Here is a 72089-nt window from a genome sequence, read left to right on the forward strand (position 1 = left end):
TGCCACGTCATCATAGCGTTTCTCTCTTCCTGATTTCCTAATATTATTTAATTTGTTAGCAAATGTTCTTGTATGCTTAATTTCAATTTCAATTTTAAATTTTAAATTTTAAATTTTGATCATATCATATTTCTAAATTCATATTCCTGTAAGATTCATTTTACTATCATATCATATTAATTTTAATGGGAAACTGGCTTGTAGGTGGAGAGGAAGTAGAAGATGTCTGATTCCTGCTCATATAAACTAATTTGAATTATGATTAAAAAAAAACTTTGGATTTATTTTGATTTTGATCTTGTTTGTTTTTAGCTGACTCGGCATCTGGATCTGAGTCAACACCTGACTTGGGCCGTGTCAGCAGTCAGATCGGTTGTTTTGCATTTTGAGTCAGATCTAACTCGACCTTCTGACTCGGACCCTTTTGAGTCAGGTAATAAAATATCCCTGACTCACGGGACCAAACCACTGTGACTCATGTTTTTTGAGTCAGATGAGTTAGATCTGACTCAAAACAAACACATCGAGTTATATCCAGATGAGTCAGGTGATTTCACTCATTTCCATATGACTCAGATCCAGACGACTAAGAGGAGTCAGATCCAGACGACTAAGAGGAGTCAGGAGTAAACAAACATGGTGTTTGAGTAAGAAAAAAAAATGAAGTTTAATTACTAGTAAAAATTTAAGATTTATTTAATTTTTCATTTTAACTTAAATTTTTTAGATTATCGTTAGTAAATGTGTGGACCACATTTAAGAAAAAAGTCAATTAAAATTAGGGCTGCACAAGACCCGCCCATGATACCCAAACCCACCCGTACCCGCTAAATCCGTGGGTTTTTAATCCATACCTGCCTGTTGTGGGTGCGGGGTTGGTTATGAAAAAAAAAACCCGCTGTCTGTGGGTGCGAGGTTGGTTTAAGCTAATACCCGCCCATACCCGCCCAAAAAACCCGCAGATTATATATCATTAGATAAAACTAATCCTAGTTGTCCATTATGAAACCCTAATACTAGTAGATAGGATAACTGATAACCCTCATTCACTTTCTACACTCTTCTCTTTGTTCGGCCTCTCCTCTTCTTCCTCCTCAGTTCTTCTTCTTCACCTATGAACGACAATTACCAGAAATCTTCACCAGAAATCGACAACAACAACTTCGAATCTTCACCAGAAATCGACAACAATCGAAAAATCAACAGATTCAACACTTAATCTTCATCTGTGAACTTCCTAGATATGAATATTTGGGGGGTTTTGTTTTTTTTTTCTCACTTAATCAAGGAGAATAGAAGTTACTCTAAATACTTGAATATAAAGCGGGTTTAAACCCGTTTAAACCCATACCCGCCCAACCCGTAGCGGACGGGTAACAAAACCCGTCCGCTGTTTGTGGGTGCGGGGTTGGTTATGAAAAAAGAAACCCGCAGTCTGTGGGTGCGAGGTTGGTTTTAGCTTATACCCGCCCATACCCGCACATGTGCAGCCCTAATTAAAATCCAATATAATTGTAGTTGCCGGGAAAGCATATTCACTCTTCCCTTGAGTAAAAATGACTCTTTCCCCAATAGTTTACAATATTAGGGCATTTATTGAACAGTGCCGAAAGAAGGAATAAGTAAAACAAAAAAAAATCAACTTCCATGACTTGATCAGATCCATTCCTTCCATCTCTGGAGAATACTATTTCTACTTGAGCTGTTCATAATGTCAGTCCACTAAATTCATAAGAAAGATCACCTGGTTGTGTTGATAATCAAACATAAATTACTTGTAAACTATAACAAGACTACGACAACTCCCGCGTTGGGCAGTCTGAAACATTCCAAAATTTAGAAGTATATAGTATATAACAGAAACGAAAACCACAAAAGTAAGAAATAAATCAACTCAAGAGAAGAATTAAAACTAGATAAAGAAGGGATAAAATGGATAAAGCGCTTATCGTTTTTCTAGCTTTATTTGGTGTAATTGTGATAGGAGCAGTTGTAGCTATTGTATGTTGTTGTCGTTGCGCGAAGGAAAAACCCACTACTACTCCTACTACTAATACAGATGGAGGGATGATTGTGATGGTGGGTGCAGGTGCCACAGTTGTAGCTGCTTCTGGTTGTGGTGGGGGTTGCGGTGGGTGTGGCGGTTGCGGTGGGTGAGCTTGAAGGATTCTGATGGTGTGGTTATAAATAGAAGATTAAATGAATGAAAAATATTAATTAAGATTTGTAAATTATCCGTACATACTTTGCTTAAAGTTTTGTTCAAAAATTAGCTGTAATTTAAGATACTCCATCACATCTGTCTGTTTGTAATGGATGAAATTTGTGATTTTACGTTCAAAGAAAGATAAAGGAAGTACATTATGTTTGTTATGTATTTTTCTAGTAGTTGCACCAATTTGCTTATGTTTATGGATTGAATTAGTAACACCATCGGTTGTTTTTTTTTTCTTTTTTCTTTTCAAGGACGGCTTGATATAATTGGCGCTCGTCCTTCACTAAGTCCTACCGGCAGTGGAGCTAAGTTGGCTGATAGGGAGAATACACATGTACAGAGATATATGATTACAAGTAATCAGAAGAGGGATCGAACACGATATATATAGATAGTAACTGCTTGATGCTAAGTGTCATACATCAGTTTTACTACTTTTGAATTTCCTCCCCCCTTCATTTAATTTAGTTTGTTTTCAGTTTAGGTTCAACTCATGACTTGTAGTATATATATAAGATGCATGATATATGAAGCTAATCATTCATCATAGTGGTCTAACTGAGATATATACAAGCGTCGCTGATTCACCAATGGCGGGAACTGGATGTTCAGGTAATGAATAATCTTCTCTAATCCGATTTGTTCGTCTAATGTTTAGTTAAAGGACCATTTGTTGTCTGACATGATAATACACACAGGAAAACAAGAATGGCCAGAGCTACTAGGAGCAAAACCAGACATTGCCAAGGAGACAATAGAGAGGGAAAACTCTTTGGTTAGAGCAAGGCTTATCGAGCAGGGAACATATAGAATTCTTGATTTTAATTGCAATCGAGTTTGGGTATGGACGTCACCAAAGGATCAGTCCGGACCAGATGGTGTTGTCGTCGTTGAAATCCCAAAAGTTGGCTAGCTAAGAAGCCATGTACATTTACGATCGATTGGTGTAATTAAGAACTAGCTAGTATAATAAAATCAATCGAAAAATAAATGAGCTGGTATCAAATCGGGAATTTGTGTCCAGAATCTTAGTTAGATACTCGTCCTTGAAGTCTTGAACGATTCGTTTTTTTCTTCTATAGTATGCGACAGGGGACCACGCTTGCAGTGCCATGGCCTCCCTAAAATTTCCAAAACCTACTGCGCGGTATCATTTTCTTTTATGGCATGTTTTGTTGGCCGGGACGGAATCAACTTTCCGGGCCTGGAACACCGATTCAATTTCCATGTTTTGAAATATTGGAACTTTTTTCGTTTATACTCTCCTTAATTGTTAATCTTTTAGTTACTCTAAATAACTATGTATCTCTGACTAATGCATATTTTCATTTTGGTAAGTATAGTATACATGGAGATTCAATATTCGAACCCTAATGTATGTACACCTTTCATCATCCACCACGTGTACAGAAAGAGACACGTGGAAGGCATGCAAAACGAAATATCAAAACATGATAGCAAACATCTCATCAGAAGATGCCACCGGTCAGCAGATCTGACGGTCAGGGACAGAGGATCACAGAGGTATGATGGTTCAGAGGAGCACCAGATAATACCCCTTGGGTGTTATCACACCCAATCCCGAGGAAGATCCCAGATCAACGACCGAGAGGAAGTTTGGCTGACACAGATGTGACCAGACAAAGAGACACTTGTCTGACACGAGCAGACATCCATCTACCCGCATTAAGTACCAAAGAGATATACACGTGTCAATCAGCGTGTGGAAGAGGCGAGGTTAATCCTTCGTATTCAAGCTCAGACCGCGGCATATGCCGAAGACCTCTGCGTAATAGGCACGTTCCAACCCTTCGTATTACAACGGCGCCTCATAAATGGGACCCACGTTCCAACCCTATAAATACCCCTCTCCACTAAGAGAAAAGGGGTCGACCAATTGAGAGAAATTATAGGAGAATATAGGAGAGAGAAATAGGAAGAGTAAGTAATTCCCCTACTTCCGCAGACCTATGTATACTCTAAAGTCATTCGACTATCTTTGTAACCATTCAACACATAGTGAAACACCAACCACGTGGATGTAGGCCTTAGTGCCGAACCACGTAAATCTGTCTTATTTACATTTCAGCACCTTACATTCAGCGTTAAAATTCATATGCTTTACATTTATACTTGCTTCTTGGTTTATTCCTTTATACGAACATTATTTATGATAATATTCGACTAGACAATGACAAGCCCGAAGGCTTCGAGTCGATGAATCGATATAATCATCCCCGTTACGCATACGACGTACAATTCTAGAATTAGGATGTGTGCGAATATTGTTTGTGAACACGTGGATGGCTTCGTGATTTATGTCTTCACAATCTGGCGCTAGAAACAGGGACTTTGTCCCGGTAAAAGATTTATCTTATCCTGTGATTTCACCTTAAACGCGCATTATGGTTATGCCCTTTTATGGGTTCAGCGTGCTTTCAAAACCTTTTTTATTCTGGGTTCATGGTTTTCATTTTCACAAACACCATTTCAAAGCAGACAAACCCACGGCTATCTATCACAGATTTGCGCGTAAGGCATTTTCCTTTTAAAACTAAGACTTAATAATCCATATTCATGAGTTCACACGACGGATCTGCCTTTTCAAGAGTTTTCTTTTTCAAAAGTAGTCTGAAAACAAGATCCATGATTGTTTATTAGAGGATTTGTATTGCAAAAACTAGACCGATGAAGTCTTTCCATTTCTCTTTTATTAAGGCCCTTGGGCAGCTCATTTCCTTCTATTCCAATAATCTTGCGGATACAAATGGCACTAACCCGATCCTCGTGGATATCTTTGGTTCTCTTTATTTATTCCCCTATGCAGAAAAAGATTAAAAATGGAAAAGATACTAGAGGCAGGAAAAACCAAAGCCTCATCAAAGGAGACACCGAGGATTACCCCGGTCATGACCCGAAGCAAGCATAAAGGAGACAAAGCTAAAACAGTTACTCAGAGGCAGGATGTCGCGGAAATCACCTCACCTATGAACACTAATCAATTGCAGTCGCGGCTCTCAAAGCAGCAGCCACGAAGACTGTTGCGGCCCTCCAGGCTATAGAAGTTAACAAGACTTTGGTTTCAAACCAAATCCATCAACAAAAAGAAGGGGTGGCAGAATCTATGACACATCAGCCCGCACATCCACCAATCTTCGGAATGCCGTCAACCAACGGTCAGAATCAAACCATACCAGTGGTTTTAGTACCGCGGTTGGAAGCTCAACCGAGGGGACCAAAATTGGAGATACCAACAATTGAAGCTGATCCTCGGCCACCCTTAATACACACAGTAGACGAAGGGGGAACTATGGACGTAGGGGTACAAGCCGGAACTCCCAATCAGGGATCAAACCAGTCCCACCGACTGATGGTAGAGCTCGAAGAATTGAAAAAGAGCCAACAGGTCTACGCAGACGTCGTAGCTCTTCTGGCCAGGGAGAACCAAGACTTGAAAGATAGGATTGCCCAAAGCACGAACACTAGCCAAAAACTGGACGAAGCAAATTCTAAAGCACCAGAGCCTAATCGAGACCGAAGAATCATCTTAGCAAACGCTGCCAGGGGAAGCAGTGCATCCGATCCGGAATATGCTTCCGAAGACTTAGACTATTATGACAGCGAAGTTCGAAGAAAGAAACGCTCAACTGAGCATGAGAACGTGGGATATTACCGCGCAATGGAGGGTCTGCGTGATGAGATGATGGCTGAGATCAGGCAGTTAAAATCCAGACAAGGCGGAGGAAGGCTTGAAGAGGTGATGAAAGAAGATAACTCCACGCCCCTAACTCATCGCCTGGCAAATACCCCCATTCCGTTAAAGTGCCCTGTCCCAACTTTTGAATGCTTTGACGGATCCAGTGATCCCGCGGCACATATCCGGTATTATAATCGTATCCTAGCCCGATGGAGTCAAAACGACGCCGTCCTATGTAGATATTTCCCATCAAGTCTGAAGGGATCGGCTTTGTCTTGGTTTGACAACCTGCCACCTGATTCCATCAACTCCTACGATCAACTCTCAGAGAAGTTCTTGAGGACCTACATGTACAACAAAGCTGTCAACACCGGAATGAATAAACTTTTTTCTCTGGCAATTGGTTACAAGGAGAACACGAGGGAATACACCAACAGATGGCACAAGATCTGCCAAGCCATAGGGAGTGTGGATCCCGTAGTAAGTATCAACTGCTACAAGTGTGGATTAGACCGAATGAGTCCACTATTTGTTGAGATCCACGGAAGCGTACCTAAGACAGAAGGATATCTTCGAATAATTATTGAGAAGTACGCTCGTCTTGAAGAAATCCAGCGTGAGAACCCGAGGGCACAAACGCAGAGGTCTCACCGTACCAATTCCGCAGAACAAACCAGCGGGGCCAAAAGAAATAGCTCAGTGGAACGGCCTCACGAAGATAGGAAGGAACGAAGAGATGAACGACGAAAAGACGATCGAAAATTCGAAGATCAGGTTTACACGAAGCTCAATGCTAGCTACGCTCGGATCTTGCGAGAGATCAAAGGAAGGGAAAATTTGGAGTGGCCGTGGTCTAAGGGAAAACCCCCAAGAACCGAGAAGTCTAAAGATTACTGTGAGTATCATTGCTTCAATGGACACCAGACCGAGAAATGCAAAAACCTCAAATAATGATCCAAAAATTGATTGATGCTGGCGAACTCAAGCAATACATACGAAAGGAGGTCACCGAGGACAGATCCAAACCAAGCAAGTCCAACTTCCAGAGGGAAACCGCACAATCAACACCATCTCGTGTTCCGAAGCCGCAGGGCCCTCACTTACAGCGCAGATAGGAAAGAGGCTACGGAAGCAATTCGAAGACCACTGCGAATTATATAAGATTGATGGCGTAGAGGTGGACGAGCACGAAGAGTGGATGGACGCACCTATCATCTTCGATACTGAAGATATCGAAGAAGATATGGAAGACCATAACGATCCCTTGGTCCTCACACTACCAGTGGCCGGATGTAACCTCAAAAAGATCCTCATCGACGGGGGAAGCTCAGTGAACGTTCTATTCTACGACGCCTTCAAACGGATGAAGCTCCATGATGAACAGCTAATGACCTCTTATTACACCATCTACGGGTTCAATGGAGCGCCCACAAAGCCATTGGGAGACATCGTGTTGCAGGTGAACGCCGGGCCCATGAAAGTAGAAACACGATTCAGCGTGGTTGACGCCCCATCCCCCTATAACGCCATTATTGGACGAAAGTGGGTACATAAACTCAAGGGAGTGGCAAACTTACTACCAATATCTCAGGTTCCCTACACCCGAGGGAGTGATGGAAATCAAGGGAGATCGGGTCTCTGCAAAAGAGTGCCAGACCACTCAGGATCGTATCAACAACGAACAGGAAGAGCAGCGAAAAACCCAAGGATCAAAAATAAAGAAGCTGCGAAAGAAAAGGCCATAGACCTGTTCCTCAAGGAAACCACAGGAAGGGCTTGACAAAGATGATAATGTCCTTAACACAGAGGCAAGTACTTCAGCAGCCAACGAAGGACAGAAACATACCAAATAGCAATTAAAGAACGTCCCAGTCCTCGGGGACCCGAAGCCGGTGTTCACACCAGTGGAGCCCGTAAAAGAAATCAACATAGGAACGGAAGAAAACCCGAAGATGATCAAAGTAGGGACCATAATGGACGAAAAAAGAAGATTCCTTAACCAAATTACTTAAAGAATACGCGGATGTATTCGCCTGGAAGTTAGGAGACATGCCGGGGATTGATCCGAAAATAATCCAACACGAGCTGCGCATCAAACCAGGCACGCCACCTTTCAGGCAGAAAATAAAAAAGTTGCACCAGAGTATCATAAGGCAGTAGAAAAAGAACTTCGGAAACTACTAGAAGCAGGCTTCATCAAGGAAGTCAAATACCCTACATGGATCTCCAACATGGTCGTCGTTCCTAAGAAAAATGGAGGGGTTAGGATATGCATCGACTTTACTAACCTCAACAAGGCATGTCCAAAGGACAGCTATCCCCTGCCAAGCATAGATCACTGGTTGAAGCAGTGGAAGGATACGAAGAGCTGTCATTCATGGATGGATATTCTGGTTACAACCAAGTAGCCCTGGCAGAAGAAGATCAACTACACACAACATTCTACACCCCGCATGGCCTTTATTGCTACACTAGAATGCCCTTTGGACTTCGAAACGCAGGGGCAACGTACCAAAGAATGGTCGATGCTATCTTCAGGCCATGGATTGGTAGTACCCTAGAAGTCTACGTTGATGACATGCTCGTCAAAAGTAGCTGCGCAAAGATCACCACCGGACCTGAGAGATATTTTCGAAGCAATGAGGAAACATCACATGAAAGTAAATCCAGAAAAATGCACTTTCGGTGTCACCTCAGGGAAATTCCTCGGATATCTGGTAACAAAAAGGGGCATTGAGGTAGACCCCGCGAAGATTCAGGCCATAGTGGAAATGCCATCTCCGAAGAATTTAAAAGAAGTGCAAAGCTCAATGGGTCCTTAGCAGCCTTGGGCAGATTTATTGCCCGATCCTCGGACAAATGCAAACATTTTTTCAATATTCTCAAAAAAGGGAGTAAGTTTGAATGGACCGCAGAATGCGAAGAAGCCTTCCAAAGAATCAAGGAACACCTGGCTTCAATTCCAATCCTGCAGAAGCCTGATCCTGATGAGGTTTTGGCATTGTACATAGCAGCGACAGAAGACGCAGTTAGCGCAGTGTTGGTCAAAACCAATACGAAGATAGAACAACCTATCTATTATGTCAGTAAGACCCTCAATTCTGCGGAAAGGAATTACACGAAGATCGAACAACTCATCCTGGCATTGGTATGGGCTACTCAAAAGCTGAGAACCTATTTCCTAACTCACTTCATCCGCGTCCCATGCAAAGCACCACTGGAAGCAGTCCTCAAAAGCGCGGGAAAAGTAGGTAGAATAGCCAAGTGGAACACCCACCTGGACCAATTCAACATCATTCATGAAATTCAACATTCCCAAAAATCCCAAGTTTTGGCGGATTTCTTAGCAGACCTCCCCCTGGACAACGATGAAGAGATTAGGGGAATACCAGAAGCCGACGAGGAAAGCAAGGATCCAGTTGATGTCCTCGAACCCGCGAGTCAAAGACAATGGGAAGTCTTCGTTGATGGTTCCAAAAATAAGGAAGGGGCAGGAATAGGCATTGTCATCACCACCCCAACTGGAGAAAGGATCGTACAGGCACTCAGGTTAGAATTCAAAGAGCATACTAATAACATCGTCGAATACGAGGCAGTCGTACATGCCCTCCGCTTAATAATAGAGATGGGGGTAACTGATGTAAGACTGACAAGTGATTCGCAGCTTGTCATACGGCAAATAGGGCTCGAATACAATGTGTACGACGACACCCTCTCAGCTTACATGGCCTTGGTCCAAACATTGGCATCACAAATTCCGAACATCAAGTTCCGGCACTTATGCAGAAGGGATCTCAGGCACGCGGATGCCCTAGCATATATATCATCCATGCTGAAGGACAAGAGTATCGAAGCTATCAAAATAACAAGGGTATACGAGCCTTCGATTGCAACACAATTTTCCTTTGCTACAAATCAAGATACAGTGGAAGAAAATATCGAAGATCAGGTGGGAGAAGACATCCGTGACGATTTTGACGAAGAAGATATCCTGTCAAGAGCAAATCAAGACGAAGATTTCAACAACGAAGATGATTGGAGAATGATGATCCATGCGTTTCTCAAGGATGGAACCTTACCCGCGGATCACAAACAAACCAGGAAAATACTCTCCAAAGTAGGAAGATATGATCTTCGGGATGGGATCCTGTACAAGAAATCTTTCCTCGGACCGTTACTACGTTGCTTATCCAGGAAAGAGGGGCATCGAATTCTAAACGACATCCATTATGGTGACGCAGGAATCATAGCGGCATGAGATCACTAGCCGACAAAGCAAAAACAAGGATATTACTGGCCCACAATGATACAAGATGCTGCAAGAATGTCCCGACGATGTGAAGAATGTCAGCGTTTCGCCAAAAAGATACACGCACCAGCAACAACGTTGAATTCTGTGGATAGTCCGTGGCCATTTGCAAAATGGGGCATAGATATCGTTGGGCCTTTCATCGAAGGATCAGGGAAAAGACGATTTTTGATAGTAGCCACGGACTACTTCAGTAAATGGGTGGAAGCCAAAGCCTTAGCCAGGATCAGAGACGTGGACGTGTTTACTTTCATATTCCAAAACATTATTTGCAGGTTCGGCATACCAGCGGAAATCGTGTCCGATAATGGTAAACAATTACAGGGGAAAAACATAGACATGCTCTTCGACACTTTCAAAATAAGGAAAAACAAGTCCACCCCCATATACCCTCAAAGCAACGGACAAGCGGAAGCTACTAACAAGACCCTCGCCCTTATCCTCAAAAAGCAATTAGACGAACACAAGGGGCGATGGTGTGAACAGCTACACAATGTATTATGGGCATACAGGACAACACGAAGATCTGCCACTGGGGAGTCCCCATTTCTCCTCACTTATGGAGCTGAAGCAGTCATCCCAACAGAGATCCTCATGCCAACCACAAAGACCGAAGCATGGGAGAAAAATCTCACAACAGACATGATGTTAGAGAGACTGGACGACCTGGAAGGAAGGAGGGAAGCAGCATTGCAAAAGATGGAAAATTATCAACGGAGACTAGCGAGAGTACAACAAAAAGGTTAAGCTTCGAAATTTTGTAGAAGGGCAGTATGTGCTAAGAACAATCCCGCAGTATCAACGAGAGAAGAAATGGGGAAAGTTAGCACCTACATGGGGAGGACCTTTTATAATACACGACATTGCGGGAAACGGTTCCTACTATCTTCGCAATCTGAAAGGCGAGGTCCTCCGGCACCCTTGGAATGCTAAATGGCTCAAACCGTACTACCCATAGGAGCAGCGCAGCTTTGCATCTGCGTGAAGAATACCAGAAGAAGAAGGCAGCGTAACCGCTTTACATGTTTCTATCTCTGGACGAGGAGTAGCAGGCCTCAACCTATCAATCAAACAAACTTTTTGGGAAATCTTCAAGCAAACGAAATGGTCAAAAGGCCCGCTGGATGAACGCATGTACATTACATATAAATTAACAATATTGGGGAAAGTAGTTAATCTACAATCTCTCAGGGCTCCCCTATCAGTGTCTATGAGTGTAAGACCAGGGGGAAGGCACCCAGCAGAAAGAGATACCCAACCAATTTTAAGGCAGCGGGTCGACGGAATGGGTGCATGTAAATATTTTCAAATAAGCATTCCATATCCTAGAACGCTGCCTCGGCCCCCACCGTTTGGGAATCCTCTGGCCCAGGATTCGCCAGCGGGGTGACAGGTCTCAAGACGATCACGAAGGTATTTACCTTCGGTGTCGCACTCAAACACTCTCAACTTTTTACAAAACAAGTTATTTCTAGTTTAACACTTCACAATACTTTAAAATAAAAGATGAATTGATAACGCAGGTATGCCAAAGGATGATCCATTTCATAAAGAGTTGATTACAAGATTCAGCAAATAAGATAAAGCAGGAAACACATCAAAAAATGATCCGAAATTATATAATCAACAAGGATCAACTTTCTATGACTAATAAAAAAATCTACTTGGACGATACAGCTCCATCAACAGGGTTGTCTCTGCGAGATGAAGGTACGCTACCACCTGAACCCAGAAGAACCAGGCAAGGCGCGGGAAGGGGACGGCGGATAATTCTTGACAAGACCATGTTCGACTTTAAGACCAAGTTCAATCTTATCTAGGACTTTGTTGGTCTCTTCAGCCAACTGACATCGAGCTTTAAGTGATAACAGCGGTCCGCTGGTTGGCCTGAGACAGCAATGCAGATAGGCGTTCCGCCTCTTTGGAGGCAATCTCCGCTGCTTCCTCACGACGCGGCCAACCCTTTGAAATAGTTGGCTTGTCCTTCCTGCTGCACTAAGGCAGATTGAGTTTTTTAAGCTCATCATTTGCTGCGTGAAGCTGTCCCTCGAGTGCTGAAAACAAGAAATACCAAGGGGTTAAAACGAAGAAATAACAGAATCACACTCGATAAAACGAGGTTATACCTTCGACATTAGCCGAAGCCTCTTCATACTCATTGACAACTGCGTCCCGAGCCTCATCAAGAAAGTCATATTCGGTGGATAGTTTCTTATAATCCGTTTGAAGGTTCGTAAGAGCAAATTGACTCGCGTCTAAATCTACCTGCTTCATTGAATCCAAGTGACGAAGATGGTTGACTTCGTCATTCATCTCCCCCATCCTTTTATGGAGTCGATACACATTCACTTCAAGATCTCTTTCAGACTCCACTTGGCGAGCAACATCAGCTCGAGACGCTGCTAGGGCTTTACTAAGAGCACCAACCTCGGCCCTAGCATTATTCTTTCCTCGGAAAGACGCAGCATACTATCCCTAACCCCGGGGCCTAAGAAAGAACGAGCCTGTTGTAACTCTCCTTCCAAAAAGCGCACTCTAGCCTCTAAGTCCGAAGCATGTTCTCGAGCATCACGCAGGTTGTCACGCGTCCATAGCAGCGTACCATTAAACAAACAACGGTCATGATTATACTTATTTTGCATATCAACCATCAGTGTTCGCTTTTCACGCCACTCAGCTGTTAAGGCGTTGTGCTCATCAGCACGAGCATTCCACTTTACGGCTTCGCTTTTCAACTTACCCACCAACTCTGCAATACGGGATTTTTGTCGTTCCCTTTCTTTCCGAAGCCATATCAGCTCGGGGACTCCACCCACTGAAGATAGGGTGGGGAGACTCAGACAGAACACCAAAATACGGATAGGGAATCACGAGGAGTAAAAAACCCGTAAAATACGAACCTGTGAAGGACGAGACATTTCTACGAGTCTGCTCCAATTCGTTGCGGACTACAGCAAGTTCTGAACGAAGACTCTCCTCAGCGTTACCCAACTGTTCTTTTTCCTTCAGACGGCCCCTCAGTTCATTTATTTCCACTTCAGCTGCAGACAGTTCCTCTTCTCTATGATGAAGCTTGGCCTCCAACTTTAAAGACTTTTCTTTGAAGAATTGGTATAGAACATGGTTACAATGTTCGCTCCTCATCATCTACGTCACAAAAAACAAACATTATTATACCAAAGGGATCAGATATCACGAAGAACACAATGTTCGGATATCAAAAAAAAAAATACAAGGATTTACCTCTAAGACACGCTGCTGGGGAAAACCGTATTGGTACCCGTCAGCTATGGCCATCATATCAGCAACAGAGGAGGGAGGGTCAACCACTAGGTTAGCTTCCGAAGCTCTCAGATTCTTCTCCCACATCTCAGCAACGCGGGCTTCAGAAGACAATTGCATCATCCGACGAGTATAAGCGTCGGAATTCTTCTCACCAGTGACCACTGGGGCAGGGTTAGGGACGAACATCAGGTTCTTCTTCTTAAGCCAAGCCAAAATGGCATCTTCACCTTCAGGCATTAGCGAGTAAGGGAAATCCTCTGAAGGAGACTCAACCGCAGACTTCCCCTTGGCGGTTATCTCCTCACCCGCGCAAGTCTCGACATTACCACCCTCAGCATGACCACCTGCGTTCTCAGCTTGCTGATCAGTGGTACCTTCTTTGCCAAGATTCCCAAGCACATCCCAATCATCATTTGGGGAAAGCAATGAGAAGTCTTCGGCAAGACCCATGGCAGCATTCACATCAAAGGATTCCCCCGCGGAATATATCCTACCGAAAGAAAATTCAGGGGAAATAACGGGAAGAGTACCCACACCAACAATATCATCGCCAACAGGGGCAGATCCACCCCGCCAGTACCACCAACGGTAATATTACCCGCCATACCACCAACGTATATTCCTCACCTCATCACCACCACCCGCGACAACTTCTTCTTCACCATCACCACCCGCGACAACTTCTTCTTCACCATTACCACCTTCGTCATCAGGGTGAGAAGTGTCGGTACGCTCTTCTCCATTGGACATTTCTTCATCCTCACCATACCCTCGTTTACGGGACTCGTAACCTCCTCATAACCCTCAGCCTCACTAACCGCAGTAGAAGATTGTTTGGGTCCAAGTTTTCTTCTTCGACACCTACAAACCAGTATACATCCCACAAAGGCTCATTTTTTCCCTCACTTCAAAAATGAAAATTATTTCAAGCAAGGAAAAAGGGGCAAATAGATAAGAATATAAGAAGAAACTATACCTTGGCAGCAGCAGCACTCTTCGTTGGATGGTAGCACCAGAACCCTCCTCCTCATCTCCATCAACGACATCAAGAGCATAAGGAAAATTCATGCCCGCGAAATTCGGACGCCAAGGACAGAAATCTCCATAACGAGCAGGAGGAGTTTCACGAGGCTTGCTATTTTCAGAAGGACGCCAACCGCGTGGACCCGGAATCCATCCATAAGCCCAAGGACCAACTACCTCAATAACAGTAGCATGCCATTCATAATCATGGTCACGCTTAATCCTTTCACGAGCAGGAAAGAGTTTCCGTTTAGCAGATCCCTCAGTACCAGGAACATACTTCAGCTTGGCATCACTCACCTCACTCAAAAGACGAATTTCACCACGGGGAGCAGCAATATTACGAAGACTAACACTCCACGGCTTACGGTTTCTGTGTTGACATAATCCCCAAAAGAACTGTTAAAATTCTGAGGAGTGTACCACTCTCCTCAGCAGGATTTGGAACATAGCAGGTCATCATAGTCTCTCCCTTGCTTCGCAGGTAATTTCCTTCAGTGAACGAAGATAATTCCCAGATAGTTGTGACACGAACGATTATGAGTGTTCGTGGAAGAGCCTTCGCGACTAGCCAACACGTCATAATAAAGGAGTCACCCGACTTATATAAGTGAAACATGAGACCCGCCTCGAAGGCTCCAACCGTAGTCAACAGATGAAACTCGTCAAACTGATAATTAGCAAGGAGCTCGTAAGTGATATCATCGTCAGGGTCATAGAAGCGAACCTCAAAATCTTGAAGTTCATTTTTTTCCTTGAACATCTCAAGATCAATATGCTTGAAAGTGACTTTCTTCTTACCAACTGAAATGCTGCATATCACGGGGACAGTTTCTTCTTCGTCTATGGAATAAGAAGTAGAACTCAATTCCGAAGCTTTCCTTTTAGAAGGAAGATTTTTAGACGGATCAGCTCTCAACATAGTACCCTTGGAGTACTTCCCTTTGAAAGAAACCGCGGGAGGAGGCGGCAAAGATTTCTGCGGAGGCACTGAAGGAGGAGCCATTGAACGAAGAGGCGGAGCATCCACTATTTCAGTACGAGGAGGAGGAGCCCGCGTACTCTTAGAGTCATCACGAGGAGGAGCCTGCGTACTCCTAGAATCTTCACGAGGATGAGAAGGGGCGCGGTTAACAGCATACCTAGATCCAGAAGGACCCTTAGACACATCCTCATTCTTAGTAGGCACAACCTTCGCACTGGAGGAAGATGAAACCCTATGACCCCGAGGATCCGATTTCGAAGACTTGTAAGGACCTTCCCCAAGTGGAGATCTGTCAGGATCTAGACGCGGAGGGAATCTTGGCGGACTAGACGGCGGGATTTGGTAAGGAGCCCGCGGACGATCAGACATATCTACAAGGAAACACAAAAACAGTTTAGAGAAGAATACGAGAAGATCACTAAAGATCAAAAAACCCATAATTGATGGTTCATCCGGATAAACATTAAAAACCCTAAGAACTAAAAAATACTCCATCCGACTCCAGGGATAATACTCAGATACAGACTCACAGACGTTGTAACAAAGAACAGGGGAAAGCATATATGCTTCGACATGTATGATCTTCATCGCAAAACCAAGAATACAGCAGCAGGATACAAACGGGTAGATACATAGATAAATCAATGATGAACAGCTAATGAAAAACCCCATACCTGTAGAGAAGAGGAAGACAAGCACCAACCACAGTCGAAGAAAGGAGGATCGGAGATATCAAAATAATTGAATGATGTTATCTTCAAAATTGAATGCTAGAGAAAAAGAAATAATACCCCTTTCAGATGATAATAAATTGAATGATGTTATCTTCCTCACAAGAATGATGATAATAAATGACTAAAGAAGAATAGAAAACAAGAAGAGAATGAACACTGACAAGAAGAGGATAAAAGTTTTTTTTCACATTCTCTTTCCTATTTATGAAGCCAGAGAAGACAATAACTGCTCCTCGTACCAAGGAGCAGTTACGGGGAAGTTAATGCAAAGTGGGAAACGTGTAGGACTACTTTTCTTCTTCAAAATTGCAAAATACGCCCAAGTTAGAAGAAGAGGGGCAAATTGTATGTACACCTTTCATCATCCACCACGTGTACAGAAAGAGACACGTGGAAGGCATGCAAAACGAGATATCAAAACATGATAGCAAGCATCTCATCAGAAGATGCCACCGGTCAGCAGATCTGACGGTCAGGGACAGAGGATCACAGAGGTATGATGGTTCAGAGGAGCACCAGATAATACCCCTTGGGTGTTATCACACCCAATCCCGAGGAAGATCCCAGATCAACGGCCGAGAGGAAGTTTGGCTGACACAGATGTGACCAGACAAAGAGACACTTGTCTGACACGAGCAGACATCCATCTACCCGCATTAAGTACCAAAGAGATATACACGTGTCAATTTGCGCGTGGAAGAGGCGAAGATAATCCTTCGTATTTAAGCTCAGACCGCGGCATATGCCGAAGACCTCTGCGTAATAGGCACAAAGCACAAGAAGATAAGATTACAACGGCGCCTCAGAAATGGGGCCCACGTTCCAACCCTATAAATACCCCTCTCCACTAAGAGAAAAGGGGTCGACCAATTGAGAGCAATTATAGGAGAATATAGGAGAGAGAATTAGGAAGAGTAAGTAATTCCCCTACTTCCGCAGACCTATGTATACTCTAAAGTCATTCGACTATCTTTGTAACCATTCAATACATAGTGAAACACCAACCACGTGGATGTAGGCCTTAGTGCCGAACCACGTAAATCTGTCTTATTTACATTTCAGCACCTTACATTCAGCGTTAAACTTCATATGCTTTACATTTATACTTGATTCTTGGTTTATTCCTTTATACGAACATTATTTATGATAATATTCGACTAGACAATGACAAGCCCGAAGGCTTCGAGTCGATGAATCGATATAATCATCCATGTTACCCATACGACGTACAATTTTAGAATTAGGATGTGTGCGAATATTGTTTCTGAACACGTGGATGGCTTCGTGATTTATGTGTTCACACCTAAACCGAGTTGAATCCCCTTGGCTCATATATATATCATGAGACCTTAAACCCTAAGCATCCTTACTTCTTTTCCTTCGTAAACAGCTTATCACAAAATGGTTGGTGCCGTCAAAACCAGAAGAAATCTCTTCAAAACGGTATTGTTTGTGTTAATATCAGTTTTTTCATCTTGCAACATCTTGAAACTGGAATTACCAGGAGCTGAGGCAGTGCGGCCATTACAAGGAGATATGACAATGACTACTAAGAAGATTGAGCTCATTACTCTTCATCAACCCTTACAAAGAGCACCAGCTCCGGATCGAGCACCAGAACCAGATCCTGGTACACCAGCTCCGGATCCAGCACCAGTTCCAGATCGTCGTATACCAGTTCCGGATCCTCGTACACCTTCTACTTGTACTAACTTCCCTAGATCGGCGGACGGTGGCCTCTGTCCATTAATGTTATGGAGACCACGAACTTTGCTGGTCTTGAAAACTTTAATGCTGTCATTGCTCCTGCACTGCCCACCAGCAGTTGATTTCTTGTTGATTCTGTCGTTGATATCAACTCCAGCAGTACTACTAATGACGCTGCTGGCCTATGGCCCCAGGCTCAACCTCCGGTGGTTTTGTAACTTTTTTGGGTTCAATTTATTGCTCAGTGATTTTGGTTGCTAAACAAATTTTTCTACCAGTTAATCTTCTTGATTATAATTGCAATGCAAACGATGTTCGGGTATGGACGTCACCAAGGGATCAGTGCGGACCAGATGGTGTGGTCGTCGTTCAAATCCCTAAAGTTGCCTAGCTAAGTAACTATGATCGATTGGTGTGATTAAATAGATAAGTTTGTTATATCTTGATCATCAAATTAAGCTCATGGGAACAATAACAAGTACTCAATAATTCATAAGTTTGGGCATTCTGTTGGCCTGGTCACCCCTTAAAAAACACTTGAATAAACCCGAGGACCCGTTCAAACAATTTTTGTTCTACATTTTGAATTTTTCAATCTTTGTTGTTGATACTCCTTAATTGTTAGTCGTTCAATTCCGTGTTTTTCCGTTAAAAAAACATTTACTTCTGACTAAAATGGATATACAGGGATTCAATATTCAAACCCCCTTCGCTCATATATATATATATATATATATATATATATATTGAACATGTTATGTTACTTATGCTCATCCAAACAACCTCAAACCCTATCATTTTAGCTTCGGTTCTTCTCTTCCTTCAAGAAAACTTGTGCTGATTTGATCAAAATGGTTGCTGTAAAAACAAGAAAAAATCTCTTCAAAACGCTAATGTTTATTTTTATATCAGTTTATTATGCATCATGCAATAACTTGAAATTACCTGGAGTTGAGGCAGTAAGGCCATTACAAGGAGATATCAATTACAATAAAAAGATTGAGCTCATTACTCATCATCAGTCCTTACAAAGAGCACCAGTTCCGAATCCTCGTACGCCTTCTTGTTGTACTAACTTCCCTAGAAATAGTGGCTGTAACCGCTGTCCACCAAATAATAATGCCATGACGACCATGAACTTTGCTGGTCTTGACAACTTCAATGCTGTCAACGCTCCTGCACTACCCACAAGCACTTCAGTTCTTGTTGATTCTGTCATTGATAGCCACTCCGACGGTGCTGATGCAGCTGCCTCTGTTGATCAGACTGATTAGAATAAGCATTATGATCCTCATTCCTCAAGAAAAATATCAAAGAGCTCAAAGGCGATCATTTCTTCCTCCGATGGTGTATGCCAATGACCCTAATATATGATCTCTTTAATTCATTTTATTCTTTTCCTTTTTTTCTCTTGCAAAAAGAGGTATAGCTAAACGTTTATGTAAATTCTTGCAAAAGGAAGAAATTCTGTAATTCTTACTTCATTTTTATTTTATTGAATTGATATTAAAAAATTAGCTGGTTTCAAATAATGTAACTATGTATCATGAACACATATTTTTCAAAATCTACACTATGCGACCAAACTTTGCAATTGTGACCCAACTTAGTCCCATGGTCTAAAATCTTCAACCCAAAATATGTCTTTGTGGCACAAAATGGCCCTTAACGAGGATCCCAGTCCCATTAACCAATTTTATATCCACCCCGGCCGTGTCGCCCGTTATTTGGGGTTCATGCTTTTCATAATCTCATTTTTTTCTTTTACCTTTCATCCTCGAGAAAACTCCAAGTCTCTCTGCAACCTGCCTGAAATCTTACACTTTGTGTCAAACCGTGATCAGTTGAGCTGTTTGAGGTAATTGATTGATTTAATTTGTTGTGTTATCTTTTGATTTGATGAATTGCTTAACTTCGAGTACTCAATTTGAAATTTCAGAAGTTTCATTTCCTTCTTCTAGGGTTTAATAAATTGTCTTATGTATATGTTTATCATGTTTAACAAAATTAAAGCCTGATCATTCTGCAGTAGAAGATTATTGAAATGGTGATATTGAGAAGCCATAACAGAAGAGAAAAGGAAAGGGATAGGATCAGTGAGTTACCAGAACCCCTCATTCATCACATATTCTCTTTTCTTCCCATTAAATGTGTTGTTTCCACAAGCATTTTATCAAAAACATGGAGGTATAGATGGACATCCATTCCCATCATTGACTTTCGCGATCGCAAGTGTCCTTCTGCTTACACCAAAGAGACCAAAGCATTCATTAGATTTCTAGACAGAGTGTTGTCTTTTCGCCAAGATGTTCATTCACCGAGTATAAAGAAATTCTGTATTTCTTTCGATATTTCTATTGGTAAATCCCTGATTGATGAGTGGATTACTACTGTGCTGGGAAAGAAAGTTGAAGAGCTTGTTCTTAATGATCGTAGAGGTAGTACTTTGCTTCCTCCGGGCCTTTTTAGTTGTGAGTCACTGGCTATATTGGAGATTAGTAAGTCTTATCTCCAGCTTCCGGAATCAGTTTTTTTTCCAAACCTCAAGATCCTTCGACTGAGTGTTTTTGTGGAAAAAGAGCAGGTCATTCAAAGGTTGATTTCCTACTCCCCTATTCTTGAAGAGTTGATTTTGAAAGGGTTTAATTGGCCTATTCAGCATCTAAGTATTTTTTGTCCTAATTTGAAGAGGTTGTTGATTGATTATGCAGTAGATCCAAACTTCGATATCCAGATTAATGCTCCAAATTTACAATCATTCAAATACTCCAGAGTTCTTGCAAAGGATTTTGCTCTGCCTAAATTTTTAACATTGCTTGATGCAGAAATTGTCCTTGCATGTCCAGCAGGTTGTAGGGAAAGGGGTGAACTTGGTCATCTTGCAACGAAGCTTTTCAGTAGTCTTTCTTATGTGAAACATCTAACTATATCTGATTGTAGCTTAAAGCGTCTTTCCTATCAAGATCATTTCCAAAAGAAAATGCTTACATTTCATAATTTAATCCATTTGAAAGTCACGAGTGCAAGATTATATTTTGGATTAGGATGTCGGGATGAGGGTAATCTGCCATGCTGGGTTGTTGGAATACTACTCGACTTTCTTCATATCTCGCCTAATCTGGAGTCACTAATTTTTGCTGAAGGTTTGTGCAGATATGCATCTACCAGTAGTAATGAATGGTCACTAAGTCCAATTCCTCAGTGTTTGTTGCGAAGCCTCAAGTTGATTGAATTTCACGGGGTTTGGGGGAAGCAAGTCGAGAAGGATTTGATAAGATTTTTTCTGAAGAATGCAAAAGTTTTGCAGAAGGTAGAAATTACAATTTTATCATCATATTACAAAAAGAAAGTTTCAGATGAGATAGTGTTGTTTCCTAGAGGCTCAGATGAATGTGTACTTTATGTGTCTTAAAACATTTAGAGAATTAGTTTGTTGAAGCTTTGAGTGTTTTGGAGTCAGCAATTTAAATCTCTTTGTTATGTTACTGAATGAATTGGGTAAAACAGTTGGTGAAGCTCTGGTGAAAGTCTTGGGACCAGTCCGGAGTTTCATTTCTCGCCATGAATTCTAGTTCTCTACAATTAATCCCTCAATCATGTTTCCTTTGTCTTTATTTTATTTTTTTGGTAAAGATATGTTGTCTTTAATTTTGGTTTCTTTTTAATCCTTTCTTTAACTTGTTTTCTGACAAACTTATGTTTGTCTTTATAATATTTCATTGTTTCTAGAGTTTCATTTGCCGCCTTTAACTCTCTATCATTATTCCTCCATCCTGATTCCTTCGTTTTAAGTATTGTTTCTCTTATAACATATAAGCATCAAATGTTGTTGTTGTCGATTTTAAATTTAATGTAGGGAAGGAGATATATAGAGATTTGAAATCAATAGCTTTCTCATTCCTCCTTCAGCAGCAAGACACCCACAAGGAGTTTGAGAAAAGGCCTGCGAAACCAGTTCTTGAACCAAGTTGTTCTCGCAGCTTACCATGGTTTGTACGGCCAACCAGTTCTTGGTCAGATTTTAATTTCTTAGTCTTTTGTTGTGGTCTTTAGTTCTTAGAGTTTACCTTTCATTTCTAATTTATTATTTTGAACCTTTCTGATAAACTAGCATCTCTAGTATGATCTGTACATATTATGGTTAATTTTGCATACTTTTAGCATATCTTGAAACAAAATATTCCCTGGGGCTTATTTTTTGAAATAGATTTTTGGGCTTGTTAATATTGCAGTATGTATGTTTTGTTCTCCTAAATTTGAAAACCAAGGCATACATTGAATTGCTTGGACTGCCAGAGCTCTAGCATATTTTGCTAGTTTATCAGCTACCTACTCAAGCTCTGGGAGTACAAAAATGTTCTCAAGAGTTGAAAGAAGTACAGTAGACAAGACATAAACACAGACATCCAAAATAGATACACTAACAGCAATACTAGCACAGATTCAATAGTTGTGTGCTAATTCAACCCGACTCCTACATAGAAGACACATCTGTACATCAATGTTGGGACCGGTGCTTATACACTTTGGCAAATGCTGATGAATGGGCAACTAGAGGTGGGCTTCAAAAAATCGAATGGCAAAACTCACCCTTCTCAGCTAAATTGCGGAAGTTCACGCCTAGGGCTTGTGCTTGGTTTACACAAGGCAGTATCGGATACTGTTCCACGAAAACTAACCGGTTCTTCTGCATATAGCATCCTAATGCTCAGAAAGGTGATGCCTCGCAAATGTTTTAAAATTGCACTCTTGATCATATGGAAACAGGATCTATGTCTAACTCCGTCTTTGTGTATTATTTTTACTGTTCTCTTCACTAGCAATTCTTCTAAGAAAAAACTCCACTTTTACAAGCATTCTCGTTGTTGCAGCGAATAATCTATTACAAGAATGTATGTTATCATTATAACTTGGTTACATGAAAGTTAAAATGTTTCTTCATTTAACCATTAGAAATATGCACACTTCTTTGTACTTTGCCTGTCAGCCTGTGCCACTCGTTCGTTGTTTCAAACACACGAACCTAGCCACTCAAAAGATGGCAGAGCCAACTGATGCACACAAGACTCCAAGTTCATAGTCCAAGGCAAAAGGCAAACAATGCATATCTAACCCCCAACAACATAAACTTCTCAATTACCCATAGGTATTATATATTCATTTCCTGCATTCAAGTTCCAGTCATACACCAGATTCACTTAAATTCCTCTTGTACTTGCAACCCTTCATTTGCAGTCATACAACAACAGATGAAACCATCCTTGGCCGAACCTGCATCCACAACACGGTTCATGACAGAGTGAGTTGCATCATAGCTCATTTCTCATTTAAATGTACATAAAGGAACATTAGGAGCACAGGTAATTTCGCAATGAGCTTTTCACCTTTGCCATCGTAAATTAGATGACAAAATTTGCAAAATGTGTAAGCACCAACCGTAGTTTGAGCTGATATGGGCTTTAGATCCGTATATTGACATGCCTTAATTGCCTTCCTACAAAGACAATATGCAGGAACACAAAGAGTATGAGTTTGCATGGGACTACAATGTCAGGGAAATTACATCTGCACACAGGGGTTGTGGCTAACGTCACTGTGTACACATTGCCAGAATCCAATATAACAACATTGCAACACAAAGAAATTTCTTAAAGAAACTCTAGTGTAAACTTCTGGAACTATCAGTGAGGGCAGTCACTCTTGTGCAAGTGTTGTGGTGACTGAGGAAATCAGATGCTGCAAATGGGAAGTAGAGGTATATATGACATTTATTTTATTGCCAAGAGACAACAAATTGGTGATCGTTGGCACAACAAATTCTCGCGTGGAACTTTCGGAGATCGTGATTTGCAGATTCCCAAGGGCTCGCAATCTAAGAGAAGGGGGACGCACTGGTTTTCCAATCGAACAACATGAAAAATTCAAGGTTTACATTGTAAGGAAATATGGTAGGAGCAGACAATGATGGTGCTCTAAGCCTTCTACAACTGCAAGCGCAATCCAAGAGAAAATCTCGAGGTATATTTGCCGCATCTGTCGTTTTCATTTTGTTATGACGTTTACCCTTTTTATAATAATTTGAAGTCGGAGAAAAAAAACCTACAATGAAACACCAAAGGCGTCTTCCAGTTAGACGTTGTTCAAGCTTGGGCACAGTCTTGAACAACAACTAATGGAAAACGCCTTTTGCATTTTGCTGCAGATTTTTTTTTCCGACTTTAAAGTATTACCAGCAAGGTGACTAAATCACAACAATCTAATGTTACACAAACTGAAAAATAGATATGACAGATCCAATAAAAATACCTCTTACATGATTGCCCTTTCAACCGTACAAGACTAATCCCACCACCACTGTCTGCTCTTATCATTTTACTTACAATGTAAACCTTAAATTTGTTAAGGTCGACAATAGTGCATCCCTCACTTAAACCGTGAGCCTTGGCAAACTCTTTCCAGGAATCTTACTTTAAACAAGGTACTTTACAGTCTTTACTAGTGTCCCCTTGACCTTGGGGTCAACAAAGTCATAAAACCCCATGTAAAAATAAGAAAAGTATATCAACGTGAGGAAACTATTATATAACATCATAGGTTGGAACTTACCATCCAAAAAGCTCTATTGACTTGTGAAATAAGCATAACTATAATCTTCGGAAATGATACACGTAGGGCTGCACAACGGGTAGGGTGGGTAGGATATGACCTATACCCGCCACCCTACCCGTTCACTGGCGGTTAAGAAAAATTTTACCCGCCACCCTACCCGCCATTAAACAGGTAAGATCCTACCCAACCCATTCTTTGACGGGTCGGATAGGGTAGGGTGGCGGGTATAACCGTTTTTAACACCAAAACTGCAGCCAAAATCCAGCTAAGCCTCAATCAGCCATTCACTGTATTAACACCAAAATTGCAGCCATCTAGCCATCTGTTGCAGCATCAGCTCAATGACCACCTAGCAATTGTGACCATGGAAGCAACTCCTTTAAGAACAGAACACAGCTCCAACATCTCTTAATTCAAACTAGACTTTGTCAATACTGCCAAAAATAACACAGCAATACAAGCTCTTATTTCCACCTGCAATCATCCACCAGAAATCTTCATTCAAAGCTGCAAAATCAACCACCATTAACACCATTGAGTCTCTATCACAATACTCTCAAATCCAATCCAAACCCAGCTTTTAATTATTGTTGTAGAATCAATTTGACAACCATTTTTTATTCTATCTCTCAATTTCATCCCCTCTGATCTCTCATTTTCCGTAAAAACAACAAGAATAGAGTGAGGAAACCAAAACATAATCTCACACAAGCAACACCACTATCCAAAGTACAATTCAATCCTAAAAATAGAGAAATCTTGTAGATAATTTCAAGGAAATATTCACAAGCATATAGAGAGCAACAACATCCGGCTTGAATAAGAAGAAATACTACTATACAATTCAGACTGCAACCAATTATCCAACAATATTATTAATTCACACAACAGCTTAGAGTTGAAATCACTCACCTTAGCTCCCTAAGCAGCTGAAGTTCTAGAAGCACGAACACCACCACTACCAGCACCAATCACAAACAGATCGTAATCATATTCCTGTTCGTTAGAGATGTTCACTTCTCCATCGATTAGCATCTTTCTCGACATGATTACACAACCAAATCAAAATTTAATAACCAAATTTCGATGATTTACAACACAAATTTAAAGAAAGACTCCACTACGTCGGACTCAACTACGTCGATTGCATCCAGCTACCTATTCTAAGTTGTGACTGGGTATTTACGCTTGTAACTGCTGGCATGTGCGTTTGAGAAGGAAAGGAAATTAGGTTTCTTACAACCAGACTAACAGGTCGAGTTTTTCAGCTCAAGTCATAATAGAGCATTTTTCACTTGCTGCGGGCTGTTAGATAAATAGGCGGGTAGGCGGGTAGGGTAGGATAATTTCGAACTTTACCCGTCACCCTACCCATCTAACGGCGGTTAAGAAAATTTTTATCCGTTACCCTACCCGCCAAATAGTGGGTAGGATAGGATACAATTAAAACACTGGCGGGTAGGGTAGGATTGGCGGATATGGGTAGGATATGTGCACTCCTAGATACACGTACAAAAAATGTGCACCGTGATCAAAGAGGGAGATTTGCAGGGTGTGGGGTTAATGGAGGGGTCCACCATCTTTTTTTTCTTTCACACCAAACATCACGATGCACATCTTCGATACACCAAACAATTCTGTTTATAATCATAGTGTATATTTTAGGATTAACTTCTTCACATAGATATGGAATACTCCCTCCGTCCCACTATTAATTCAACTAACAGTGGGACGGAGGGAGAACATGATTACCTTGAACCCTTGACTAGTTCAATTAGTTCAATAAATAAAAAAAGTATACCTTGCACACGCTTAAAAACCTTAGGTTCATGTTTCAATATGCTTCAGTCCTCTGGAGATTGTGTAGAGAGCTCACCGTGAGCATGTGCCTTTCATATCCTTGGTATCTTCTTTATAGATTTTGCACTGAATACCCTACTGAAATTGAGAATTTAGAATACAGCTATAAATAAAATAATTAATTTTATTTTTATAATTTTTGTGACTTTCTCGACAAATAGATAAATAAATAAAACTTTTAAGAAAAAAAGCAAACAAAAACCTTCTCTTCACATGCAACAATTGAATGATAGATGGAAAGGTCTTTCCAAGGCCCACAATATAAGAGAGAGAGAGATGCAGTACTTTTCCAACTAAACAATGCAAACAAAATTCATCATTGTAAGGAAACTGTAGAGTAGATATTAATGGTGCAGTTAGCCTTCTACAGTTGAAAGTGCAATTAGTGAAAAATTCTCAGAGCATTCTTCAGTTTGTGTTGAACATTAAACTGTTGTGTTGAACATCCTTACACCTTGATGGTAACAATTTTTACACCTTGATGGTAACAATTTGAAGCTGGGAAAAAAACCTGCAGTGAAACGCCAAAAACGTCTCCCATTAGTTGTTGTTTAAGGCATATGTAGGAGTATTTGCACCTACACCTTGAACAACAACTAATGAAAAACATCTATTATGTGTGGATGTAGATTTTGGCTTTTGCTCAATTTATCACTTGCAAGATGACTAAATCACAATAGTTTAATGATACACAAATAGAAGAAACAAAATAAATAATGACAGACCCGATAGAAATACTTCGAGAATTTTCCATGTGATTGTGTTTTTAACCGTACAAGTTCAAGTGCACCCTACTTGAGTATTTCACAGCAAGTTTTCCAAGCACTAAACAATAGAGTCGACAAAAAATACCTTGAGACTTTCATGTGCCTGCGTTTTCAGTTGCAGAAGGCTTAGAGCACCATCAATTCAATATCTGCTTTACCATTTATGCATGCTCCGACATCTGTGTCTGGTACACCATTTTCCCTTACAATGAAAACCTTGAATTTCTTAAGGTTAACCAAATGGAAAAGCACCGCGTTCCCTACACATAAACAATGATCCATGGTAAATCTTTACAGCCACCACTCAGTCCACTACTTTTAAGAATGTAATTAACCGTGTACTTTCGACTTTTTGATCCACTAATATCATCAAAATCTTATCTTTTTACATAAAAGTTATACCGTTCAGAATCCACCGTTACTTAAAAATAATAATTAACGTGATAAAACTATTACATTTAGAAGAACACACATAAACATCAAATACTTTAAACTTACGAGCCAGAAGCATCCACCAACATGTGAATGCATGTTGCATAACTATTATCAAACTCGGTGTCCTACTAAACTGGATTTAATCTTCCTAAATCCTTTTTCAGTTTCAGTTAATGATAATATGGCTCTACCTATCTTAATCACAAGTTTCTAATCTGGAAATCTGAGAGTTAACATAAAATGTATAATTAGGGTTTTTTTCTTTAAAATATATATGACTGGTAGATACAAACCTTACCGCTAGAATTGAAATTTGCAGTACAAAAATTTTCCATATTTTTTGTTTCACGATATCCTATATCTTTCGATTTTGTAAAGTAAGTGACTGGTAGATATAAAACCTTACCGCTAGAATTAAAATTTGCAGTACAAAAATTTTTCATATTTTTTATTTCACGATATTCTATATCTTTCGATTTTGTAAAGTAAGTGAATTGGTCATTTACCACTAATTATGAAATGTATATTCATAATTTTCGTGTGACATATCTCACAGGGACGTGTATTGGTCCGGTCCATGAATGTTTCCCAAAATGTGTGGCATATCTTACCGGGACAGTGAAAGTACCACATATTTTGAGGACAATACATGACCCATCCAATACATGTCCCTGTGAGATATGCTATATAAAAATAGTGAATATAGTCTCATAATCAATGTAAATGGCCAATTCAGTTACTTAAGAAAGTCCAAAATTCCAGAATATCGTGCCACCAAAAATATAGCAATTTTTTGTGCTGCAAGTTCCAACCTAACGGTAAGGCTCTTATCCACAAGTGTTATATATTTTAAAGGGAAAAAATCCTAACTATACATTCCATAATAATTTTTAGATTCTCAAATCAGAGACTTGTGATTAAGATGGGTGAAGCCAAATTACTATTAGCTGAAAAACAACACCGGGAGATTAAATCTTGTTCAGATCCTAGGACACCGAGTAGTTTGATAATAGTTATGTAGCATTTGCATGTTGGTGGAGGCTTTTGGCTCATATGTTTTAAGTTTGTGATGTTTATGGGTGCTTTTGTAAATGTAATAGTTTTCTCACGTTAATTATTTACTTTTATATGGGATTCCAAAAAAAATTGTACAACTTTTATGCCAAAAAAAAGAAAAATCTTAATGACATTGGTGGATCAAAAAGAAGAAAAGTACGAGATTATTTACATTCCTACGAGTAGTGGACTAGGTTTGCTATGGATCACTATTTAAGTGTAGGGGATGCAGTGCTTTTCCATTTGGTCAACCTTAAGAAATTTAAGGTTTTCATTATGAGGGAAAATGATGAGGCGGAAATTGATGACGGAGCAAACATAGATCGTAAAACAACACATTTGTGGTATTCTAAGCCTTCTGCAACTGAAAGCGCAGGCGCTGGAAAAACCATGCATCCGATCTCTTAAATTGTGAGTCTTGGAAAACCTCGCGTTCTTAGGGGCCGCTCAAAAGGATTTAGGGGCCAACAATAAAACAAAAAAGGTCACCCAAAGGAAAAATGTAGCCAGCCCTTATCTCGCGTAATTCGTAATGGCAAAATTACCCTTATATATTCGGAGGATATGATAACATTTTTATCCTCCGATTACAATCGGAAGCCAAAATATTACCCAGACTTCCGATTGTAGTCGGTGCAGTATTAGAATGATTTCTGTTTCATTTTTTTTCCATTTCTTTTTCATTTTTGAGTTGTTAGAGTTATAGAGAAGAAGGTGAAGGAAAAAAGGGAAAACCCATTTTATCACTACAAAAATGGATGGATATGAAGAAGAAGGTGAGAATCGCCTTTCACGACCGTTTAGAGAAGACGATTTGGGGTATATGTTGAATGATCCAAACTTTTGTGGAGAGGAAAACCTAGACGACCCTTTCATGGAAGAAAATGGAGAATCGCCTGATATTGAAGCTAACGATGCATGTAAAACACAGGTATTGTGTTAAGAAACTCAAATACTCGATTTGCATGCGTTTATGTGCTTTTGTAAACAAGAAAAATCGATTATTGCTTGCATTGAATGCCATGAACTACCCAGATTCGGTAGATAATTTCTCGAATAAACTTACGAATATAACACACTGAGTACCAAATATGTATATTCGGTAGTTCCAAGATAGTAGTTTACTGCCGAATATGAGAAAAAACCCCAAACTGGTTTTCCAAAAAAATCTACATTCGGTAGTTATATAAAGTTATTTACCTCCGAATGGCCCCAAAAACGAATTCCTCAAAAAATTTCAAAACTCAGTATTCTTATCCTTTACAATCGGTAATAGTTTAACATTATTTGACTGCCGAATATAACAGTGGCCTCAAAATAAAATTTCCGAAAACTTTAAAATCGGATGTTTATCGATTAAAGTTATCTCCCGGTTATTTATATTCGGTTGTTTTACTATATATTTTAGATTCCGATTATATCATTTTTTGCACTCAGTAAACTGTGTACATTCATTTGCATAAATCGGGTATTTTGGGTAACCGATAGGATTCCGAATATAGTATATTCGTCACTTTGATTTATTTAATAACCTCCGATTATTGTATAATAATTTGTTGCTTTCATATGCAGGCCGTTGAAGAGTTTGTTGATGATTTCTATTTGAGGCCCGACACTTCCCTATACTATGCAAACGATTTGGTATACTCATTACTACTTTTCTTTTCTTTCAAAATTTATATGTTAAATGGTTATGCTTATTAGATTTTTTTTCTTTTATGCACGTTTAGACATTTGGAAGTAAGAAGGAGGCAAAGGAATGGCTTATGAACAAGGCAAAAGATAACATGTGCGTGGTAGTTCAAAATAATCATGTTAGTGACACTCGATTTGAAATGATTTGTGAGCGAGGTGGGACGCGAAAGTGTCACGAAGGAAAGAATAGTAAGTACGTACGGAAGACGAATAGGAAATACCGAAGCAATACCAAGAAGATAGGATGCCCATTTAAGATTGTCTTCTATAAGCCCGATGGTATTAAAGGTAAAGAGTATAAAATGTATAAAGTTGATAACGGTTGTCACAACCATGATGATCCGTTGGATTTAATTGGACATGTAATGGTTGCCAAGTTAAAACCACATCAAATGCAGACGGTGAGGTCTATGCGGATCCAAAAAGCGAGTGCGATCTTAAGTAAAATAAAGGCGGACGACCCCGACAACTTGTCTTCTTTGTCTACAATTAAGTCGGCCCTAGCTACGATCAAAAGGACTGAATGGGATGGTAGAACGGTCATGCAACAATCAGTGAGTTAGCGGAGTTACACGGCTACACCTTGAGAAGGGAAGAAAAGGATGGTATAGTGGTTCGTATTTTCTTGGCACATCCCGAAATGATCCAATTGGCTCAATGCTTTCATCAAATTTTGTTGATAGATGCTACTTATAAGACAAACAAGTATAACATGCCGTTGTTGAACATTGCTTGCCATACTTCGGACAAAAACACGTTTACGATTGCATGGGGTTTAATGGATCATGAGAACAATGTGAGTTTCATTTGGATGTTGGAGACGTTGAGGTCCATTTATAACGGTGATAATTTTCCAAGGGTTATTGTAACGCAAAACGATCAAGCCTTAATGCATGCAATAGCGGTAGTGTTTCCGGAAGCCCAAAACTTGCAATGTACGTGGCACATTCAATGCAATCTCAAAACCAATTGCCATCATCATTTCCAAGCTAAAAGACCAAGGAAGGGTACCAAGAGGTCAAAGGAAGAGGATGAGCGCATTAGTAAATTAACCGTGGAAGAACGTAAGGAAGAGGATAGGTTATTTGAAGAAAAGTGGAAGGAGGATGGAATTATTTGGAAAATGTTCATGAAAGCATGGGACAAAATCGTTTGGTCGATGACCGAGGAAATTTACGAATGTAACTTGAAGAAATTTGAGGATGAATACGGCACGGACTACCCAAAACCGGTTGAGTATTGTAAAAAACAATGGTTAACGATTAAGGAGAGGTTTGTGTTTGCATGGACATATGAATATCGTAACTTCAAGAACGAGGCGACAAGCATTGCGGAGGGGTCTCATGGTCGACTAAAGAAAATACTAATTGGTAGTCAAAATGGAGTTGTGTCGATCCAAGAAGCAATCCATGAATTCACCAATCGTGATCTCGTAAAGATTAGGAAATGTATGCAATTTAGTGTACACCAATTCCCGATGGAACATATTAAGGAAAAATTGCTTCTAAGGGGAGTTGTTCATAAAGTTTCAAGATGGGCAATAAATCGCATGATGAAACAATTGAAGTTATATAAAACTTATGATGACGAGAATACGGTTTGTGTTTGCAAGGATATGATAGGTATTGGACTCCCGTGTCGTCATAAGTTGGGTAGGTATGTTGAAGTGATTGACATCAATGATATTCATCCATTTTGGAAGCAATTAAATTTCACTCCGAACACCCCGGTAGTTGATGGTCCGTCTTTCTTGAGTCGGAATTGTGTGCACGAATAGCCGAGCGTTACGCTACATCAAACGGCACCAAAAAGCAAATATTGATGCATAATTTGGAGGAAGCCCTTCACCCTTGTTTAAGGGAGGTTGATGAACCTATTAAGCAAAAGAACACCGGTAGGCCGAACACCGAAGTGTCGAGGACCATCCAAAGAAAAGAGTTGAAGGAGTATTTGTCTAATAAAAGAATATTGTCTAGGCACGAGCGTTCGGAAGCGAATTTGAAGATGAGCCGGAACCTAAGAAAAGAGGTCGTCCAAGAAATGATCAAAGTGGACCAACCACCCGACAAGTAAGGCCAAAGATCTCTACAGAGCCTTCTCAAGTAAGTCAACCCAATGTTGTCGAAGAAGTTGTTGAGCAAATGAACGCCTCGCAACAAACCCAACCAATGGAAATTCTTACTATAAAAGAGGACAAAGGTACTCTTCGTTGCCCTAGAGATCTTAATGGAAGACCAAATCGATCCACATATACAATATACAAAGAGTATTTGGAACAACTCCCTCCACTTATCATTCCATTTTTTTGTCGACGACGAGGTTGATGGGGATGGAAATTGTGGGTTTCACGTTGCTACGGAACAAATGGGTTACTTTAGAGAGGCGGATATCGAAGATGTCACCCAATGCCAATATTTAAGAAATAAGATGGCGGTACAACTAGTGAAGGACAAGGGTTTTTATATGGAGATGATGAGGCGAGGAGATAGATACGACAAAGAACAAGAGTTCAAAGACTTAGTTGCGCGTGTGAAGTGCCGAAAGGGATTGAAGACAATCGGATCCAAGTATTGGATGACAATGCCTAAATTTGGATATCTCCTAGCGGACGTTTTGAATTGCGTGGTACATTTCTTTGTTCCTCCTATGTATGGACTTAGCATGACGTTTGCACCCACAAGAACGGCTTGCGACGAGTCGGTTAAAGATAGAAGAATCGTAATGGCATTTGTGAATGAAATGCATTTTATCGGTTTAAGAGTAAAGAAAGATTGTCCGTTACCTCCGTTGAGTAAGTGGCACGATTACTTCCCGATGAACCATTGCAAGGATTGGGTGAAACAATATGAGTCCAACATGGTTGATTGGGATCGCGTTATGGACAACAACTTTCCCGCTGAGTTACTCGAATTGATCCCCTCGGATGATGACGATGTTTGATCGTTTTTTTTTCGAACATGTAATTTGTACAAGTTTTTTGGAACTTTTTTGTGAAGTATATGATTTAATCGGTCGCAAAAAATACATGATCTCCGAATGTAGGAATCGGGCTCTTTGATACACGTTTTGATTCCGAATATTATAATCGGTTGGTAATGATACACGTTTTGATTCTGAATATTATAATCGGTAGAACTCTTAAATATCTATCTACCGATTTGGTGGGTATTTCGAGGCACGGCTATAATTTTTTTTGAAACTATGTAATCGGAACAACAGTATTATAACACTTCAATCCGATTAATCATATTCGGGAATTCCATATTTTATCAAACCGCCGATTAATATTAAAAATTTGAATTTACAGCACTCAAACATCACATGTTATTCTTTTTTCCCAGTCCGAGATGCAACAATCAACGCGGCTTCGAAATGTAGAAACGACTCTCCTCTCCACTTGGAATAAGCATCTTGTGCCGCAAACCTGTCGTCTCTGTGCCTAGCAAGAATACGGTTGTACTCGGTGCACAATTTTATAACATGGTGCACCCTTGAAGAAACATGGGATGGTTCATAATTGTGGCGTGGCTTCTTGTACTTACCAACAAAAGGACCCAATGAAACGTTAATCCAAAATATACGATCGTCCTGCTGTTCTTTGGGTAGATCTTTCACAATGTAATAATTTTTTATCCATTCGGTCTCTTCCTCAACTTGTTTTAATCTTTCTCTATGATGGAATTGTTCTTCACCTCGCTTCTTAGCCTTGATTTCCTCTTCCTCCTCCTTCGTTGCCACTAACGATGGTTTAATTTTTTTGGGTTGTTTGTTCCTTTTTTGTATTTCTTCTTCCATTGCTGCAATTGATGTAGTTGTTCGCTTGCATCTTCGAAGTATGTTGTCGATTGATGATGGACTTGCCATTGAAAAGGTTTTTCATTCTGATTTTTTACTCAATAATAACTGAGAGGGGTTACCCTCCTTATATAGATTAGAGTTCCAACGGCTCTAATTTTTGAAAATATGGCCGTTGAGGTTTCTGAAAATATGGCCGTTGAGGTTTCGTATCAATGATGCACACAATCGGTTGCTAACGATACACGTATTCCCTCCGAACAAGACATTCGGTAGCGAACTTAAATTTTTATCTACCGATTAGGTTGGTATTTCTAAAACGACTATATTATTCGGAGGATAATTTTTTTTGTAAAGTCCCGAATGTACGATGGCCCAAAAATCAGAATTTGGGAAAAACTGATACTTTTCAAATTTTGAACTTGAAATAATCGGAAGTAACTTAGTTACCCAAACTTCCGAATATGGGTTGTCTAACCTTCTATATTGGCCCTTGGAACCACCTAGAGCCATGGCATGGTTTTTTTGAACTTGTAATATTCGGAGGAATTTTTTTTTGTAAAGTCCCGAATGTACGATGGCCCAAAAATCATAATTTGGGAAAAACTGATACTTTTCAAATTTTGAACTTGAAATAATCGGAAGTTAACTTAGTTACCCAAACTTCCGAATATGGGTTGTCTAACCTTCTATATTGGCCCTTGGAACCACCTAGAGCCATGGCATGGTTTGTTTTGAACTTGTATATTCGGAGGATAATTTTTTTGTAAAGTCCCGAATGTACGATGGCCCAAAAATCAGAATTTGGGAAAAACTGATACTTTTCAAATTTTGAACTTGAAATAATCGGAAGTTAACTTAGTTACCCAAACTTCCGAATATGGGTTGTCTAACCTTCTATATTGGCCCTTGGAACCACCTAGAGCCATGGCATGGTTTGTTTTGAACTTGTAATATTCGGAGGATAATTTTTTTGTAAAGTCCGAATGTACGATGGCCCAAAAATCAGAATTTGGGAAAAACTGATACTTTTCAAATTTTGAACTTGAAATAATCGGAAGTTAACTTAGTTACCCAAACTTCCGAATATGGGTTGTCTAACCTTCTATATTGGCCCTTGGAACCACCTAGAGCCATGGCATGGTTTGTTTTGAACTTGTAATATTCGGAGGATAATTTTTTTGTAAAGTCCGAATGTACGATGGCCCAAAAATCAGAATTTGGGAAAAACTGATACTTTTCAAAATAATCGGAAGTTAATTAGCCAAACTTCCGAATATGTCTAACACACAAATCATTGTCATTTGAACTTGTCTAACTTAGTTACCCAAACTTCCGAATGTACAACAAATCATTGTCATTTATCTGCTCTTTTTACTTTACGACCGTGACTACCTCCCAGTCCTGCACGACCACGGGTTTGAGCACCTTCAGTTGGAGCACCTTCAGCGCTCGATGAAGCTCGAGTTCTTTTACCCGTCTTTGATACTGCCACCTTGGGCGGATGCCTCTTCGTGACTTTCTCCCCAAACTGGGCAGCATAATCTTCGTTATCCATATTATCAACTAGATCTCTAGCCTCTTTGATCTTCTCAGCTGGCATGGGATCTCCGCTCTTCAGGCATGCAGTTAACATTTTGGAAACGCTTGAACCTATTCACCTGTTTTTTATACGTAATGACATAACATCAAACGGTAATTACCTAAGATTTATAGGAATAATATAAAATGAACAAAAATATAAGAACACGCACCAGTCTATCATAACCAGCTGGTTTGTCTTTGATGATACAATTATAACTTGAACCCCGCGAGTAGTGTTGGATTTGATTTCACGGATAACCAAAGGATGTGATACTTGTTATACCAACTCATATAGTCTGGAGAATTTTCATCACCTCGGGTGGTTCGTCTACCAGTGTCGATAATGAAGTCATTCCTCTTATCCCAGTTATCAAGAACAGTAGGTGGGCCTGTGTGAACAATCGTGAGATTATCACCACTAGAAGACACAACTCCAACTCCAATTTGTAGTAATCCCCCATTTTCTCCACAGGTTGATGTTGTATATACCCGTGTTGTCGCATCACCCTAGAGGGGTTATACATCACATATCCTGTGGGGTGCCACAATGGTCCAAAATAAAGGGACAAGTCCGACCGAACATTTATATGCCCACTGGCTCGATCTTCCTTGTATGGATCAAAGCATACGTCTGAGGCCTTCAATTGGTCCAAAATCTCCCTCATGCGAATCAACTGCTGCTCTTTTGTCCTAGAACGGTTGTCTTCAAATATATACTTTGTTCCTCTAGGAGTACCTTTGCACCACCCCGGGTTCTCTCCGGCCAACTTCAGGATAGGGAAGTGGTCATAGATCCATGCCTATATACATAAGAAACCAAGTTTTAGTAAATAGATTGTGTATATTCGGTAGTAATTTCCAAACATTATTTCCGATTATACATAATCGGAAATAAAACTGAGTACCTATCCACCGAATACCAACATTCGGAAATAGATATGGATCATTTCCTAACGAATATGCGTCATTTGGAGTTCAGTAACCTATTGTTTTTCTGGCCTGTATATTCGGTAGTAATATCAAAAGAATATTTTCGATTATATATAATCGGAAATAAAACTAAGTACCTAGCGACCGAATAACCAACATTCGAAAAAAGAAATGGATCATTTCCTAGCGAATATGCGTCATTTGGAGTTATGAATATGCATCATATGTATTGTCTACCGAATAACTATAGAGTGAGTTATAGAGTTAAAGAAAAAACCTGCAATAGAGCCACGTTCCCGGCAACTTGGAAGATTCCTAGCCTCGAAGCCTTTCTCAACTCTTCCATCAAGAATGCTAGGCATGTCGTGCCCCAAGAATAGTCACCGACTTCATGGAGAGGATCAAAAAGTTGTATAAGGTTGGCGTCGATCCGGTTGCCAGAAGTATTGGGGAATATGACACATCCCAATACACAAAGGAGATATGCGGTGGCAGCGTGGTTCACTTGCTCATCAGTTAACGTTCCATTCTTTTCCTTCTCCGAGGTGCCTCAGAACATATTCATCAAAGCTGTAATGTTGATCTGTCTTGTTCTGTAACTTGCATGCCTCCTAAACTCTACTGTTGTTGTCTCTTCATCCCAACCTAAGCACTTTTTAGTTAGAGCATAAAGTTGTGCCCAACTTAACTGCTTTGTTTAGTTAAACTTCACAGCTGTGCCTTGGTCGGGAAGGTTAAGAATCTGCACAACATCATCCGGAGTAATCGTCATCTCCCCAAACGGCATATGGAAAGTATCGGTCTCAGGATACATTCTCTCCACGAACGCCGATATGGCCACACGATCATGTTCCAACAATGAATTCTCGGCGGCATTATCTAACCTCGAGTTGGAAACAATTGACTTGAACCTTTCACATTCACCGGATAAAGGCCACGCAAGCATTTTTGTTGGTGCGGCGGTAGGTTTGAGTAGACGGACCGCATCTTGATGATCTTATTAAAGTACATAAAAAAATCCTTAATACAAATATTACGATATAACACATAGACAATACATTAATAAAAAATAGTAATTTTATTACCTCGGTTTCGTATATTTCTCTGGCCCATGAGTCTTTGTATCCAAATAGCAATTTTCCTCCATCCATCGGTAGCCCAAGGATTATGCCTGCTGGAATACCCTTCTTCTTCAAGTGCTGAGGGACAAGATGTGATGCTTTCTTAGCAATATCCTTCTTTACACCATCTTTTCCTTTTTTGGCTTTTTGGGTACCACTTGGTTGTCCTTCTTCTTCTACTCTTGGCACTGGATCAACTGGTTCAATTTCATGGTGGGGTGTAACTTGTGGAGCAGTTGGTTCTGCACTTTGTTGAACGGCTTGTTCAACACTTGGTTGCACCCCTTTTTCACTGCCTTGTTGTTCTACACTTTTTTCAGCACTTGGTTGCACTCCTTGTTGACTGCTTTGTTCTTGTAAGCTTTGTTGAGCACTTGAATTATCTTTGGCACTCCTTTCCCTCCTAGCACTAGCTGTCACTTTCTTCCTCCTTTCTCGACTTTTTCTAAACAACAAAGAAAGGAACAATATTTACAAACTATACAATCGGAAGACAAAGTATGGAAATATAACCCGAATGTACACATTCGGACGTAAGAAGACACATACTGTTCCCGAATACAAAACAATCGGAAGCTAAGTAAACATATTTACAACAGAATATGCATCAATTGGAGTTCAGAAGCTCTAAATTTTTCATCCTACACAATCGGAAGACAAAGTACACAACTATAACCCGAATAAACAAATTCGGAAGTAAGAAGACACATATTGTTCCCGAATGAAAAACAATCGGAATATAACTAAACATGTTTACAACCGAATATTCATCAACTGGAGTTCAGAAACTCTAAAATTTTATCCTACACAATCGGAGGTATAAAACATTATATTGTCTTCCGAATAAATACTGGCCCCAAAATGGGATTTTTCCTATATCGGAAATTTTGAGATTTTTTCAATATATATATATATATATATATATATATATATATATATATATTCGGTAGTGAGTGTACTTCCGAATACTGTGTGTCTACTTAAATATATTCGGGAGCCAAAAAATTCTTTAAACTACCGATTATTACCAGTTTGTATCCAGGAAGATATGACCAACAATATTCGGCCGATAACCATCAAATATTTCTCCCGAATACTATCGATGTTCTTGAGAAATGAAGAACACACTACATTCGGAAGTAAATAAGCATGAATATCGCCCGAATCTGGATAAATAACCGAAAATCCTAGAATTTTTTTTTCTCGATTCGTCGAATTAAAGCGAAATAAACCCCAAAAATGATAGATTCTTACCTAATTCGGGCCATTTGAAGTTGACGAAGTGTTTGACTATCGGAATCGCCACCACCGACTACATTGACAGGTACTTCTTCTTCGCGTTCTTCGCGTTCTTCATTTGCAGCAAGAATTTCTTTATTTCTTGCTAAAATCCCAATCTTTGGATCGATACCCCGAGCAACGTTTTTGGTTCTAGGTCTGTGGGTTTCATTTCCCTTATCCATTGTTTTATAAACGAATCGACGATGTTTTGATTTTACGATTCGCGGCGATGTTTCGGTTGAACACAAGAACGAGGAAAAAAAAATTTTCTTCCACAATCGGAAGATAATATGAAACTGGAAGAAGAAGAGTTGAAATGAGTAGAATTTTTTTTGATTTGGTTTTTATACAGTTTTACCAGAAGGGCATTTATGTAACTTCAATATCATATAGGGTACCCCTTAACTAGAGTCTTTGGCTGGGTATAAATTGATGGCCCCTAAATCCTTTCGGGTGGCCCCTAAAAACGCGAGGTTGGAAAACCCTTCCAACCACCACTCAAAACCTTTACTATAGCAAGGTACTTTACATTTATATTAGGCGAAATTATTAACTCTCCTGAAACTCATGCGACAAAATAATATCCATGAAAATTAGATTTTATTTAAATTCCTAATTGTCATCCGATCTCTTAGTAAGTTTTTTATTAAAAAAATAATATTCATGAAAATTAGGGTACGCGAAATTGGTTTTTACTCAGGTGAAAATATCATTTTTTGTTGAAATCCATGTGAAACAATAGAATTTCACTTGAAACTCATGCGAAATAATAAATTTTTATTTTAATAATAAAATGTGAAAACTCCATATTTCATGGAAAATCCGTGTGAAATTATAAATTTTCACTAAAAACTCACGTGCAATAAAAAAGATTCCCTTTAATAATAAAATGTGAAAACTCCGGTTTTCATGTAAAAGTTAAGCGAAATAATAAATTCTCAATTAATCACGAATCTAAAAGATCTAATTGACTTTACCATAATTGTATACCACTAAATAAGTAAAATAAAAGGGTAAAGTATTTTTAATGGTGATAAAAATATGAAAATTCTAGGTCAAATCAAAACTTACTAATGTACTTTTTATTATATATCTTATTATTATGGGATGTATGTACAATTTTAATAGTGGGTTATTAGAAGAGCGAAAACTCATTTTTGGGTGTTACATAAATTATCACGTCATAAAATAGTCTTCTTTTAACATCAATCTACACATAATATCCCTATTATTGTACTAAGAGTTAATAACTATAATCAAACTTTTGTATTCTAGGATTGACTACTTCACATAAATCTGGAAATATATGTTTACCTAGTGTAATCGGCTCTTAACTAGTTCAATAAATCTCTTTCAAGCTTAAAAATAAGAAAAACATACCTAGCCCAAGCCTAAAAACTTGCTTTCAGGTTTCAAAATGTTGAATCGTCTGCATATTGTGTAGAGAGCTCACCATGATCACGTGACTTTCTTATTCTCGATATCTTTCCTTTGTAGGTAAGAGAAGGCAGTCATCATGAAATAGAATTAATTCTTTTTTATAATTTCGTTCTTCTCCTGATATGAAAAATGAATCAATAATTAAAAATAAAAATCACTTTTTAAAGAAAAGCAAAAAACCATCAGCAAATTTAAAAGCACCAAAAAATCAAATTAAGAGTGGTGAATTGAGGCTCATCATTTGTCTGTGCCCGATCTCAAACCATGGTAATCCAATAATTACGTACGTAGTCGACGATCAGGGTTACAAATATAGATTGCCTTGCCATGAACAAAATATCGATGCAAATTAGTGACTAAAACATTGGAGTTTCCATATTTCCGTAATAGATCTCATAAACAAAACACAAAATAGTAATGGATCGATCAACAAAAATCAAAAGCATCATCATATGTTAAATAATGTATATAACACTGTTAATCTTCAGAGATCAGAGAGTCGGGTACAGTTACGGATTTAAGAAGAGTAAGGAAGAGTAAAAACTTACGAGGGGACTTTCGATGGCTATCTAGCGCCTACCGTTTTCAGTCCAGCAATATAAGTTTACAATATTTAATACACCTTTCTCTAACTTCGGGATCTTTAGGGTCTGTTCTAGAACCCTTCAACTGATATTAAACATGAAAACGAAAGTCCCCCTTTAGCAGTCGGTGAGCCACATGATAAGATAATAAAATGGTAGATCCAGGCTGCTCATGAATTTCTAATGGGGGCTTCCATTTTCATGTTGAACAGCAGCAACAGAATCGCGGTTGTAAATCCAACGTGAATGTATCTGAGCGAAAGGACGTATTGTTGTTGATGGGATTTCACCAAGTTTCTGCATACTAACGTGCATTGCGAGAGTGATTCAGCCAGCAAACGGGAAAGAAAGTCTATTATGATTTCTTTTGGTAAAAACTCAGAAAGAAACCCTAAACTCGAGTATCCTAGGATGGGATGGGATGGAATGAGATACATATATCTATATAGCTACGGGTTTACTTTTAGCTGCCGGTAGCACTAGTTGGGCCACTCACAGCTCTTAGGGCCTGACCGCCTGTAAAACGAGCGGCGCGTGTATCCATATACGGCGGCCCTATCTATGTTGGGAAAGATTTCTTACCCCAAATGGACGGGATTTTGCAAAATTAATTCAGTCAAATTTGGAAATTACTTAGTCACAACGAGAAACGACATAATCAAGGATACGTACCTTAGTACGTGCCTTTTAATAGGCAGGCAAAAATATCTTGCCAAAAGGGAAACTAAGGCGCATGCCCAAAAAAAAAATTATTCTCATTATCAGGCCCACAATTAATTTTAGGTACCGTGACATCCATAATTATTTCTGTGACACTCGTAATTATATAAATTTTTAAAAATGTCTGCATGACGGGTTATGCATCAGGGGTATAATTGGCAACGCAACTTGGATATAACATATCTAAAAATCCGCGTCTTGGAATTTTACAAATTTTATATCGTTGGAAATCTTTTTAAGAGAGCTACGCAACGAGTACAAACAAGAATATCAAATTTTTGTTTTTCACGAAAAAATCAGAGGTGATCATCATTTTGAGCAAAAAATTCGAAAACTTGATACGTAACCATTATGCAGCCACCAAAAAAGATGCATAACACATTCTGCAGACGCATAACGAATTATGCAACCATTTTCTCCACTACGCATAACGAATTATGCAACCATTTTCTCCACTGCATAACAAATTATGCATCTATAACAAGTTATGTAGCCATTGTATTAGTGCACATAAAAAATTGATGCATTATGCATTATGCAACAAATTTCTCGATGCATAAAATATGGTGCAACAAATTTCTCGATGCATAATGCATTATGCACCCATACTTTCAGATGCATAACAGGTTATGCATCCATTTTCACGACTGCATAACATGTTACGCAGATATTATTGTACGTGCATAACAAGTTATGCAGTATTTTTTTTTTGTTTTCTATACTAACAAAAAAATTGATGCATAGCAAGTTATGCAACCATTTTTTGGACTGCATAACAAGTTATACAACAACTTTTGTAGATGCATAACAGTTTATGCAATCATTTTCGTAGCTGCATAACAAATTTTTCAAGTAGGAATTACCTGTAGGTACTATTATAGTGTTTTTAGTTAGTGGCAGGTCCACCCACTAAAGCCCAGTAACGGTAGGTCCATAATTAAAAGAAAAGAGAAAAATGGACCTAATTTTTTAAGCCCAGGTCCTGCACACGTGTGTAAATATTATGTGCATTTTTAGAATTCCCAAAATAGCCTTTACTATATATAACAGAAACATAAGCCAGTTTCTCTCCATATTCTTTTTCTTCTCAGATTCAGTTTCTCTCTCTCTCCCCCTCTCCCTCTCCTCTTCTCTACTGATGCGGGATTTAATGAAATCAATTCATTTTCTTCATTCTTTAATTTCTAGTTTTTTTTATTAGGATAAAGCTTGGAAACGAAGATTTTTAGAACATCTTGATCGATTCAAGAACCCAAATCGATTCTAGCCTTTGGTAAGTTGATTTTCCTTATTAATCTTCTTCTCGTAATGTTTATTCGAAAGTTTCAAGATCTAATCATTAATTAGTTGATGTTTGATTATGTTTTCCAATTTGCACGCATGATTAATCAAGTGTTCCTTCATTTTCATGAAAATAATCCAGATCTAGATGAATAGCTACGTTTTTTATTCATTTCGTTACTAGATCTGATTATACTAGTTTTCTTTTGTTGAGTTTAGGTTTTTTTCAGTTGTTTTTGTGTATGAACTATCAGTACGTATATGATGTACTGACAAAAAACCTAGTTAATTGTTTATTTTTTGTTTAAATAATTTTTTTTGTTGTTGTTTGATCCAGCAGTAATATATGCATACTGAATAATTACGTTTTTTTTATTCATTTTGTTACTAGATATGATTATAATAGTTTTATTTTGCTGGTTTTAGGTTTTTTTTCGGTTGTTTGTGTATGAACCATCAGTACATATATGCTATACTGATAAAAAACCTAGTTAATTGTTTATTTTTTGTTTAAATAATGATTTTTGTTGTTTGATCCAACAGTATATATATCGCATACTGGAAATAAGATGCTTTGATTTTATTTTTTTTATTCATAAACTTATCACTTCTTTTGATTTTGTTATGTTCATAGATTCCTTACTTATCTATTGATTTTTAGGTTACTATGAATCAATAGTACATATATTGAACACTGAAAAAACTGCTTTGATTATGTTTTATTCATAAATTTTATTCACTTAATTCATATGATCTGCCAGGGCGTACTGATAGAAACTTCTGTTTCTGTTTTATTCAGAGTTTTGTCACTTTTATTTGTTTGATCCATGAGTACTTATGCTCAATACTGAAATATGTGCTAGTTTTGTATAAATTTTTCTGTGTTTACTGTGGATTTGTAGGTTTTTCTTTCTTTTTTTCCTATGATTTAATACTGTACTGAAGTAATATTATAGATTAATTTGTATGATCCTACAATATATGTGATGTAATACGTTTTCTAATTTATTTATCATTGATTCTTACAGATTTGTACTCTACCTGGAAGCAGTGCAGCAAATATGTACTCGAATTTGTAAGCATTCAGATATATAATCGGATTTGTAAGCAGTACGACAAATATGTACTCAGATTTCTAAGCAGTGCGACAGATATGTACTCAAATTTGTAAGCAGTGTAGCAAATATGTACTCGAATTCTTAAGCAGTGTACCAGATATGTACTCAAATTTGTAAGCAGTGTAGACACACACGTTTGGTAGTAATGGGTATTATGAACATTTCCATGTTTTAATTAATTTTGGACCTCCGGATAAAAAAAAGATCAGGTTGGACCCTACTATAAATAAGTATATGGGCCTAGGACCAAACAAGAAATTTTCCATTATTCAACCATTATGATCAACACCAACACCTATACACCCGTAGCTTCCAAACCAACAACACCGACTCGACTTAACTCCTATGAATCTTTGTTTCCTTCGCTCGACTTAACCCATATGAATCTCGACCAGCAACCAATCTCAAAGACTAAAACCAATTTGATTCATGCAAATGTGGAACCTCGTTAGCCTGTCTTCTCGAATTTCAGCTCCAACCTCTCTTCTAAACCTTTGACTAACACCCACTGCAAGCTATAAACGGAAATTCAAACCAATATACTAAGCTTCACCAGTTTACAACTTGATTACATATCCTGATCAAGTCACGACACCTACATCTTCATAGACAACTGCATTCCATGTAATCAACATCATCAGTATCAACATATCTAACTTCTCGACATGATAACTCCCCATTACTTATACTTACACCAATGCCTTCAGTTCCATTACCACTGTCATCTTCTCTAGAGCCTAGAAACGAGTACTTTGTGTTGCACTGATGTATAGAAGCTAGAAGTAATACTATATTTCACTGTCCAGCAAAAAACATACACCATTCAGAGAAGACCACTACCACAATTGTAAAGCTCAGTTAAACAAGTGAAAACAGGTACGCATAGGTGGATAATTCAATTTCATATGTTATGACTTGCGAATTCGAAAATTGTTGTAACGAAACAAAACAAAAAATTTGTTGGAGAACTGCAGTCAGTACCCCTGCTTCAACCCGACTAATCTCACTCTGAATCTTTTGTATATATACCTGAACATGAAGGAGAGAAGCAATCGTGAGGTACCAGGAAGTATAAGTAGTCATAATAATTCCAAGAAAAGAAAAAATTCCGTAATTTTTAAAGGAAGGAACAAAGACTGTAGTAGCACATCAAGCTCCAAATATATATGTCCAAGTCCTCTTGTCTAGGTTGTCATTTATGTAATATATGTTGCTGCAAAACCAAACAAAAAACAAAAACTAAACATTATAGTAAATTGATTTTGTGTCTGAATCTTTAAAAATTAGAAAATTGAAAACTAGGATGTTATAGTAACCTATCCAGCTAATATGTTGTTGTAGTAGAGTATAGACAGTACCTTGCACATGCAATGAGTTGAATAACAGATCCAAATAGAAGAAATGTGCAGTTAAATGCTAAACCCACGTTCCTCCGGTGTTTCCCAAGCAATCCATCGAACAATTCAAACTACTTTTGTTAAACCAAAACAAAAAAATAAATTTAGAAAATTAAAACCAAAAACACAAAAAAAGTTGATAAACTTTGAAATATAGTAGAAAGTGAAAATGGGAAATCAAACAGACCTGGATAACATGGTTTCTGAAATCAACTTTGTCTCTTTCTTTTCTGGTTCTATACTCAGCATACAAAACACTAATGAGATAAGCTGTCCACTCCAGGTAAAGATGCTTCTGCATTAGACAAAATTTTCCACAACTTCAACTCAATCGAAAATAATTGTAAGTTAAAACTTCAAGGAAGGAAATGTTGTGCAGTATATCATGTAATCTCGATAACAGACTAATCATAAACATCTTTTCAAGTACTGAAAACATGTCCAAGCACATGCAAACTTTAGTTCATAACCAAAAACTAAACTCCGAATTGAATTGAAAGAAATTAGAATCAATAATAACCTGTAAGGAACATTTGGTTGATGTACTCCAGAGCACCTGACTTATCCATAGCTTTTTGTAAAACCTAGAATGAGATTCTTACTTGATTTCAGGTAAAATCAAAAATTACCCGAAATCCCCATTTCCAGTATCCAAATTCCGTTGCAAAATCCTCCTCTCTATTTGGAGATTCAACATCTTCTGTTCTCTGTATTACGAAATTACATTCCAACTCCATTTCTTTAACCTAGAATAACCCAGAAAACTCTACCTTCAAAATTCCTTGAAATTCTTCGAGTTCTCTTTTCTTCTAGGAATTGACGATCCAGAAAAATCAATCGAAAACGAGTTGAGAGATACTCTAATTGAACGAATTGAGAGCAATTTTAATTTAAAAAAAAAACGATGAAAGATCCCGATCACTCTGTTGCAGAGAGAAAATTTAATTGAACATTCACTTTTTAAATATCTCATCTCTCTGAGGAAAGCGTATCTTCGGCATTAAAAAGAAAAAGAAATCCAGACAAAACTTAATTTTTTTTAAAATGGGTCTCCTGATAATTTTTCACGAAGAAATGAGTGCGAGTGTGAAGTTTTTTGTCCGTGGGTTTGACAGTGGGAAAAATCTGAAAAATGGGTCTGACAATAGTTTTCACTTGCCAAAATCTAAGGGTAAGCAAGTATACCAATGGGCTTTGGAACCAATAACAGAAAGAAATTAGGCTTAGAATCCAGCCCGTGCCTCTCAACCCGAGTACAATCTCTTCCTTTTGTGCCCCACTCCGGTGTCATGACTCATGTTAAACAATTCTAACATTTAGTTCTCAAAAACAGTTAGACATGAGGGTTACTTCGTTCCTTCATTTATTTATCTTTTTATGTTCTTTTTTCTCCTGTTTATTATTTTAAAAATAGCTCAAGGTGACAAAAGATTTTCTAGAAGGAAAAAGATGAAGAGTAGTGCTATCCCGCAAGGTCACGTGGATGGCTTAATAAGGTAGCGGGGTCGTGGCCGTTGGATACTAATGCTTCTGCCTCTATAGCCGTTGATTATAACTGTACAACTGTTAATTGGAAAAAAAAAAGGTCCTTTATTTAATTTTAACAAAATTATATCACCCTCATAGATCTACTTATCTTTCTTACATGGGCTTTTCCAATGAAAAACAGTTCTTTTCTTTCTTCCTTGTCGTCGGGAGGTGGAAAAATTATCAGATTATCTTCAACCTCCTAAATATAAACCCATAACTACCATCTCCCCTAAAACTTAATTTTTTTTCTTAGTTTTACCTTTTACAATACCGACCATGAAGATGCCCTCTACACCACTGTTTGAGGGCAAAAACTGATTCTGCTATTTTTGGTAAATTTGGGGTGTGTTGATGAGAAACGAATTCAAAACCTAAACAAATGCACTGCACGGGAGTACTTTTGAGTTCGAGAGATCAATCTGTAAGACTCTGGCCTAAACCAAGAAATAGCCGTTCCAGATTCAATTCGGTCACAAGGTGAAGGGGAAGGGTTGATCTTAGGGAGGGAAGCGGAGAAGGTGTTTGAGATCATAATGTTGAATTATGAAGGTGTGTCTATTTATGACTTGTATCATAAAAATGGTTTCTGGCTACTTGTGTTGATAACGCTTGTGTTCTTGTTTTCTTTTTGAATAGGTTGAAAACCTATTTATACAAGTCATTGAGCGCACCCTGATCTCTTAGGAAGTGGAGGAAGTTAAGTAGTGGAGAAGTGGGTTTGTGCGGAAGGTGGTGATCATCATGTTTCCGTTATGAAGGAGGACTGATCACACGTTCACCCACTACTCTCATTACTGTTAACCGTCCGTCTTTCCTGACACTTTCTCGTAGTGGGCGCGTTGCACACCGCACGCTGTAAACCGCCAGACCAATACCCCAGTGAGCATCCCTCAGTTTGTAAGATGTTTGATGTCTCGAGTGAATGGGTCAAGTCATGTGACTTGCCGCTAAAATCAGCACGTAGTGCTTTTAGGTCAAATAATAAATTATTTGTAAAACCGATATTTATAAAGAATTGCTTATAATCGATGTATGTAAAGCATCGCTTTCAAATAAGCAGCTGAAAATAATCGATGTGTTAGAAGCATCGCTCTTTTTGAGCTCGATCGAATCAGTCACGGACTAAGTGTCTTAAAAGTAGCACGACCGACCATCTTTGGGTAATCGTTTGAGGACCCTATGGTCGAGTTTTCTCTTGTTCGATCACTCCCTGTGGAGGAGAGATGGCTGGTTATCACAATATTACTTTGTTGGTTTTATAAAAAAGAAATCTACACCATCCAACTAGGCTGGCGAAGTTGGATGGACGAAATGCTTTGCGGCAGTTTTATACTGCTGTTGACGCAACTTTAGGGTTTAGGGGGACACGCGGCCAACCCTCTTTGGGCGTGCGATTCGAGGCGTCGGGCGTTATCTCGAGAAGGTCGGTTGGTCACGTGTAAAGGTGAGCCGACAGTGATCACGTTGACATCTTCCGGGCTGTCTGAAATTAAATCTAAGCCTTTCAACTAGGCCAGCGAAAATGGATGGTTGTGATCGATTTGCGACAGTGGTGTGTTGCCGCAAACTCCAATTAGGGTTTAGAGACGGTCGCATTCTCCCTAGTTCGATCAAGCGGTTTGATGTGTCATCGACTTCCCTTGGGCAAGTCGATCGAGTAGGAATAGAATTGGGTCGGTGGTGAACTCATGTGCACCTCCTCGATCATCTGAAACGCGATCTAAGCCGTCCAACTAGGATGGCTATGTTGGACGGACACAATCGATTTGCGACAGTTGTATACTACCATGACCCAAATTAGGGTTTTGAATACAGCGTGTTTGCTCGAGTATGGGAAAATGATTGAGCTCCCTATATGCTTGCCGCAGGCAAGTCGATTGACAAAGGGGGAAGTTGGGCCGCCAATAAACATGCCAGTACTTCCTTAATCGTTTGTGGGAAGATCCAAGTCGTCCATTTAGGCTGGCGAAATTGGACGGTCGGGATATGTCTGAGACCGTTTTGTATGGTCTAGCTCGTTTTAACTCTCCTTCAACAGCACGATCACCCATTTTTGGTGTTAGCGTTTGATGGCGCTGGAGTGTGTTAAATGGAGTCCGACCGGTTGGGGCATTAGTGGGCCCGCCGGTGGTCAATACGGTGATTTCCTAGTTCTGCTAGGAGTAGTCCAAGCTTGTTAAATCGCTCGGCCAAATCTTGTGGCCGTGATTATTTTTTGAGACTGACATAAACATTCTATATTTCCCTTAAGGAATTTAAACGTGTTCGATCGCGCTAATTTTTAATTAAAAGGTGTATAAACACGCTAATTTCTCTGTCAGAGGGTGTTGTAGCCTACGCGAGTGTTTTCATGCAGATTTCAATACTCACACTTCGGGAGATTCGTGTTACTCTGCTGTGAGTGAACACCAATCATCATGTCATGCCAACATTGAAAGTTCATCCGGGGAACATAGCATAGGAAAATACTAGGCGGGCCATGCATTAGTAAATAATGTGATAGGTTGAAATTTATAGAATATCTGGGATCGCTGCTTCACGCACCATTCTGATAAATTTCATAAATATGTTGAATTGCTCAGTACACATACAAGTAAAGAGGTTTGAGCACTCATTACTTTGAAATGGCTTTTATTACTTTGTAGGATGACAGCGCGTTAAATACAGGATTTTACAGTTTTGTCCTTGAACTAAAAACCACCATCAACAACCTCCTAACAACTTCCTCCATTTGAATCACCGCCATCTTCTTTATTGTCTGCGTGTATAAATTCAACCCCAAATAGAGATATTTTGATTGTCAATCACAAATTCACATCATTCAAAAATTAGGAAAACACAGAAATGAAGAAGTGGCATGTCGAAAATGTGAAAAGAAGATCATCAACTGGAGATTTTTTTTTTTTGAAATGGATCCACTAAAATTGAAATGCAACTAATAAAGTTCGACTGAAGTTTGAACTGAATAACTAATAAAGGTGGAGGGTGTAATACGAATTATTTGTTTCTGCCAGCTGTCAAAGTTATGATTTTATATAAAATGAAAACACAATCTAAATATCTTCGATATCCAACGGCCGGGACCCGTTACCTCATTAAACCATCCCGCGTGACCTTGCGGGATAGCACTGCTCAAACATGAAAGGTCTTTCTTAGAGTTTTTGAGATGGAGAAGAGAGGAAAAAAGACGGATAAAAGAGACTTACTGGACTAAATATTTTCAATAAATATATAATATTTTCCAGATAGCATGATATTGGACAACTGACATCCTTTGTTCGTTGTCTTTTACCTATCTTTGATCTTTCATATACTTCCATTGTTACCATCTTTACTTCTGTTTCAGGTAGGGAGGGTGGTCGATTCAATTTATGGAGAAAAAAAAAACTAAATAAATTTTAGATGAGCAAGCCAACATTAAGTTTTGAGAACATTAGGTTGTGTTCAAGACAACACTTCATCAGTCTTGGGTTCCCAGACGGAGGTCCGGATTTGCAAGGGCAGATGAGATCGGTCCGTTCAATCATCATCCCCAACCCAAACTATGTGTGTCCATACTGATCTATCCATTTCTATTCCATCAGTTGAAAAACATGCTTCCTCCATAGAGTTGTCAACGGAACCTATCGAAACAGTAACTGTCTTGATCTGTACCGTTACTAATAATTTCTACCGGAATTCTGATGTCGATAATTTCCGACGGGTTTCTCAAAATCCTAGCTGATAACGTTTCGTTAAGGTTATCAGGTACCAATAAAATTATCGATAAATACTGTTATCTGCAAGAGTTTTACATAACCTGTTGTTGATGGTGGTTTTTATCTTAGGGTTAAAATCGTAAAACCTTACATCTGACATGACGTCACTACGACCACTAGCACATTTATTGAATCATTCAACATGCCTACGTAAAAATTATCGGGGTACTTTTTTTTTTGTGTATATGCCATGCTCCACGGTAGAGCCCTCGTTACTGACTGGCATCATATCTACACATGCCAGCCGCGCACGCTAGCCAAACGTGCCAATGGCATGCCATGCCATCCACATCTCCGCGCCAAAGGCATGCCAACCATGCCAGCCGCACCACCGTTCCAAAGGCATGCCATGCCAGCCACATCTCCGCGCCAAGGCATGCCGACCACGCCAGCCGCACCACTGTGCCAAAGGCATGCCATGCCAGCCACATCTTCGCATCAAAGACATGCCAATCATGCCAGCCGCACCACTGTGCCAAAGGCATGCCATGCCAGCCACATCTCCGCGCCAAGGCATGCCGACCATGATAGCCGCACCACTGTGCCAAAGGCATGCCATTCCAGCCACATCTCCGTGCCAAGGCATGCCGACCATGCCAGCCGCACCACTGTGCCAAAGGCATGCCATGCCAGCCACATCTCCGCGCCAAGGCATGCCAACCATGCTAGCCGCGCCACTGTGCCAAAGGCATGCCAACCATGCCAGCCGCACCACTGTGCCAAAGGCATGCCATGCCAGCCACATCTCCGCACCAAGGAATGCCAACCATGCCAACCGCACCACTGTGCCAAAGCCATGCAGCCCTACCACCATGTCGCTGACTTCCAAACGAAGGGTTGCAACAATCAACGGGTACCCTTCCATCTGAAATGCAGATCTCAGCCGTACAAGTTCGCCACCTAACGCATGGAAACTTCCGGCCCAAGGCCAAAAATCACGGTTTATGCCAAAACCCTAGTTTTGGCCGCACCTAAAACATGCCAGAGCCATGCGGCCCAACCACCATGTCGCTGGCTGCCAGACGAAGGGTTGCAACAATCAACGGCTACCCTTCCATATGAGACGTAAATCTCATCCGTACAAGTTCTCCACCTAACGCATGGCAACCTCCGGCCCAAGGCAAAACATCACGGTTTATGCCAAAACCCTAATTTTGGCCGTGCCTAAAACATGCCAAAGCCATGCGTCCCTACCACCATGTCGCTGGCTGCCAAACGAAGAGTTGCAAAAATCAACGGCTACCCTTCCATATGAGATGCTTATTTCATCCGTACAAGTTTGCCACCTAACGCATGGCAACTTCCGACCCAAGGCCAAACATCACGGTTTATGCCAAAACCCTAATTTTGGCCGCGCCTAACAACATGCCAAAGCCATGCAGCCCTACCACCATGCCGTTGGCTGCCAAACGAAGGGTTGCAACAATCAACGACTACCCTTCCATATGAGATACGGATCTCAGCCGTACAAATTCGCCACCTAACGCATGGCACCTTCCGGCCCAAGGATAAACGTCCCGGTTTATGCCAAAACCCTAATTTTGGCCGCGCCTAAAACATGCCAAAGCCATGCGTCCCTACCACCATGACGTTGGCTGCCAAACAAAGGGTTGCAAAATCAACGAATACCCTTCCATCTGAGATGCAGATCTTAGCCTGTCCAAGTTTTCCACCTAACGCATGGAAACTTCAGGCCCTAGGCCAAACATCACGGTTTTGCCAAAACTCTAATTTTGGCCGCGCCTAAAATATGCCAAAGCCATGCCGTCCCTAAACCATGCCACTGGCTGCAAACGAAGGGTGCAACAATCAACGACCACTCTTCCTCCTGAGATGCAATCTCATCCGTACAAACCTGCCACCAAACGACTCGTGGCAATGTCTTGGCTGCGATGCTAACTCTTGGTCACAGCACCAACTTGGCTGCAATGCTAACTCTCTGGTCACGGCACCAACATGGATATGATGCCTATCCTTTGGTCACGACACCAACTTGGCTACAAATTCCAAATCCTTTGGCCACGCCACAAGTAGCAACATGCTACACATTTTCCACGAAAACACTCGAGACATCAAAACATGTCACAAACTGGGGGATGCTCATCAGGGTATTGGTCTAGCGGTTTACATCGTGTGGCGTACACTACGCCTGTTACAGGAAAGTGTCATAAGGGTGAGGCGGTTAGTAAATACAAGAAGTAATGGTGAAACGTTTCCTTCATTATGGAAACATCAATTCCAGGCGTTACCCGTTACCATTTTCTTCCATTTACTCAACCGTTTCCACTTCTTACGAGACCAGGGTACGTTTCGTTGCGACTTGTATAAATAGGTCTCACATATTTCCACCAAATACAAGTTTTTGGTCAGGAGAATACATTACACTCAGAAAATCACTTGTTAGCTTTCCCATCTGTTAGCTTTCCACTTTCTGATACAAGTCGTCAAACAACTACTTTTCCCGAATCAACTATTCTGGTATCAACACTCTCCTCGCTTTCCTCCCTAGATCAACCCTTATCCTTCATTTTGTGACCGAAGCAAGTCTGGAACGTCCATTTCTTGGTTTAGGCCGGATTTGTACAGATTGATCTCGAATCAAAGTACTCGCTTGCAGTACATTGTTTAGGGTTTAAACTCGTTTCTCACCCACACACTCGAAATTACCAAAATCAGTGGAAACTGTTTTCACCCTCAAACAATTGGCGACCACAGTGGGAGATCAGTCTCTCGGTTGCAATATCAACTTCTAGCTTTCAATTTCGTCTTTCAATTCCAAACTCAATATGGTAGAGCTTAGATCCGGGTCAGCAACGAACCCTGAGAACACCATCACGGAAACCGTCCTTGTTTCTAACACTTCTCCCAACGGCATTAACACGCCGCCTACTAATCCCAGCGGCACGGAAAGCGCTCCTTCAGGTATTACACTGCTAATCACAAGGGCCAGAGCTGTTGCTACCCCTAACGCTTCTACACCGCCTACCAATACAAGTAACATAGAAAGTGCTCCTTCAGGTGTTACACCACCAGTCACCAGGGCCAGAGCCGTTGTTGCCGCCCCTAATGCTTCGTCGAGCATGGAACCCCCCGACCATCACTAGGACTACAGTTGCTCCACCATCAGGACGAGAAACCGGAGGAGCCAGAGGAAGCCGACCCTACATCACCATTGCTGATTTTATGGAAATACAGGAGGTTCTTGTTAGAGCCCATACGGACATGGCTTCGACTCAGAAATAAGTACTTGTCTTTCTCAATACCCTAACGGAGCGGCTACCACAAGATCCACGCCATCCAGAGTCAATGACGAACAACTCCAATACCCCTAGCGCCGGCACCTCAACAGGGCATGCCTTTGTAGACGAAGAAACTCACGCCAGAACCCCATTGGATAGAAATCAACTATCCAATTTCGTCACGCGAAAATATTTAGAGCAACTTCTTCGGAATCGAATCAAAAGTGATGATGTATACATGCATCAGCATCAACCCCTTATCCACCTGAAATAAAAAGAATTCCTCTTCCAAGAGGATACGCTTATCCTCAATTCACCTTATATGACGGCACCGAGAATGCACGTGAACATATCTCTCGATTCCTGGAGTCCCTAGGAGAACACGAATGCAACCACGTCCTCCGTCTGAGGGAGCTTTCGAAGTCTCTTATCGGAAGAGCATACACGTGGTACAACAACATCACACCAAACAACATCTCCAACTGGGGTGACATGGTTACGGATTTCTACAAAAAGTACTTCTTCGTGTCTGATCAGGTTACCTTCTCGGATCTAGGAAGGATGTTCCAACGAGATAACAAACATCCAAATAATTTTGTCAAGAGATTCAGGATTCAAGCGCTAGACTGTCATGACCCAAACGTGACCGAACAACAATTGGTGAATTCATGCATCAACGGTATGGCTCCCATATATCGCGCCTTACTAGAGAACATGCAGTTCCAGACGTTCTTCGAACTCCATGAGGCTGCAAAACGATCGGCTACGACAGCACCAGCGTTGTTAGAAAGAACCAGGCCAATTAGAGGCGAGGACGTAAGCGAAACCCGAGGAAGTAAACGTCTCGTCCACAAGCAATACAACATCGGTTCCTCCTGTGTGAGCGTAGTGGACGAAGGAGGTAAAAGGAATCCCCCGGTGGCAGATCAGCAGCCCAAGCGCGCGGCACCAGCACAACGAACGGCTCCGCCACGGAGGGCCGCCGCTAAGGCTCCCATGCGTCATCATGAAGCTGAAGAAAACGTCCTGGATTTCCCGTTCCCGATCCAGGAAGTGATCGAACTCTTAGAGGCATGGATCCAGGACGATGTCATCAGAATACCACCCCCCAGACGCCTACCGACCGAGGAAGAGATGGAGCACCCCAAACACTGCCGATATCACCGGTCTGTTCACCACCCGACCAGCGACTGCAACATACTAAAGCACATATTCAAGGAGAAGGTAGAGGCAAGGGAACTTCAGCTGGGAAATGAGGGAGTGCATAGAGATCCCCTTCCAGTCAAAAATTACGGAATCTCTGGAGACTCTGTACACGAAACTGTACAATCCATGATACAACATGTGTGCGAAATTCTCTACCTTTTCAAGACGCAGCGCCAAGACATCTTCACGGCCCTCAATCGGGTTGTGTCGGGCAAACGACTTTTTCCGGTTACAAAAGATACGCCAGAAGCACCGGCTCCTTTAGGGGACAGCGCGGAAAAATACAACTGGGGACTGCTAACCACGGCCTATCTAAGAGGCACTGAGCTCGAAAACACATTGATCGATGCAGCCTCTGACTTCAATATCATTACCGTCAAGACTCTGAGAGATGGATGCTACCCACTCTCCATCCGTGGTCAAGAATTCAGAAGGAGAAGCGATGAACGCATACGGCTACATTAGCCTCGAAATCAAGATGGTAGATGCTATAACGCGTGGAAAATTCCATATTGTCAAAGAACTTTCAAGTTATGACATGATCCTGGGGCGTTCTTGGGTATTCGACAACAAAGCCAAATTGGGAGCATCCCCTCCGCAAGTGTCAACGCCCGAAAGATTTTCCAACAAGCCGTCCAACCTTCTGTCGTATCAACAACTTACCAATGGAACTAGCTCACCCAAATAAAACCCGCCCGCGCTGGCTCATAGATCCCAAATGCAAGTAAGTCTGGTCAAACAACCTTCCCTGCAACCCGTCACTTCTTCTCTTAACCCGTCGTGGGGACTCAATCCGATTATCAACACGGACACATTTAAGAGATGTGAGTGGGGTGCTGGGCCCTTTAAACGCTTCACTAAGAATTTGGAAGCTGCAGTCAAAGATGATGGGACCAAGAGTCAAACAGTTACACAACACTCAAACTCGTTTCAAATTAGAGACGTGGTAGTCAAGGCAACCTCATTGCAAGTCGGAAACATAACAGTAAGGATGGTTGTTCGAACTGGTTCACCCGATGAAAGGGAATATGAGCCATATCTGGTGGAGGACGTCCTCTTAGGCAGTTACTGCAAACTCATCAATGTTGATAAATTGGAAGGCGTGACGATTCACTCAAGATGGATCAAGCCCTTCAATGCCTAAAGCGTTGCGCTACTTTATCCTCCAGCGTTTTTTCCCTTTAGTATTTCCTTTATCTATTTCCTTTTCCACTTAATATTTGTATTTCCTCCAAGGTGAATACACCGTTTGCATTCTCAATTGGGGTTTCGATTCCTATTCAAAAAGCATATCTTTCCTTTCTAACGAGTCTTCTGAATCTCAAAGGAAAAACACTAAATAAATCTTGAATCATCAGGAAACCATTAAACATCAAATCACGACCAGAAAAACCGAAACCCTGCAAAAGATACTTTATTCGAAAATTTGAAGGGAATAATATACAAGGAATCACCAGACAACAGGAAAGGTATGGAATACCAAACAACATATTTTGATGAAGGTTTTGACCCTTTCAAAAAAGAGGTTTTATTCAAAGAAGCTAAATAAGCGGGATGTTATTTGGCGAAACCCTAACTTCACCATGAATACAGAGAAGATAAAAATGAGTCTGTGAAACATCAAAGCGGCTACATGCCAAAGAGAAATGGCAAAAGGGGAAACTGGTCATCGAAAGCAGACGCCCGGACCGCCAACGCCTCTGTCAGAGCCCATTCAAGCACTTTCCCCAACAATCTTTCGGACAACAAACGTTCCACTCAGAAGCTGCCTCCGTAACAACAACTCCAACATCCCACCCGGAAACCGCCTCAGCAGCAACAGTTTCCACCTCCTGTCCAAAACCCACTTCGAAAACCGTCTCAACATATGCCACCACAGCTTCTCCAACGTCCCTGACAGCAGTTTCGGCGTCCACTCCAAAAGATGATTCAGTTTCGTCAACCATGACGGCGTCTTCCACGAAAGCTTCAGCGGGCTTTCGAGGATGTCCCGGTTCATCCGCCTCAGAATCAAGGATCATGACACCATCTCGTGTAGGTAAATTAAGCTGGCTCTCCCCTAGAAGTTTAACAGACTCAGTCTTCCGCCATTTCAACCGAGAGGCGAGTTGTTCAGCCCTAACACTGGGGTGTGAAGAAGTTTCGTTTCCCTGAGGTATCTCAACGCGCTGGGATGCTTCACCATCTCCCTGCTTTTCCTCCATGTCCACCAGAGTCATGAAAGCCTGAGCATGCATCCGCTCTCCACATAAATAGGGCATGTCCTGAATAATTTCGCCAGCTTCACGAAACAGAGAATTAATTCTATCCAGTGCCTCCTCGTGAGAAGAAGACCAGTTTTCGTCGATCCCAAAGCTCCTCTCCGAAGAGTCAGAGGTACGGTTGTCACTGGAAGATCCCATTACTACAAAATCAAAAGATGGGATAAGTTTTCACCCTACTGCACCATCAATCTACACGCACAAGAAAACAGAGTGAGGAACCAGGAGAAAGCACGATATGATACCTGAAAAGAGGATAGACGTGATTTCAAGACAATCTGTATGAACGAAGGATTCAAGATCGCCTCTTATATTCAGCAGAGCGATGAAATCCGAAAAAGGAAATCTTTCTACTAGTCGTGAATTAAGGCGTGATATCGGATGGAAAAGGTATTTATATATGTGTGTCAATTAGGGCTTGATAAAAAAAATCCGTAGAAGTACGTGTTTGGAACACGCTGGCCTGCGTTATCGCTCCTGCTCTACTGCCAGCCCCGGAACCTGGAAGCGAAACCGGCAGTATAACATGAGGAGGAGAGCTAACACCTTTCATATGGACGTGATACTTTGGGATATGAATAAGGAAAGGATTTCCTATCTGAGCCACGTATGGAAAGAGGCAACCGGACCTGCAAGCGACACCAACAGTACGCGCCACGCAAATCCAACAGCCTGCGCCATGCCAAGATAGCACCGAGCCAAGCCAGCGCTCATCCCAAGCCGATCCAATGCCAACGGCTTTCCAATCCAAGCCAACAACGCCATCAACTCCGCGTTCCCCAGCCTAGCCAAGCTGACGCCAACTGTTTGCATACTAGACAACAACCTCCCCTACCATTCTCACGGTCTAGCCAGCAACACCACGGGCAGGATTTACGCAAGGCCATGCCACTGGATGCAAACGAAGGGTTGCAACAATCAACGACCACCCTTCCCCTTGAGATGCATATCTCATCCGTACAAACCTGCCACCAAACGACCCGTGGAAATGTCTTGGCTGCGATGCTAACTCTTGGTCACGCCACCAACTTGGCTGCAATGCTAACTCTCTGATCACGGCACCAACCTGGATACGATGCCTATTCTTTGGTCACGACACCAACTTGGATACAAATTCCAAATCCTTTGGCCACGCCACAAGTAGCAACATGCTACACATTTTCCACGAAAACACTCGAGACATCAAAACATGTCACAAACTGGGGGATGCTCATCAGGGTATTGGTCTAGCACTTTACATCGTGCGGCGTACACTACGCCCGTTACATGAAAGTGTCATAAGGGTGAGGCGGTTAGTAAATACAAGAAGTAATGGTGAAACGTTTCCTTCATTATGGAAACATCAATTCCAGGCGTTACCCGTTTCCATTTTCTTCCATTTACTCAACTGTTTCCACTTCTTACGAGACCAGGGTACGTTTCATTGCGACTTGTATAAATAGGTCTCACATATTTCCACCAAACACAAGTTTTTGGTCAGGATAATACATCACACTCAGAAATCACTTGTTAGCTTTCCCATCTGTTAGCTTTCCACTTTCTGATACAAGTCGTCAAACAACTACTTTTCCTGAATCAACTATTCTGGTCTCAACACTCTCCTCGCTTCCCTCCCTAGACCAACCCTTCTCCTTCACATTGTGACCGAAGCAAGTCTGGAACGACCATTTCTTGGTTTAGGCCAGATTTGTACAGATTGATCTCTCGAATCAAAGTACTCCCTTGCAGTACATTGTTTAGGGTTTAGACTCGTTTCTCACCCACACACTCGAAATTACCAAAATCAGCGGAAACTTTTTTCACCCTCAAACACCTATGTTTCATACCCAAATTCGGTTTAAAAATAAGAAGCTTTCAATTCAAAATCCAGCCAAACACAAAGTAATCACATATATTAAATTTGCTTAGTTACATGTTCTTGCAACAAAAAAAAACAACAAAGAAATTCAAAAACAGTTGCATCTTTGGACAATAATAACTGTTATCGGTAAATACCGTTATTGATATTGGTAGTTAACCAACCGGTATGTGCCTCAGCCGTTACCGTTTCCTTAAGACAATTATACCGATAAAATTCCGTTATCGGTTTACGGTTACCGTTATGTTGGAAAATTACCTATAGGAGCTCGGATTATCGTTAATGGCTATCGGAATTCCTTATTCCATTGACAGCCATATTCCTCCACCATTGACCAGCATACAAGTTAGAGAATTTCTCGGTCGAACTCACAAGTGTTGCTATCCAAAGCTTGTTATCAAATTTAGTTGTCAAAATTATATATTATTTTCTAGTCTACAATTGGTTAAGTCTCGGACTAGGATAGAAATGTAGTTGAGAAATAGTAGATCACGGCAGTCATCATTGCGTTCTACCATTTGATGGCGAAGATAAACTGAAGATTTTGGAGATTTTCATCAACAAAAGGTAAGTAAATACTGAACCACCTATTTCTCAAGTTATATTCACTTTTATATCATTGAGACGATGTCGCATAACAAATTTTACTATTATGCATAAAAAAGAATTTCGATTCAAGTTTATCTTGATAATTAGTTCTCGAAGTATAATGACTAAGCTTAATGAAGATTTGTTCATACTTGATGAATTTCAATTAAGGATAATTTATTGTTTGGAATCAAAATCATGATTCAATTTTTATTGTTCGAAAATAACCTAGAACAGTGATATGTGTCATTGATGTTATTTGGGAATGTTTCGAATCGATTTAGAGAAAAATATAGAACTACTATAGATTCGGATACAAGACAGTGTTATCAGTCTTACAAACTGGGAAAAATGTTATAAGTTTGAACCTGTATTACATGCACTCGTACACGTAGCAGAGTAGCTATATATCGACTTGCAGATTTGTGGTACGCATATTCTTATGTATATCAAGTGAAAAATCTGTTCAACTCGTGAGCCGGATCGGTACGCATACTCGTATGCAATCCGTTTAGGAACTGTGGTTATGGAACCAGGTTAATTTACAAACCAGTACACGTACCAAAATAGTTTTGTGTTCCCGAACTCGGTTTTAGTATCCAAACCGGTACGCAAACCAAAACAGTTCTGTGGACTCCGGAACTGGTCATAGTCTTAAGGTTTCCAAACCGCTATGCATACCTAAATAGTTTTGTTACCTCCAAAACTTGGTTTGGTTTAATGTTTACAAACCAATACACGTACTCTGACTGGACTGATTCATGAAATGCTATGGTATTTGTACTTTGTGCATTTACTAACCATGTCGATTATCTTCAAGTGAAATTAAATTATTTCTACGAGATAATTAGCATTTGATTAGTTCTCTAAAACACTAGACTTACACATGATTGTGACTCAATATTAATGTCTTAAGTGTTCATGAAAATGAATGTTAAGCTTTTTTTAAGTTCAAATCGGCTAGTTTCAGCTAACTACCTTGAACATAGTCTTTGTACACGGTTCGGTTACAGTTTCATCTAACAGGGTGTATATCTTGTTTATGAAAATCAAATTCAAAGATTCATTTGACGGTGGATATTGGTTGCTTGGTTCCAAAGCTATCTTAGAGCTAATAAATTATGGTTGCTTGTAATAATAAATTAAAGATTAGAGCTAAGCGTATGGGCTAGGGTGCTGTGAAGAGGATAGTTGTTTACTGTGGGGACAATGAAGATTATCTTTTCTAAAAATATTTTATTTCAATCGGATAAAGATTGAAAATCTATCAGTTTACTATGTTACATTATTATGGATTAATCATGAATAGTTTATTCTAAATGCTCATTAAAACTTATATTATCAGCCATTGTTAGTGTACATAAATGTCTTGGTATGTTTCCATATATTTAAAAGTCTTAACATAATTTCCTATGAAGAAAGGTAATAGGAATTCTTTAAAAGTCCTAACATGTTTTCCCCTTATTTAACACAATTTTTTCTTTTGGAGTAAAATCATTTTGCTCAAAAGTGATAGGCATTCTTTCATTTCTCGTATTATATACAGATTAAATATTAGAGCTAAGTTTATCAGATGGGGCGTTGTGAAAAGGTTGTATCATATGCTTGTTCACCTTCGTTTTCATACTGTGTTGTTGATTCATGTCATGCTTTAAGAATTATTACTGGAAGTAGCAGTTTATTTCATCAACCAGTGATACAACACACTGAGATGTTTTACAAATACATCTGAAACCACCTTGATCGTAAAGACTTACAACTACGCATATTGATCTACATGGTAAAAGAAAATTACAGTTGTTGTTGTTAGGTTTGAATAGTTAGTAGTGGTGGTGGTTGTATGGAACTAAAGCTTTGTATATATAAGTTTTTCTCGGTGTAAAATGATCAGTATACTTCTCTTATGTACTACTAGTTAGTGCTTTCTCATCCAATAAGTGTATGACCAATGCGACAACATTATTAGTTCCATATTAAGTGTTCAAAAGATAAAAACAATAACATGCATTAGTGTTCGACTCAACTATGAATATGATCAGAATATTTTTCTTTTGTCAGGCATTCTCTTGTTTTAGTATGTTCTGACTGTGTACATTTATGGTGGGAAACTAGTAAAATACCTGGTGTTTTTTTCATGCATTCTTGTGTATAACATTAATCTTGGCTATTTTTTATTGTGTCGTTTGAGACATAATTGGTTATTTATTTTTAAATTTTCGTGCTTCTCAAATTGTATTACGTGGTTTTATTTTCATCCGACCTTGTTAAGTGATTGTTTGAGGCCATAAGAGAGACTTACTCTTAAGAGATTCCGTAAATTTTTAAGTTAAATTTCGTGATTAGGAATCAAAATATATAGACGATAACATGAATTAGTGTTTGGACTCACTAGGAATATGATCAGAATATTATACCTCACATTCATCTATTTCAAGTTCATTTTTTGTGCTCAGATACAAATGAATAAGGTTCTGATTGCTGATTATTTTTTTTTGTATGTGTATCTGCAACTGGCCCAACTTTTTTGTATGATTTTTCATAAGGGAAGATTTTTATCACACCTAATGGAGGTATTTTAAATCCCAAAGGAAACAATTAAAGACATGGATAAAGTCCAAAGAAGATTCTGGTGGAAGAAACATGAAGGAAGAGGTGTAAATCTAACATCCTGGACTAAGGTTAATAGCCACAAGACACTTGGGGGAATAAGATTTAGAGATTTAGAGTGTTTTAATTGGGTACTTCTGGCTAAAGCAGCATGGAGACTGTACAACAACTTACAACATCTTTGGGAAAATGCTAAAGATATTTTCCAGATACATCAGTTCTTCATGATCTAAAGAAGAAGAAATCAACATAGGGATTGCAAAGCATTTACAGTGAAGTTCATTTCATTAAACGATTCAGCTTCTGGCTACTTGGTGATGGAAAAAAAAATCTTACATGTAAGGATAACTGGATAACTGGTATAAAAATGCTACCAGTTTCAATTGTAGATTTTGATGTGGCAGTGAATTATATTACGGTGGCTGACCTCATTGATGCAGATACAAAAACCTGGAAGGTTCCTATCATCCAGCAACTTTTTTCGTCAAATTATGCCAACAAAATTCTCGAAATAAGAATACCAGATTACTCTCATGTTAGACTGATTTGGACCCTTACTAGGAATGGATAGTTCATGGTGAAATCTTCTTATCATAAGTTGGTGTCTCTCAAAAATAACACCTCCAACAATATTAATGTTGAAGAAGCAAAGTTTTGGGAAGCACTTTGGATCTTGAATACATTACCAAGAGTCAAGAATTTTTTATGGAAATGAATTAATGACAGTATCCTATCCAGTGGACGCATGGCTAGATTAACTCATTATGGGGTAGAATATTGATGTGTGTGTCATCAGGTTCTTGAAACCACTAAGCATATTGAAAAAGCGGGGGTGTAACAACCACACCCAATAATTCTTTCGGAAATCTGGACTAAACTCCAATGTAATTCTGAGAGCACCAACTTAAAAGCGAGATTCAATCAAGAATTATATCAAATAGTTTATATCTCTTTCTCAATACAATCAGCAAATCAAACATATAGAAATCTGTGAGTCTGACTGATATGAGAAATAACTTGGGCGGTACCAAAGATGAATCCCCAAGTGTCAATCAAGTTCTATCGAACAAACAAGGTCGTATTTGTCAACTGATTGAACTACGCACAACTTGTGATATTTCAATTATATAAAAAAAATAGTGCGGAAAATAAATAACACAGACACCATAAACTTTGTTAGCGAGGAAACCGCAAATGCATAAAAACACCGGGACCTCGTCCAGATTTGAACACCATATTGTATTAAGCCACTACAGACTCTAGCCTACTACAAGTTAACTTCGGACTAGAATGTAGTTAAGCCCTAACCACTCACACCGATTAAGGTACAATCGCGTTTCTTACGCCTATAGAACCACGCCAGATTCTGCGCACTTGATTCCCTTATCTGATCTCACCCACAACTAAGAGTTGCTACGACCCAAAGTCGAAGACTTATAAAAAAATCTGCCTCCCACAGATATATCTATTCTTTATCCGGTTTTTGTTCCGTCTTTTGATAAATCAAGGTGAACAGTAACCAACTGATAATCCGGTCTTATACTCCCGAATAGCAACCTAGAAATATCAATCACCTCACAATAACCCAACCAACTAACTGAAAAAGTTATTGCGGAATCACAAGAGTCTGAGACGAAGAACTATTGTGATTACTTTTTATATCTTACCTATCGGAGATAAATCTTGAGTAAATCTTAGAGAAGATAAAACTCAATAAGATAGAACAAGTAAGATTAGAAAACACAACTACAGAGAAAATATTTGGATCTGGCTTCATGAATCCCAATGAAGTCTCCAAGTCGTTAACCTATAATGGTTTTAGGAAAACCTAGGTTAAAGGAGAATCGAATCTAGTAAGCAACTAGGAACACATAGAAGTGTGGGGATTAGGTTTTCCCATTGCTAGAGTTCTCCTTTATAAACTCTTTCAAATCAGGGTTGCTTTCAATCAAAGCTAAGATAGCTTAGTAACAAAGCATTCAATATTCACCGTTAGATGAAAACCTGATTTAAGATTCAAGTTAAGTCTGCTTAAAAGTAAAGCAAAACCACCGTTAGATGGTCTTAGCTTGTTACACACAAATGAAATATACCTTCATTTAGATATGGGTTACCGTACCTAAACGTCTATATTGAGCTGGCTCAATAACAGTTAACCGAAGTTAGCCATATGAACATTTTTGTCTTAGCCGTATTCATCTAACACTTCTAGATCAAATATGAAGATCAATCAATCATGAAATATAATCAAATGAATCTAATTGTGTTTCAAATAGAGTTGTTCAATTGTTCACTATCTCAAAGAAATATATATGAACAAATTGAATCGAAATCGGTTTGATTCATAATCGTACAACAAGAATCAATTCATGAACATTAATCCACGGTTTCCAAAGATTGCATTCCTTAATTCAAAAATATTTTAGTTCATGAGTATGAGAATCATACATGACCGATTCTAGAACTTCACCACTGTGTTCGCCAACCAGGTACACAAACAGCAGCTCTGGACCTTGACCTAGTCAATCCATTCGCAAACCCGGTTCGCAAACAGCCATACCGGACCCAACTCAGGTGAACCCGTTCGCATACTAGGTACGCAAACAAGAGTTCCGGACCTGAATCATCACAATACAGTACGCATACTAGTTACGCATACCGTGTTGGATCCAGACATGGGTAAACGTTCCAAACTCTCATTTCAATTATTGAAACATCATTGGAAGACGACAATGGTTGTCTCACACAAACCTTTAGATTCAAGTAATTTTTAAGTGATAGAATGATCAATATGAAACTTTCCAAGCTAACATCAAATTACTGTCACATACAAATTATATAATATGTTCAAGGTAATTTTCACATGATCATCTTTTGACTTGTATTTAGTTTCGAACAAATAAATTGTTTCCAACTAAACTCGTCAAGAATATGATGAACATAGCTAAAGCAAAAATCTTCCAACACATATTTCGAAAAATTAATAAGCAAGTTAAACTTGGATCGAAATATCAAATGTGTATAATGTAAAAGTCTATTAGTCTCATTAGAAGATAGAATAGAATAGACTTCCGAGTGATAAATAAGTTTTAGTCTCCACATACCTTTTGTTGATGAACTTCCTCCAAGCTCCTCAGTAGATCTTCGTCTTCAATTGGTGAACCTCGTGAAGTCTAAAGTTCAACTACACACTCTATCCTAATCGGAGACATAGCCATAAGTAGACTAGAAATCAAGTATATAGTTTTGATCAACTAAACTTGACAAACAAGCTTGAGATAGAAACGCTTGCGAGTTCGACCGAGCAGTGCTCTAACACATGGGATCGCCCTTTTGCAAAGGCAGTTTGGACTTTTGTCCCTAGTGCACGGCGCAGTATGGAGTAACCTGATACCACTATTGAAAACTGGATAAGGAGTTGATTTAAGAATGAGTTTTGTAATCTTGATGAAGATTGGATAGTGAAAATGGCTAATGCTAGCTGGGAGATATGGAGAACAAGGTGCACATCTGTTTTTTAAGGAATGAAGCCAAACCCAGTGACAGTCATTTGCAATATACAATACCTCAATAATATGATTAGAGTAACAATGAGGAAAAGCCAAGCCTTGATAAACAATAACAATCTGAATCCTCCTTCACATATTACATGGGCACCTCCAAACTCTAACTCATACTCTATATGTTGTGAGTTTTTTAAAACTGTCTTAAATGAAAATCACACAGGAATAGGATTAATTCTGCGTAATTATACAGGTACATTTGAACAAGGAATATGCATCTATGAGCATGGAAATTTAGATGCGGAACAAGCAGAGGTAGTTGGTTTGTTGCATGTTATATGATGGGCAGGAGATCTGAACCTGCAACAAGTTTGCTTTGAGATGGATGCACAAAATGTAACAGATGCAACTAATGGGGACTAGCATAAAGTTAAATGGGAGCATCAACCACTTATCAAAGATGCTACAAATTATTTGAGCAAGCATCCATTATGGACTTGCGAATTCATTAATAAGAAATGAATAAGGCAGCTGATAAAATGGCTAGACATTCTCGCATTTATAAAGTTTTTAGGGTTTGGATCACGAATCCACCAAACTTCATAGTAATTCAAGCTGATGTGAGCTCTCTTTCCATTTTTAGAGATTAATTAAATTTCTTTTTAGTATCAAAAAAAAAAAGAAAAAAACTAAACCATAAAATCTAGATCTTAAGTTTAATCTTAACAAACTAGGAAGATACTTAAGGATAATTTAGCCTTTATCAAATAAAAACTGGATAAGAAAATTTTCAAATTGCTTCATAATGTTGTGTATCTCCATTGTTGGTTCTAAAAAAAAGAGAAGGCGATAATTTAAAGAGCCTGGCGAGATTGGAGTATACTCAAATTAATTGAGTATACCTAATGAGACAAAACTCTGATTATTTTGAAGTAAAACAGGACAATCCTTAACCATGTACTTTCAAAATGCCTAATATATCCTTGTTTAATTAACACTAATAATATGTTTAGGTTAATTAATTTAGTTAGTTAATTAATTGAATCAAAATTCTCAAATTAGGTATTATTTGGATTGAACCCATGGATTATGTGTTATGATTTTTGAGGATTTTTTTTTGGTATTTTTTTTTGATATTTTTTTTGTAACGGAAACGAAACCACACTAGCCAAACAAAGGGGATTGCAAAGCTGCTGAGTGATTTTATACTCAAAATTACAGCAAAAAAATCAACACTTTCAGTTGTGATTGGATTGAACACAGCGTAACTGCTGACAGATTGAATGTTAAGCTTAGGGTCATTACTTTGTAATTTTACCACTCGCAGGGAAATGGCATTCAGGATCATAAAGCTTGTTTGTTGGTGGTGCACATCCACCAATATGCAAAAAGTTCTGACAATACAACCAAGTGATGCTAGATATGGAAATACTAAATCAGTTTATGAATAAGAGGCAAAAAACTAAACCTGTATTTTTAACTTTCATGCAAAGTAAAGAAAAATCCTTGCAATCAGTCCAGAGTAGACCAAAGTCACCAAACACAAGTTTGCATAAAAACAAGATCCTCATAACAACCTTAGGTACCAAATCTATTCTTCGACAAGAGTTTTACCGGTTAGAATATACATTCTACTAAAAACTTACCAAGTCTTCTCACATAAATAAGTTTAGGTGCTAATCTAATCTTCTTCCCCTAGAGCATTAGTTTTTTTTATGTCGAATCCTTTTCATCATTGCTATCCAACTCATTACCCATTGCAGCTTCACTTTTACAATCTCCGCTATCAGAATCAGTTTCTTCTTCCACTTTCTCACTCTCAGTAGTTAAGCTACATACCTTCACTTGTGATGACTCATCCATTTCCAAGTTATGTGGAGATTTTTCATCTTTTGATGTTCGATCAGCCTGAGATTTGTTTTCTGAGACAAGTCTTTCTTGTAAATTGGTTGTGTATTCTTGGGCATTTTGATCCTTTGAAGAGACAGAAACATCCCCAGCACATAGATTCATGGTAGAGATTTCAGATGTAGGATTTCCTGTGAGCTCTTCGGGTTTCTTCACCCTTCGTTTACTAACTAGACTTTTGTCATCCTCATCAATAATGTCAGTTACTGTTTCCAGGAGCCTCTTTCTTTTAGGTGCTGAAGTTACTGGGAGATCAACTGGTTCGCATTTGATGGCATATTCCTCGCCTTTCTGACCAAACAACGGCGTTTCTAATGATGTCAGACACTTTGTTGAGTTTGAAAGTCTCTCAATTGTATTGCCAGTTGATATGTCCAGTCTTTGTTTGCATCCGACGTCACAAGTATGCTTTGGCCTGATTTCCTTATCGTTCTCATTCTCACTGATACCAGCAGGTTGTTTGCTATCTTGCATAGACAGGCCTATCTCTCTCTCTTCCAACTCATATCTATCTGTGCATTCCATCTTGAATAGTGAAACTGCATTCTCACTGTCTTCATTCAAGATTACTAGAGGCTCTGATTGCTTTTCAATCGGCATTGGGCCTGCAAAAATGTCAGAAAGAGACAATGTTAAAAGACAGTAAAATGAAAGCAAGTTGTTGACAAGGTCTTCAACTCCTTGTAATGTCTAGCAGAGGAAACTAGATGGTCAGCTGAAAATTGCCTTGACGCCAAGTTAATAATTAAAAAATCATCAAGTCGTTAAGATCTATGGTTTTCAAGGTATCCAAATGGATCCTGCAAACAGATTTGTACTACAACTTATGGCTATTGCAAGTCACTGCATGTCCCTCAAGTGAATCAAGACAGGACATATGATTGATAAGCATAAGATTGCAAAAAGCTGTCAACCCAACTAATATTGCAAATTGCAAATTCCCCCAACCAGAAAAACAACACTAAAACTACAGTTCTGCCAGTAGGGTAGTACAATGAGTGTCAAAAATGTAGACAGTATCAGGTTGCAAATCAGGAATTAAACGGAAGCTCATAGACATCTTAGTCAGAAGTTTTAGTATTTGGCCTATTGCTAGCAACTGCTTCCCTAAATAGTAACCAGACTTGAAAGTGTAGAACGAAACATTAGCAATCCAAGAGTCAAGAAAAAAACAAGCTCATGGTATATAGAGAAGTCAACCGTTGATGGATATTGAAACTAGGAATATTCCTTGATGTCAGTATATTGACGTGGGACAACCATTAGTAAACTAGCACGTATCGCCTATGAAAAATATAGACCCATAGAGACAGAGCATCTAAATTTTCATGCAACGGACTTGAGATAGTCAAGCAAAAAATCAAAGTACAGTGGTGTTTGCATTCAGACAAATAAGTGTGAATCAACAGGAAATACAACAGCCAACACACACAAGTACTAGGTATATATGATCATGAAACCCATTAAGCATATTTTCGTCAACAAATTACGAATTAACCACCATTGGATAGACAGAGAAAGAAAGGAACAGTCTATATGAAGATAAGAATAACAAAGTAGTGCGAATGAAAATGTCAATTTTCACCACCCAGGGTTCACATGAACACAGAGAATAACAAGGCAGTGAGAGACTGACAGTGAAAACTTATTAACAAACGGATTTGATATATGTAAAGAACGACAACGACGAGAATGTTAATTCATACCTGAGACGTGCTCACCTCTGTTTACAGGAGGAGAGGAATACAATTCGATATCCCCACTGAGCTGACTAGATTTCTCTTCCACCAAATTCTTAATTACCTCTTGCAAGGAAGCGACTCTTTCTTCTGCTTTCTTTTCTCTTTCGGACAAAACCTTTCGATCTTCAGTTAGAGACGTAATTTGCTTTTTCAGTCCATTCAAGGCCGTTTTGTAGCCTTCAAGTTCATCCACAGAAGAAGTTGTAATCAACGCTAAGTCCTTCAACTTACTTTCACACTCAATATGTTCCGCTGCCTTCTTCTGAAGCTCTACCAAAAAACCATGACACTTGACTTTGTAATCGTCTAATTCTTTCAGATACAAGGCTGTTTGACTCTCAGACTCCCTAAACTTGATCTTCAAAACTTCACACTCATCCTCCGCCCTTCTTTTGTCACGCCCCAAATGCCCAATCACCTTCTTGAGCCTGTCAATTCGATTTCCCGTCTCATCTCTTGTTGCTCTTACTTCATCTTCTAAGCTCTCAACCCATTGATTCAGCTCAGCACACATTCTCTTGTGCTCCATGAGATCATTATCAAGAGAAACCACCAATCCGGTCCTCTCCTTAAACCTAGCATACATCTCATCATGCTTACCTTTATAAATATTCAACTGTTTCTCCAAGCCAACTTGACTCTTCCGACTCCATTTGACTTGTGACTCCAAATCCTTACACCTTCTCTTGAGCTCCTCAATCTGTCCATTCAAATTATCACACGTCGTTTTGTACTTATTGAGCTCACCATCCATATCATTACACTGTGTCTCCAAATCAACTTCATGTATCACGTTCGGTTCTGAGTGTGTGCTCGATTCCTCACACCTTCTCCTCAACCCCTCAATATGCTTAGCATGCATCTCATCATACTTAGCTTTATAAATGTCCAATAGTTTCTCCAAACCATGTTGACTCTTCCGCCTTTCATCGACTTGTATCTTCAAATCCTTACACCTTCTCTTGTACTTCTCAACCTGTCTTTTCGAATCATCACACTTCTTCTTGTACTTGTTGAGCTCAACATGTGTCTCATAACCCTGAGCTTTACAATCTTTCAACTCTCTCTCCAAATCAGCTTCCTGCTTCAGATTCAATTCCACCTGTTTGTTCAATTCCTCACACCTTGTCTTCAACTCCTCAATATGCTCATTCAATTTACCACATACTATCTGGTACTTAAGCTTATCAATCTCAGTTTCAGAAACCTCATTTGTTAAGTCCTTCAACTTACCCTCAACAATGTCAGAACCCAAATTCTTGTCCTGAAATTGGGCATCTAACGCGTCATACTTAACTTTATAAGCATTCAACTCATCATTCTGAGACATACATTGACTCTGTAACACAAAGGATTTCTCCTTCCAGAAATCAATTTCTTCACATTTTTTCCTTATCTCACACTGATACTGATGAACAACTATATCCATGATCTATGGAACTCTGCAAATACAACACAAAACCTTATTACGAAAAAGGGTATCTCTAAAAATGAGTCAAAACTCAAAACTATGAAAAACAAATGAAATGGGGGTCTAGTTTAGAAACAACACAGTATGAGTAAAGTTTCAGAATACCCATTTTCTTAACCTAGAAACATTCAAGCACATAAAACATAGTTTCAGAAAACCCATTTTCTTAAGTAGTCGGCATAAACACTCATCAAGATTTCGTAAGCCCTCTACTCATGTTTTCCAAAACCCTTGAAAACAAAAAAAAAAGTAAAGCTGGAGAGAAAAGGAGAGAGAGAGATACTTACAGAAGGAAGAAATCTGAAAGGAAGGGAAGAAGAAGGTGAAGTTGATGATGAAGGAAGGAGCAGCAAGCAACAATAGCAGGTGCGAGAATAGAGGGTGAAAAACTTGCTATAAAAGGTAAGCGGTCATGTGCAGTAGGAAAAGAACGCCATAAAGCAGGTGCAGCAAGGCTGAGCCTGAACCACAGTGAGGGCCTGTCCGTTAATAACAACGAATTTTACTATTTTACCCCAATAATGTTTCACCCTTACAAGAGAAGACATGCTGACATGACAAGGACGGATGCAGATAAGAATGTTAAATTTTGTCCAGATTTACCCCTGTGCAGCTCAACTTTACCGAGGACTAAGATGTCTTATTGACACTGTTGACTGGTCTTTAACTCTTTCAGGAAAGAAATTGTAAATTTTGATAGAGCATTGCTCAATATAGTGCACATTGATGGAAGATTTGTTTGGTTTTGTTTTTGGATAAGTCTTCACAGACTCTTTGGAACGCACATGAT

The 72089-nt window shown here is 39.5% G+C and overlaps 2 protein-coding genes and 2 long non-coding RNA genes across 9 annotated transcripts in view; 2 read left to right on the plus strand and 2 right to left on the minus strand.

Moving 5' to 3' along the window:
- Nucleotides 1-2148: 2148 nt before the first annotated feature.
- LOC113301483 lies at nt 2149-3351 on the plus strand. Its single transcript, XR_003336344.1, has 2 exons — nt 2149-2827; nt 2914-3351. It is a non-coding gene; the product is annotated as an uncharacterized LOC113301483 (long non-coding RNA).
- Nucleotides 3352-19698: 16347 nt separating this feature from the next.
- LOC113303664 (F-box/LRR-repeat protein At4g14103-like) lies at nt 19699-22023 on the plus strand. Of its 3 annotated transcripts, none has more exons than XM_026552718.1 (3): nt 19699-19813; nt 19985-21265; nt 21865-22023. In XM_026552718.1, exons 2-3 carry the CDS (start codon nt 20000-20002, stop codon nt 22006-22008), a joined length of 1410 nt encoding a protein of 469 aa, XP_026408503.1. In that variant the 5' UTR covers nt 19699-19813; nt 19985-19999; the 3' UTR covers nt 22009-22023. The 3 variants fall into 3 exon arrangements, with proteins under 3 accessions (XP_026408503.1, XP_026408506.1, XP_026408504.1); XM_026552721.1 differs by having other exon boundaries at nt 21812-21933; XM_026552719.1 differs by lacking the exon at nt 19699-19813 and having other exon boundaries at nt 19820-21265.
- Nucleotides 22024-22785: 762 nt separating this feature from the next.
- On the minus strand, nt 22786-25830 carry LOC113303665. Of its 3 annotated transcripts, none has more exons than XR_003337655.1 (4): nt 25477-25830; nt 24562-25071; nt 23392-23449; nt 22786-23226 (listed from the first exon to the last, which is right to left on the minus strand). It is a non-coding gene; the product is annotated as an uncharacterized LOC113303665 (long non-coding RNA). The 3 variants fall into 3 exon arrangements; XR_003337654.1 differs by having other exon boundaries at nt 23340-23449; XR_003337653.1 differs by having other exon boundaries at nt 22786-23449.
- Nucleotides 25831-67701: 41871 nt separating this feature from the next.
- Nucleotides 67702-72089, minus strand: part of LOC113303666 (coiled-coil domain-containing protein 186-like) — a 4427-nt gene continuing 39 nt past the window's right edge. Inside the window, exons 1-3 of one of the 2 annotated variants that reach the window (XM_026552723.1) lie at nt 71587-72089; nt 69808-71270; nt 67702-68691 (exon numbers count right to left, since the gene is read on the minus strand). The exon at nt 71587-72089 is cut by the window's right edge and continues 39 nt beyond it. In XM_026552723.1, the coding sequence (XP_026408508.1) occupies nt 67892-68691; nt 69808-71257 (2250 nt within the window). In that variant the 5' untranslated portion in view covers nt 71258-71270; nt 71587-72089 and the 3' untranslated portion in view covers nt 67702-67891. Of the gene's footprint in view, nt 68692-69792; nt 71271-71586 lie in introns of both variants that reach the window. The other variant, XM_026552722.1, reaches the window with a different exon arrangement.

This window comes from Papaver somniferum, chromosome 8, assembly GCF_003573695.1.
Source record: "Papaver somniferum cultivar HN1 chromosome 8, ASM357369v1, whole genome shotgun sequence".
Taxonomy (NCBI): Eukaryota; Viridiplantae; Streptophyta; class Magnoliopsida; order Ranunculales; family Papaveraceae; genus Papaver; species Papaver somniferum.

Excerpts from the sequence above, each read along its gene's own strand:
- LOC113303664 (XM_026552718.1), top strand. The coding sequence starts at position 20,000 with ATGGTGATATTGAGAAGCCATAACAGAAGAGAAAAGGAAAGGGATAGG. Across the intron at positions 21,266-21,864 it reads ATGCAAAAGTTTTGCAGAAG|CAGCAAGACACCCACAAGGA; the intron begins GTAGAAATTACA and ends TTCCTCCTTCAG.